General features: G+C 38.8%; 2 protein-coding genes and 1 long non-coding RNA gene across 3 annotated transcripts; 1 reads left to right on the top strand and 2 right to left on the bottom strand.

Annotated features, from left to right (window-relative positions):
* Positions 1-17,528: 17,528 nt before the first annotated feature.
* Positions 17,529-18,314, bottom strand: LOC146001381 (uncharacterized). Its single transcript, XM_083138696.1, has one exon. The coding sequence runs from the start codon at positions 18,312-18,314 to the stop codon at positions 17,529-17,531; it is 786 nt and encodes a 261-aa protein (XP_082994822.1).
* A 13,649-nt stretch (positions 18,315-31,963) lies between these two features.
* On the top strand, positions 31,964-34,449 carry LOC146001271 (uncharacterized). Its single transcript, XM_083138575.1, has 2 exons — positions 31,964-32,124; positions 34,141-34,449. The coding sequence occupies exons 1-2, from the start codon at positions 32,086-32,088 to the stop codon at positions 34,417-34,419; spliced, it is 318 nt and encodes a 105-aa protein (XP_082994701.1). The 5' UTR covers positions 31,964-32,085; the 3' UTR covers positions 34,420-34,449.
* Positions 34,450-35,953: 1,504 nt separating this feature from the next.
* On the bottom strand, positions 35,954-61,610 carry LOC146001270 (uncharacterized). The gene is made up of 3 exons (XR_014443555.1): positions 61,530-61,610; positions 46,385-46,711; positions 35,954-36,056 (listed from the first exon to the last, which is right to left on the bottom strand). It is a non-coding gene; the product is annotated as an uncharacterized LOC146001270 (long non-coding RNA).
* Between the last annotated feature and the right edge of the window lie 1,087 nt (positions 61,611-62,697).

Genomic DNA, 62,697 nt, shown 5'->3' with positions numbered 1-62,697 from the left:
ATATATAAAATATTACATGATCATTTAGTTGTGAGAAAGGTATGTTCTCGTTGGATCCCACACAATTTGACAAAAACTCAAAAAGACGCTCGTGTCAATTGGTGCAAACAAATGCTCAACAATTACAATCGTGGTGCTTCAAAATACGTATATAAGATTGTAACAGGTGATGAATCATGGATATATGCATATGAGCCGGAACGTAAACAGCAGTCGACTGTATGGGTGTTTCAAGATGAACCCAATCCAACAAAAGTTGTTCGCGCTCGAAGCACATCGAAACAAATGGTCGCCTGTTTTTCCGGGAAAACTGGTCATGTGGCAACTGTACCTTTAGAGGAACGTAGAACGGTCAACTCTGAATGGTACACTACAATTTGTTTGCCAGAGGTCTTCGGTCAAATACGGAAAACAAACAAATGCCGTCGGATCATTCTTCATCAAGACAATGCCAGCTGTCACACATCTCGTCTAACAACAGACTTTATGAACAGTCAAAAAATCGAATTGATGGGTCATCCGCCATACAGTCCTGATTTGGCACCCAATGACTTCTTCTTGTTCCCGAATGTCAAGAATAAATTGCGTGGACAACGATTTTCGTCGGCGGAAGATGCCATTGATGCGTTCAAAAACCATATTATGGAGGTGTCTCAAGAAGATTGGAAAAACTGCTTTGACAAATAGTTCGAACGAATGCAAAAGTATATTGACCATAAAGGAGAATACTTCAAAAAACAATAAAGCAGTTTTCAATGCCAAATTCCTGTTTTTTCATTGTTAGGCTCAAAATATAAATAGTGACCCTCGTAATGGGTATCGTGTCAGAGATGTCAGAAAAAATATGCATTTCATCAACTTCCGCTCCCTAATCATAACCATACAATTTCCAAAGTGTATACCAGGCATGTTGCTCACATGCTGATATATAAAAAATCCAACATGCACTTTCTGCAAAGCAAGTTCCCAAGCAGATGGTGACAGGAGTCACCAAAATTAATGGATCAGTTTCTCAGATAATGACAAGATGTTTTCTAATTCATAAATAATAACCAGTGGTGCACCAGGACGAATGTGGGAGATCATCCGACCAGTAATGTATGGTCAGCACGACGAAACCCCAGTTGTCTTCGTAGGTTTCCATAACCGGGTTATGCTACTCATTCGTATCTCCCCAATTTCCTCATGATGGTGGTTGGCCACCGGTTCCACAGACAGGAGAAAAGTTGTTACGCTTTCCCCAGAAAACTCGAACGTGCATGCATCCCGCAGCCGGTGCCCTAAGTATGATGCCTTAGACGGCACGGCCAGTGTGGAACACGTTTCTTAATTGTCTGAGCGTATGTGTACATTTTAAAGCAAACGCTGACGTATTGTGTAGTAGTCAATGTAATACAGAGTGTCCAAAAATAATAATGTCATCTATGAACTTTAGTCCAAGTTGAATCAAATTGCAGTAGCAATATTCTCTGAAAAGATATTGTTAATCTCACAAATACTAGTCACCATGCAACCGAGAAGACAGTCATAGAATGCATGGTTCGTGCTTGTGAAGCACAAGGCCATTTTGAAGTGATATTTTAAATTGTGAGATTGTGCAAACTGCATTGACAATGGACGTATGAACTTGTGGTATATCATAGAAAGCCAGCTACACTGGTAGCACTTCAGAAATCCTTTGGACACTTCAGCCAACATTGTTCGCTGAAATCACAAGTGGCTGGATGTTAATGATGGCCAATATTAGCACCTGTTGTAATTGCAGAACTCAAAAGATAACAGACATCCGTTAGAGATTTATTTCTAAAGCTTTACTAGCTTTTTTTCTTTTGTTGTTGGTGTGTGCAATCATTATTTGGTCACCTCTGTATATTTAACACTATTCTGAACAACTTTAAATTGCAATAAGTATCAATGTGAGGATAAAATAAAAATGTGCTGGAAACTTCAGTTAGCTATCCTGAATTATCCGTAATATTTATAAGTGAGAAATAAGTTTTCAATACTTATCTGCAAGATTGTGCATGGTTTCAGACATTTTCTGAGAATTTTAAGCTTAGCAGCGACAGTTTTAAATATGCCAAAGAGCTAAGAAACTAAAAAAAAAAAATATCCATACCCTAGACCTATCCTCTCGCCCTGATTTTGTACTTTTGCTTTGAATTTATAGTGATCACATTTCCAGATGGTAGCTAGGAAGCAATGAATCAGTAGAGGCACATAATTTTGGTAAATAAAAAAGCAAAATTTCGATACAAAGAGAGTCAAGTAAATAAAATAAAATTTCAGTGTTAAGGCGATGTAAAATGGCTTCTCCAATATTAACAGCGGAAGTAATCAATTTTCCATGAATTGCATAACTCACAGGATAATTCAGACCTCAGAAGTTGTCACGTCTGTAAATAAACCCTAAATTTTGTGTTCAAGAGTTTATTTCGTATTTTGCAGTTCATTTCGCACTATTTCGTGACAAGATAGTGCATCTCACTATTCTCCAAAAATTATAACAACATGCATTTAAGATGATGATGATGAATACAAGAATTATGGACATAACAATGATGATTAGGTTAAATATCATGTTACTCGCTTGTTTCCACAGCGATGAAACATAAAAATCTTGCATTAGAAGGGCAAGATCCATTTAAAACAATGCAGTGTTAACTGACGAATACCGTAGTGTTTCTTTCATCGGTCAAGCCAACCGACATTTGTGGTAGAGTCTGCAGAAACGCTCACAACTTGCAGTTCTTGTTGCCGATTGATGATTTTTTTTTTCCCGGTGGTATGTCGGATAAGCGAAGGTCGGGTAAACGAGACTCAACTGTAGTCTAAGGAGGGAAATGCTACTGCAAGAAACTTTGCACAAGTTATTCATGTCAATTATTAAAATACCCAATGTGCATAATGACTATGATTCAACAGTTTAGTTGTTGAGTTCTCTTCATTAATTTTCATGATAAAGCTACAACCGAAATATTCATTTAAAAAAGTTTCAACCCAGTTATTGATTGATTTGGTTTATTTTCTGCCACTTTTGGCTAATTGCGAAGATTATGATGAAATTGATGAAGGAACACTCACAAAGAACACCCATGCTGGGATTCAAATCCAGGACCACTGGCATCATAGTGACTAGTTATGAATGCTGTGGATCATTTTCTGATTAACCCAAGATGGCCCCTTCTACTGGGATTAGGAGAATTTGTTGTTTTATAATCATAATAATTATTGATACGAATTTAGATTGCTAGACATGAAATATGGGTCACCAAATAACAATCATGAAGGAGTTTAATGAAAGTGTGACAGTAATTGTAATGAAACTGGTCTTTCAACTCTTTGTATTCATGCGCAAATTTTTCAGCACAACAACAGCTGGACTAGGTTAGTTACAATTCCATATGCAGAAATACAACAGGATCAGTTCTATTTCAAAACATAAGAAGTGTTTCCCTTACCTTCATCTTGCTGCACCACTGAAACCAATGGAAGAAGTGATGAACAGCAGGTTTCAACAGGTCTCCTCGAATTCTCTGCAAAAATGTGAAGATTCATGGCAGCTCTTTCAGTGGTTATCCTGGAGATGATCCAACCGTAGGATGGCTCACTGAACTCTGCTGTCAGTTCCTTCTCATGACCTTTACTCTGTCACCTTTAGCCAATCCCATAGCTGACCTGTAATCAAAAAATAAAACAAATTGTTCCAGACTACTTTATGGCCAGCATATAGTATGTAGTGGTTGAGTCGGATACATTAAAAAAAAAACTTCTCAGTAAACACAGAATTCTTTCACTAATTTCTTAAAATTACTACAAAGTAGTGGCATATTCTGCATATTACAGCCGGTAAACTAACTCTTTTCATTTTTAAATACATTTAGCTTTCATAAATGGGGAATTGTTCATTATAGAGGGTGAGGCTAAAAGAAATAGACAGATTAAACACTTTATAAATCTACAACTGTTTGTTTTATCAGGTAGCATTTAGTACTGTTTTATAGAGAAAATCTTCAAGTTTACGACCTATACTTTTTGTTTGTTTTCGTGACGTCAGCATCACATGAGTGCCCTTGACGTCAGTCAAGCAATGTGATCGATGACCAGGTAAGAAAAGCTTTCCGTGTGCTTAAATTTGCAAAATTAAATTCTGTTACTGTAGTCTGCTTTTTAGCATTGACAAGGGCCTAGCAGGGAGGGAAGTGGAAGCAGCTTCATATACCAGTTTACTGCTTGTCGCACGCCAAGTGAATTTGAAAGCTCCACACAGCGCAACGGGATGCAGTAAGATAGCGGAAGTATAAGTATTTAATTCTTATGTCAGAGTGGACTTCCTAAAGAAGGCTCAACTGATAACCTCTAACCAGTGGCGGCTGGCTCATGCTACTTATTGTTAGAGGGCTGCATTCTAATAATAATAAGAAGAAAACTATTTGAAGATGAACTCCATGCGGCGGTCTTTCATTGTAGTGAACTTCTCAATCACAACCTTTTCTATGGACAACATAGCCCGTGAAGCGTCAACACACAAAATATTGAGTACATGTTTCTAATTTGTTCTCAAAGTCAAATATACATTAATGTAAACTAGATCACAAGCTTCCCCCTCCAAAGACAGTCCTGCCTGACTACAGGTTGGCTTCGATTTTGTTTGTCCGAGTTTTGACAATTTCGTTCTTTATCATAGGAAACCTGGAAAGTAATAATGTCCTCATTGTTTCCATTACTCAACATTTCCTTCTTAAATCGCCAGGAGGATTGTATAAACAAAATGCATTTTCCATTTGCTCAACGATTTGAAAAATCTTCAGTAAGGTTTATACATGGAGGTGTAAGCTTTTCTTGTGCTAATGCACTTACAATATCACTTCTCGACAACAGTTTCGGTCTGCTTTTGTGAGTAAGAAGACATTCGATTTGGTTGGAGGAAAACACGAGTCGAAGAATTCCTCACTTTCGTAGTCGAGTTGAAAGCAGATTGCTTTGATTTGTGAAGTTTTACTAACTGTTGCCTCAAACTTTTATTGCTAATTGTAAATTCTTCACTTTATGTAATAAACGATTGCATTGTTCCTTTACTTTGTTTACTTTTTTAGCACTTTCATCCTGTAGTGTCTGCAGTTTCTTTAATTTCTTTTTCAGAGTTTCCATCTCACTATTTTGTTGGAGATTGGGTATATTGAGTATATTTCCAGTACTCAAAGTCTCTGAATTATGTGCCATGCAAATTCTTTTGCGAGGAGATAACTCTTCAAGTATTTCCACTGCTCGCTTTCGAATCGGACGTTTATTGACACGTCCACTTAATTCGATCAATTATGTAATTTGGCTGTTGCACACTACAATTCACCACACAACCAGGCAAATTTAAACTTGGCGGTCTACAGGTAATACTCAGCAGTTCTGCTTTTAAGTTTCGTTCGTAATCGGCATCCAGCTGTTTTGGTGTTAACAGGATCTAATCACTTACACTTTGAAACCCACATCTTGCACGTAATCGGATCCTTGATGAGATTTAGTAAATCATTTGATGAAGTGAACTAATTCTGAGTGGACTAATCGCAAAGGACATAATCAGCTCAGATCCTATTACTTCTTCATGGTATGTGACGTAAAGTTCCCGCCCAACGTCTCAGTGGAACTATATTCTTGCGCGCACGTTTGGATCTACATATGCTAAAACCTGCTGCAAGGTTGACCTGACGCTTGAATTACCCGGCCGCCGTGAACCGGAAATTGCTGTGCTACAGTTCCACAATCGATTGTGCCGTTCGATATGTTTTTGTTTACTCGTGGATCGCGATTAAAATTACCACCTGAGCGCTAGTGTCGCTTCCAATATGGCCGCTCTAAGTAGGATAGATCTTTGTTTACATTCAGCAGTAGTACAAAAGAGCAGCGTGTTGGCATGACTGGTATGGTAGAAAACGTTTAAATTACGTATTATTTTTAAATATTGCGAATGCGATGTGAATTCCAGGTACTCTAACAAACGTGAAGCTGTACTGAGAACGAAGCATTTAATTATGATAGGCAAAAATAACACGGAAAATGCAGACCAAACTATGTATACGCACTGGTTGTCCAAAGCAGTGCCGTATCATCTGCACGTCATGTAACTGGGGTTCTCGGAAATTATTTGAAAATAAAGGAATTGAAATTGACCTGTACTTGAAAAGCTGGGACAGGAGAAAATTGCGAACATATAGTTGCAGTTCTTTCTCGAAAGAGAAAGGCTGGTTTAATAATAATATTCACGATTTCATGACCAGGCTATACTCACTGAAAAAGGACATCGTACTGAATGAAACAGTAACATTAGCATGTCCACTTTTTTTCTGGTTACATTTGACATGAATTCATTCTCAAACTATTTTCATCTTCCCTCTCAATCGACTTGCACCTGCTCCAAATTTCACACATACGTAACACCGGTAATACATGGACGCATTGGTTAAGACGCTTCATGATTTTTCGAAAAAAAAAAAGCTTTATTTATAAAGTACAATTTAAAACTTTACTTTCATGGAAATATATATTTATCTTTCGATAAATAAAGTAAGCAGACTCGTGCATTCTTCGTAATTTCCTTGCCGAATTACAGTGTTATATCCCCCATACCAATCTTCTGTCAATTACGTTTTCCCTGATTTATTAACAAATTTCATTTTGTTGATTCCACGGGGTGGAAACACATGAAAACTTTTAATTTGTTCTGACCCAAAAAACTATTTAGATAAAAAAAAAAACTAAAAAAAAACTGAACAGTAGACCTTACTTTCTCGCATATTCACCATGCTTTAAACGACTTCAACACAACGTATCCTACTTAGAGTACTTCCTGAAAATCCCGGCAGATGGCATATCGGTTAATTTTAATCGCGAATTATTCATTAAGGCAAGAATTTACAATACCGGACCATTCTGTAATTTCTATGCTACGTCTTATTCTCACGAAATAATTAGTCGTGATGATTTATCTTAAGTTAACATGTTGGGGTGAGGTGAAAAAATTGTTCATTAACGTGTAGAAGTTATAAAATAAGCTTTCCAATTCTCGCATTGATTCTCAGTATACAACTATGGTAGCCATATTTCAGGACGGGAATTTTTGTAAATCCCGACATTCGGGACGAAAAAAATTGCTTTTCACATTTCTAGAATAAAAACTTACAATTTCCGATAAGTTCCAGAAACTTACAATGCACAAAACGTCGAGAATTAACGACTTTTTAAAGTGACCATTCGGTATTTCCCGACTGCTTGGGATCCCGAAAAGTCGGGAAGTCATTTCCCGAAGTCTGGATCGGGACAGGAAATTTTTTTCCCGATCCTGGTCCTGACTTTTCGGGATCCCACACCTCTAATGAATAACGTTGAGTCGTTTACTGTTGATTATGTTATTTGAAGTCATACATGCCGCTGCTGTGAAGAGATAGATGTTGGTTGGTGATGCTGTATTTCCTGCAGTCTTGAACAATTCTGGTCCCATTTTATTTCTCCTTTTTGTTGTTGTATCACTTAAGATTGAAAATATTCTATCCGTTTCCGCGTTAGAATGTGGCAATGTTAGCACTATTTTCGCGAGAGTGGAAATGTTTTCAAAAAATAAGTTGCCTTGAAAGTTCTTGGTAACCGATAACATGTTTAAAAATTCTGATGGAAATTTGTTCTCCTCCTCGCTAAAGTATCCAGATAAGCTAATCCATTCATTCCAAACCGAGCACGAAGAAAGTGCAACTGACTGGCGAGTAAGCTTTGCACCTTTGCACAATAAAATGTTGTTTTCCAAGATTGAAAAAAGTCCCTACGTTTTCCCTTATTTGGTAAAATCTGTCCCTACGCGGGGCGAAATATAGTGAAAAGTCCCTACGGTTGGCATCACTGCCGACACTGTCGCATTCGTGCAGTATGAAGCGCCGTCTCGCGGCTGACAACTCCTCCGATAAGCCGCCGGTGCACTCGCGACAACTGAGGATAAAGTAGCGATGTCTAATGCAGCATCCTTGCGACAAGGTACGTGCTTATTTCAATTGTAATTGTAACTGTAATTGTGAAAAGTGGAAACATTACAAAACAAGCGGTTTCTGTTACGGACTTCCTCTAACGCAATTTGCCGGGACCTGTTGCATGAAGGCGGCGCCGACCGGCCGACACGCTGGCGGTAAACGACTGAAATAACCTCCCTGTATATAACGCCTGAACTTTCCCCCTTCAAATCTTGCTGCTTAATGGATTGATTGATTGATTTGTTTTATTTTACTTCGCGTTTTGTGCCTCTTGGCTAATTTGCGAAGATGGGGATGAGTGATGAAATTGATGAATGGACATTCACAAACAACCAAGCCCGACCGGGATTCGAACCCGGGACCTTTGGCGTCGCAGCGCGATGTGCTAACTACTCGGTGCTGCTTAATGGAATTAAACACACACACGCACAGGCCCGTGCTCAGGAGAGGGGTCATGCCCCCCATCCCCACCTTGAACTATGAAATATTTAAATATTAACCTATGAAAAGCTGCGAAAATAACCGGCGATTTTTCAAATTTGTAAAAATTTCGATTTTCTCCTTGCATAAATGAACCGACTTTTTTCGAAGCAGTCGTGTCTCGATTTTTTTTTTTGTTAACTCACACTTAGACATGTTCTTTATTATTATAATAATTGCTAATATGTATCATTTAATTTATAAATATATTATTTTTCAAGCATAGAATTATCGTGGCTGTTCGATGATACTGGTTTACGAAAATTAAACAAAATTTGAAAACATTGCCAATTTGTGGAACGCTCGAATTAGTAGCGGCGTTTTGCAGCCCACCGCTCAGGAGAAGATCCCTGACGGAAGTCAAGTGACGTAGCGGCAGGCGACTGCACTATTAGGGTTGGGGGAGTGCACCCTGGGTCAGAAACAAGCGCTGTGGTCTCTCTGTAAGCTGTAAGGCTTGATTCACATCTACGCTCAAATCAATGTTGGCGCACGGTCAGGGGGTATCCACATTAGCGGTAAAGGTATGATCATCGTCAATCTGGTGTTGATTTCTTGACAGAGTACACAGATTTTTTTATTTTATAAAATCAAGAGCCTGCCGATTGTACTAACTACAATGTTTAAGATATTTTCAACGACGGAATTGGCTGTTACAGTACTGACGTTCGAAGCAAATGGCAAAGAAAAAGAGATAAAAAGAATTGCGAAAGCGGAGAACGTTTATTTGCACTTACAATGTGCAAAGCTACAAATGTCAACAATGGTAAACATTACTTTGTCGGTCTAGGTTTGGCATGAAAATTCTCGGGATGATTGTTTCATATCGACATTGTTGATCATTTCTTTTATTCGAACGTTTCCGACACAACACAGCTAAATAATGTATAACTACCATAACTCTTACAACACCAAAAAACCCACGAAAAATCCCAAAGAAATCACAATTAAACACTCGCGCAGAAGCACTTCCACAACGACAATGATGGCAGCGGAAGACTTCCTTCTACCCCTAAAATCTGCAAATAGATCGGTCTTCCCCTGTCCCTCTGCACACTCTCGCCCCTCATTTGGGGATCTTCTCGTGAGCGGTGAGCTGTACTTTTTTCTTGGTAGCCAAGGCTCAGAATTAAGAGGCCATAGTGCAGATGGGAAATGTTGCAAAAAAAAAAAAGGGGGAGGCAGTTGCCTCCCCCACACCCTCTAATATCGCCACCACTGATTCGAGTACATCTGACGCGTAACAGCCTTTGTCTGCAAGCCACTACATTGTTTATTGGTGGGTCAGGATGGGGAAGGGAGGGGGGATTTGAGTTGAATTGTTTCTATTCAGGGGGTGCTCGTTCGGCGGCGCAGATCGTATGCGCAGTTGTCCGTGGATGCATGACGTCATCATCGAAACACTCGGCACGGAAAAGGCTGGTTCTTTATGCAAATATTGAGAAATTTGACAACGAATATCTTCTAAAATATAGTAGCAGGGGAAAAGTTACAACTTTTACTGTTAAGATTCATCCTTTCTAATCAATTTATCACAAAGTTGATTCAAATGTGTAAAATAGTTTTCAAGAAATCGTGTTACGAAGGAACCCCTGTTTTGTTCTCTCCAGGCTTCGAATGTAAGGGAGTTGGATTTTGCTCTATGTTTTGAATTAAGATTATTTTGTTCTTGTCAACTGAAATCATGCCTAAATGCTATGGAAAGCTGTGAAAACTATTATCAGAAAACTAACGGAATAAATCTAAAATATCACAGCTTGACTGATATAAAAAATGCGATGTTGCTCATTTTTGTGAAAAAGGCATTGTGCGAGATCTAAGAGCAGAACTTTTTAATATTGTATATAAATGTAAGGGTTTAATAAACGTGACTGCTTCCCAGGCAAGTATCCAAGGGGGGGGCTTAGGGGGCTCGAGCCCCCCAAAAGTTTTCGGTTTACACTAGATAAAATGAGATTTTTTGTTTCTTGTGATGTCAAATAAAATAATGTGACGTTAATTTAAGGAGAGAAATAATTATCGAGGCAAGACGGAGAATATTCCATAACCCTGTTATTGGTAACAGCCCGTATCCAAGGTGGGAATCAGGGGGCTCAAACCCCCCTTTAGAAAATTTTCAGTTTACGCTAGATAAAATTAGTTTTTGGCTTCTTGAATAATATGGTGATAATTTGAGAGATAATTATCTAGGCAAGACGGAGAATGTTCTATAAGCCTGTTATTAATAATAGCGCGTATCCAAGGTAGGGATCAGGTGGCTCTAGCCCCCCCCCCGCCCCCCAAGGAAATTTTTCAGTTTACACTGATAAAATTAGGTTTTTGACTTCTTGAATAATGTGACGATAATTTAAGGAGAGGAATAATTATTGAGACAAGACGGAGAATGTTCTATAACCCTATTACTGTTAATGGCACGTATCTAAGGTGGGGATCAGGGGTTCGAGCCCTCCCCGTCCTATAGGAAATTGTTTTGTTTACACTAGATAAAATTACGTAGGTTTTTGGCTTCTTGAATAATGTGATAATAATTTGAGATATATAATTATCGACGCGAGACGGAGAATGTTCTATAACCCTGTTATTGTTAATAGTGCGTATCCAAGGAGGTCATCAGGTGTCTCGAGCCCCCTCCCTCAAATTTTTCAGTTTACACGAGATAAAATTAGGTTTTTGTCTTCTTCAATAATGTGACGATAATTTTAGGAGAGATATACTTATTAAGGCTAGATTGAGAATGTTCTATAACCCTGCTGTTGATAACATTGCACGTAAACTTTTCTTACGCTTTCGGTGTTGTCGTAGCGAACTTGAACTCTATGTACAGACTTGTCAGCATTTGCAAGCTGCACAACAAATGTAACGCCACACGTAGGGAGATTCGGATTCATTGTAATTTTTTAATCTCTATAAAGCGCGAGAGGGAACGTTCTTGAAAAAGAGAAGGAGTCGAACTACTGGCAATATTTACGAATCGTTTTATCTGCGGAACGTTCTAGAATATAATGAGGATATTAATACGCGGCTTCAATTTCCCGGTTGATCTGTACAACAGAATAGGTGGAGACTTCTGAGGTAAGTATGACAATTCATACAGTCAATTAGTGATCAGTCAGTGTCCATTGGTTGCTTTATAAGTTCTAGTGATTCGAAAATGAAACGGACTAAATACCGTAAAGTAACGAAGTCTACTACTAGTTCCAGTCCGGTCCCAAAGCTAAAGACATTGACGACAGCGGAACGTCGAGTAGTGCTACGAGTAGTTCGGGTCGAAAGACGAAGAGATCGAAGATCTCTCTCTCTCTCTCTAAAGTGAATATTTCGGCAGTATCGGGCTGGGCATTGGAGCGATTTATTAAAAAAGAAATAAGCTGCACAGATCAACTAAAAATTAAAGTTTTGAGTGATGATTTGGTTGTTCCAAGACCAAATTTTGTGTATGCAGTCCGAGAATTTCATGGTATAAAAAAATACTTTTGTTTAAGGCTACTGGGTTCGACACACACTCAACAGACAACTTTGAACACTTGCGAGTGCTTAGGCCTGAATATGAACAATTTGGTGGGTTTCAGCTTTTATAAGAGCTGCAAACATGGGAGGACAAGACACATCTCGAGTTGTCGAGTGGATTGTGCATTCCGTGCATGTGTAACACCTTCGTGAAAATACTTCTGGTACATAGATGTTTTGATGCCTGAGGAGAAGAAATGGACAAATACAAACACTGAGATGGTTCCGGCACACAATGTTAATGCATGGAAACAGTGGAGTTGAGTGGTAGAAAATGTCCCGATTTCACGTTCTGATTAAAATGACAGCCTTAAACAGTGGCGACGATTTAGGAGATAGTTGCTCCCCATTCTTTTGCCTCCACACTATCACACTATGGCCTCTTAATGCTTGTCCCCTTGTCCACCCCCCCCCCCCCACATTTTGTAACCCAATTGCCACCACTGACCTTAAACATACAATTGTGATACACTACAGGGGGGGAGGCAGGAACGCCCCCCTATTCTCGTTCGACAATTTCTCTCTCTCTCTCTCTCTCTCTCTCTCTCTCTCTCTCTCTCTCTCTCTCTCTTATCTGCCCCCAGCAAAACGACAAAAATAAATAAATGAATGAATGCTCTTTTAGCCAAAATATGCATTTTTGTGTCGTATGTAACGGAATAATAAACATGATTGCCCCGGGAAAATATGATTTACTCCTCCATCTTTACTATTGCGCCGTCACTAGCTACAACATATTTTGATTTCTATTGTTCCCACATAGTATTTATTTTAATTTTAGTATTGTGAATCATATTCCACTGTGTTACATCACGTAGCCACCCCCCGCACACACACACACACGTACGATATCAGTTGTAAGTTTTAGACTAAGCTTGCAAAATGTCCACTTATATCTTTGTATTCTTGAGCCATTTTTTAAAAAAAAAACATTTTGCCCTTTCTTCTGAACTATTTCATAGCAATGTTTTCCCACTGGAAGCCCCTTTGCAGATCGAGATCCGGGGCTATAGCCTTCCCAAGCCACCGTCTCCTCCAAATACTCTCTCGGCTTCGTGAAAGAAAAGCCCGACCCTGTGGCCGAGTGGTTAGCACATCGCGCTGCGACGCCAAGGGTCCCGGGTTCGAATCCCGGTCGGGCTTGGTTGTTTGTGAATGTCCATTCATCATTTCATCACTCATCCCCATCTTCGCAAATTAGCCAAGAGGCACAAAACGCGAAGTAAAATAAACTAAATCAATCAATCAATCGTGAAAGAAAAATATATGTATTTCTACGAAATATTAATTTGACTTGACAGTTTCTTTTTTCGAATAGGAATGTTTTAAATTTTAATAGCTTATACATTTACACTAGCAATTTTGAGTAAAGGTTTTGCGTAACCCCAAAAGTACATTTAGAGACTGCAAGGTCAACTCTCAACATTTCAGATATATTAATAATTTTCATCACAACGTCTTGTATAATTATTTGTTACTTCAATAACCTCCTCGCAAATGTTTCTCGCACATTAAAACATATATGCCATTTTCTGTTCATTTCCTTGTAATGCTGACCTCCGTGGCGAAGTGGTTAGCACAACGCTTTACGATGCCAAAGGCCCGAGGTTCGAATCCCCGCCCGGGCATGGGTCTTTCCTTTCTTCAATTTCATAATATCATCACGCATCCTCATCTTTGCGATTAGCCATATGTGACAGATAAGCGAAGTAAAATAAACTAAGTCTATTAATCAATTATTTTTTTAAACTCTTTAATTCTTCTTTAGCATGCAACGTTTTTGTTAAAATTATATTACAATTTGTAAAATGACGAAATTCTAAAGGAGAACACGCAACTTTCTTTGTAGCGCATCGGTCAGAAAGTTTCAGGAATATGGATTTTCAGAATATATTTTTTTCACATGTACTTCGCTCTCTTTTAAAAGTAGCGCGTTTTCAATTATGTTACTAATCATTAAAAGGATGCCTCAATACCATCTTGGAGGATGACAATTAATATTTTCCCCCTCCTAAAAGTAATAATATACTTTCGCTCTCTGAATCTCCCATATAAATGCTAGGGGCCGTCTGCTTCAGCCGAGCTCACTGCTTCTCCGGTGACGTCACGCGTTCGTGCAAGATCGGCAATCTTCGGATGGCTTTACCTAATCTCTATATTCCTTGGTTTCTATTACTTTGGGCCATAATACTCCACAATTGTACGTTTAGCTCTAACTGTAATATTATTATATTTGGTGATTACATCTAATACTCCAACAGCATTTCGCCGACCACCATGCAGAGTAGTTGTTACAGCGGGTCCCGGTTCGAATCCCGACCTGGGCATGGGTGTTCTTTGTGAGTGTGTTTCTTTATGTAAAAGCTTATTACACTATGTTGTAATGAAAAATTTTCTTGACTTTACATTCACTCGAATAATTAGAATTCCATTCCGTTCAGTAGATCTCATGCAAAGAAAGTGAAAGCTAATTCGATTATGTTCTTTAAGTAACAGGAAAACGTCATTACTAGGACTAGGATTTTCATGACTAAACAACTGAAGAAGATTACTACAAGCTTACATCGGTGTCATCACCAACAATATCAAAATCAAATCCCAAACGTTTTTGGTCACTAATCAACTCAAGGAGGCAAAATTCCCGAATACCTTTGAAAGTAAAACATGACTCAGTATGCGCAGAGGGCCCTGACAAAGCTAATCTTTTTAACTCTTCTTTCTCCATAAATACAACCTCGAATACACCGGCTTCATTCCTTCCCAACCTTCGTCCAGTTTGCTGTCACTCTCTAACGTCTCTCTCCACGTCTCTGGTAGAAGTGCAATACATCCTATCTTCAAAGCCTCAAAATCGCGCCAATGGTCCTGATGAAATCCCTTCTATTTTCCTAAAAAACGCTGCTTCTTCTCTAGCTATTCCCTTCTCTATTTTATTAAACAGATGCTTCAATGAGGGTACATTTCCAGATTCGTGGAAAAATGCTAACGTGGTACCATTATATAAATCCGGAGACAAGTGTGCTGTTTCTTCTTATAGGCCTATTTCCCTTCTTTCACCACTTTCTATCACCTGTGAAAAGATAATAAAGGACCCACTCTACAAATTTACCTCTCCATATATAAATACAGCTATATCAATATCATCATGATATTGATATGAAAGCCATTTGGCAAGAAAAATTTAGATCTCTTATTACTTGTATAAAAGGAAATTACATAATTTTTTCTTTATGGCAATTAGAAATTAAACTTTGTTATCTTCCTACATGTGGTTTATCTTCTCAATTTCAAATAAAATTCTAAATTCTGTAAAAAAGATCAAGATATTAACTCATTTCCACCACAGTAAAACATTCAGAAACAATAAAGAAAAATGTTAGAAAAATACTCATAAGTCCAGAGCCATCTATTGTTCACCATAGCAAACCATATACCAACACAGTAGCGATTTTTTTTAAAACCTATTTTATTTCAAATTATTCAATAATAAGTTATTATCAGACAATATTGTAAAAACTATTCAAATTTGTTAATATAAAACTTTGTAGAAATTATGTCAACTTGTATTCGATTCTGGAAAGAAAAAATATCAATAAAGAATGAGGTAAAAAAATTATCAAAAGCACTACTGAAAAAAAGATGGTTGAAGCTGAAATCAAAAAATTGTAAGTATCTTATTTCTTTATCCCAGGTTGTGTTTTACCGAAGCAAAGTGACGTGTATTATTTGTGTATTACGCCTAGAGTGCTTAAAAAACGTCATACAGCACAGCACGTCTTCATACCAGGCAGCTCCTGCTTAACCAACTTAAGCATTTTATTATCTGACGCTATCAACTCTATATCTGAAAACTCTCAACTGGATGTAATATATATCTGGATTTTTCGAAAGCTTTTGACTCTATAAACCACAATTTCCTTCCATAAATTATCCCACAGTTTCAATATCCATGGAAACTTTCTCTCTCTGCTCAAGCACTACCTCCAAAACAGACAACAATGTTCTTTCGGAATGTCTTCTTCTTATCAAGCTGTATCTTCTGGTGTACCTCAAGGCAGTGTCTTGGACCTCTTCTCTTCATCCTGTACCTTGATGATCTTCCAGAATATCTTTCCGATTCATGCAAAAAAACTTCTCTTGTTCGCTGACGATTGCAAAATATATAGTAAAATCTCCAATTTCAGTGACATGACACTTCTGCAAAATAATTTAGATTCTCTAATAAAGTGGCGTGAATTATGAAACTTAAAACTCAACCCTCAAAAATGTACCATGATCTGCAAAATAATTTAGATTCTCTAATAAAGTGGCGTGAATTATGAAACTTAAAACTCAACCCTCAAAAATGTACCATGATGACCTTCTCCTTAAAGAAAAACACATTTAATACTAAATATTTCATAAAAAATAATTGTGTTCAAAGAGTTGCCGCACAAAAGGACCTGGGCGTCATATTTGACGAGAAACTTTCCTTTTCTGAGCACATCTCTACAGTCACAAGGGGTTCAATGCGTATGCTGGGTCTTCTCTATCGTTTCACGGAAATAAACAATTTGACTTCCCTCAGCACATTTTACAAATCTTTTTTGTCACGTAAAATTGAATACTGTTCTCCAATCTGGTCTATGGCATGCCTCTCTAATTCACATAGACTAAATTCCGTCCTAAATTTCTTCCTGGCCATTGTTCGACACCGAATTCCGTCCACAAAACACTTGCAAAAGTCCATCCTCCTGCAAATGTTAAATGTCCAAACTCCTCAAGAGAGACATAGACTGGCTGACCATATATTTATACATAAAATAGTGAATGGCAACATCAGAAGTGACCGCCTTCTTCAGGAAATTCACTTTCGTGTGCCTGCCCGCTCAACAAGAAGCACTCAACTTGTTGCTTCTCAGAAGCCGAGATTGTGCCTCATCCAGCGCTCTCTGTTCCATAGACTGCCCAGTGAATATAATAATCTAGGAAGCCAAATAGACATTTTTGAAAATCTGGACAGTTTTAGAAGAAAGTTAACTAAAAGTGTGTAAAGTATGTAACCACATGTAATTTTTCTATGTTATTATTTTTGTCCTTATGTTCTATAAATTCGTTCCAATGTAAAATGGCTAACGCTGTATTTGGAATCTTCTATTAAATAAATAAATAAATAAATAAATAAATATTTATTTTGGTAAGGGTGATGTGTTCCCTAAATATACAGGGTGAGGCAAAAAGATGTTAACAATAAATGGGTGTTTAATCACTTTCAATTACAAGCAGGGATTTGGTTACAGGGTTTCAATTTGGCACCCATCCCTATCAATGCACTCATTGAGTCTGTTCATTGTTGTTTGTAAGGCCCTCTGGGCCATTTGGGCAGGAATTCCAGCGATGACGTGAGTGATGCGGTGTTTCAGGTCGTCTAGGTTGCGAGGTTTGCTGGCGTAGACCCGATCCTTGACCATGCCCCACAGCCAAAAATCGCATGGCGTCAGGTCGGGTGAACGTGCTGGCCATGGGAGAGGACCACCTCTACCAATCCAGCGTTTACCGAACGTGTCGTTCAGGTAATCCCGAACCAGCAGACTGTAATGGGTCTTGCTGAAAGTTCCCTCGCTGGAGAATAGCAAGTGGTACGTTCTCCTCCATGAACGTGCTGAGCAGGCCAAGGTAATTCTCTCCCCTGACGGTCTGTTCTTCAAGAAAGAACGGTCCAATCACTCCAAATTTGCTCACGGCACACCAAACGTTCACCTTAGGGGAATCCCGCATGTGCTCTCGAACTTCCTTCGGGTGCTCAGTCGCCCATATAATACAGTTGTGCTTGTTCACACGACCGCTGATGTGGAATGTTGCTTCGTCAGAAAACATGAACACAATGTCAGGCTCAATGTTCACCATTTCGAAGAGAATTTCTGCAACCTTCACACGTGCTTGCTTGTCCGCGTTTGTAAGCTGCTGCACAATCTGCAAGTGGTATGGCTTCATTCCTAAGTCACGATGCAAAATTCTAATCAGTGACCTTTGCAAAAAGTTAGTTTCTAGAGAAAGTCTGCGCGTGGACTTGGTTGGACTGGCTAACATCGCTTCCTGGACGCAGATGATATTCTCTTCCGTTCGGACAGATCTCTTTCTACCGCTGTTCCCCTTGCAATCGTCTTGAACGGACCCCGTCCGGACAAACTTCTCGTAGATCCTACCAATTGTCAGGCGCGATGGTGCATCCCGTCCGGTCCAGGCCTTGAATTTTTCTTGTACGATGCTTGGGGACTGGAAGACCTCCATCCAGGCAGCTATCTTCCTTCGTTCCTCAATGGAATATCGGGCCGCCATGGTTTAATCTGCAAAAAACAAAAAAAAATATTTAGTCTCCCATACAGTGTTAACATCTTTTTGCCTCACCCTGTATAGATATTCATATTCTGAAGAAACTAATGAAATTAGGGTGCTTCTTAAGGGTATATTTTGGCATATTTAGCCATTTCTGCGTGATAGAGCATATTTTGATGAATTTTCGGTCATATTCAGCATATTTTCGCTTTTTCAAGAAATATAAAGTCATTTACGAAGTGGATTCATTCTTACTCCCAGGTTCACTCGAGGTTTTTTTCTTTTTTTTACTGCAGCAAAATCATTTTCATTTGAAAATTTACAGAAAGTATTCATTGTCGATTGCAACTCAAGGCCCATAAAGTGAACTAAATATAGTACGATTGTGAAAATATCTCAGCATTTAGATATTGATGTTTGAAACAGTCAGTTATAAGGGCATATTTTTTCAATTATAGTGCATATTTTGTACAATTTTAGGTCATAAGAGCATATTTTATTTTGCATATGTTGGTGATTTTTAGGTCATAAAAATCCTAGCTCTAGTCATCACATATTTCAATTTTACCAATCACTAGGAGTAAGCTATGCTGTAGCTATCTCGAAATTTTGGTACTTGCATCGAAAGGTCCGTGAAATCGTCGTCTTCTCTGGGGAAGAACCTACTACCAACTTCCCTCACTAATTATAAAATTGTCTGCTCCTATTAACGCTTCCCTGCTGCAACTAAACTGGATTCTTCGAGCAAGCTTCCTTTCGCAGCAATATCAGTGTTCAAAGGCGCAGCATTGGAACTGCAACGTTCTCTCTTCTGGCCATTTTCAATTTCGCAGTTACCCCACAACCCGCAGATAAGTTGATTTTTCATCTCTTTGCGGAGTAATTACTCAAAAGCTGTGTTTAATGAGGTACACCGAAGCAGAGACTGCTTTTTGAAGAGTCTATATTTTAGGTCCGACGTGTTCCGAGTAACACATGAAGGCTATAACATCGATATCAATGGCTTGTTACGCCTTGTACAAAGTCTGAAAATTGTTCTTTACCAGATGGGTAGGCTTCCACCTCACGTTCGTTTCTCACCCTCCACCCTGCCCCCGTCTGCCCTTGTGGCCGTCTTGATTGCAGGCATCTGGGGCTAAAATGGCACGCACGTACACTCTGTGTTGTGGTGGCATTGTACTGGGATATGCGAGAGACGAAACCAAAACAACAGCTTGGAATCTCGCAAGAGTTATTATTCCTGATGAACAGAAACAGGTTTTCGCATGGAAGGGGGGGAAAGAAACACCCAGAATCATTCTAAAGTGGGAAACAACGGTGTATGAAAAAAGTATTCATCACACAGATGGCTAAAATAGGCATAACATTTTGTTCGAATATTGAATAATTCATATCATAGTAAAAGAAAGCAGGCTGATATTTTATCATCACTTATTTGACTTATCCTGATACAGTACGTAACATTCTTATTCGTACACACGGATTTTCAAAGAAAATGCTTTAATATCTAAAGAAAATACACTCCTTTGAAATTGTTTCTTTGCAATTCAATAACTAATATCATTAGGAACATAAAATCTTACCCAAATTCTGTATAACCAATGACAATAATAAATTAAATGAACTGAAAGAGAAACATACCATTTTTTGTACAACTTTTCTATTCGTACACTTAATAATATAGAAGAAAAAAGTATATTCAGAGCAAATTGACTGACAGTTCTAATACTTTGATGCGTATCCTTTGGCTTTAATTACTGCTTGACACCTGTTCTTCATAGAATTAACCAGTTTCCGACATGTTTCAGAGCTTATTTTATTCCACTCGGCTTGCACAACAGTTTTCAACTCCTGTTTGGACTTGACGTCTGCTTTATGGACTCGCCTCTTCAAAATTGCCCATAAATGCTCAATGGGATTTAAGTCTGGGCTTTGAGCTGGTGTTTGCAGTAGTTTGGGCACATTCCATATTAGCCAATTCATGTTAACTCGCGCCTTATGCTTACTGTCATTGTCTTGTTGGAATCTGTAGATAGGTGGCATGTCTATTTTAGGGCACTCTGCTTTACATTGTTCTTCAATATGTCCAAATAGACATATGCATCCATGATACCATCAATTAACTGGATGGTACCAACACCTTTGGACGACATACAGCCCCAAATCATTAATGACCCACCACCGTGTTAACTGTTGGAACTGTGTTAATGTGATCATTGTCTTTATTTGATTTTCTCCAGACCCTATTTATCCCATCTGACCCCTATATATAAATCTTGGACTCGTCTGACCATATGACACTATCCCAAAATTCCTGGTCCTTGTGGATGTGCTCATTCGCGAATGAAAGTCTATTCTTGCGATTCACCTTATTTACATACGCCTCTTTCGTGGTATTCTGCCATGATATCCATGCTTCCACAAGGCACGTCGGACAGTTTGATCGGAAATCATCTTGCCAGCAACATTTTCTACTAACGGTCGTAACTGAGGAACACTTAGTCGGGGGATTTCTGGCACTCTTTTTAAAATAAAACGTTCATCACGTTTATCCAACCGTCTCACTTTTGGTTTTCTCGCACATTCTGTGTTGAACCATCCTCTCTAAATTTATTTACTATGTATTGACTGTTTGTCCAATTTTTCTTAACGAATAACCAACCTCTAAGGGCCAAATGTATAATAACATCCTTGAGATCGGAACTAAGTTCCTTCACCTTGCCCATTTCGAACACTGATAGATATACGATAGGCCTACAACAATACCTACGCCAGCATTCCGCTTGACGGGGAGCGCGCCTGCATGTTCAAACTTGTTACGAAGTTGCAAACTGCACGAAATCGCCAGAATAGCGGTGGCTCTGTATGCGAGGAAATTGAAACTCTTATCTGTACGAATAACAATGTTGCATGAAACAGCGTGTTTTTATCTTTTCACACAAATTATATGCTCTGTTTATACACTTTGAACATACATTTTTATTGACATTTGTTGGTGAAACCTTGCGATTTAAAGGGTGTGAGGGAGATTCTCCCCCTCTATCTTGAGCCATCCCAACCAGGAACAATCATCTCCCACCTATTGGATATAGAAACCATATTATTGAATATATCATACTTATAGAGTTCCACTTCAGTTCAGATCATTTTAATGTCCCATGTCTACATATAAAAATACCTTTAAAAAATTCATGGCAAAGCATTTATTTGCAATATAATTAGCTACACCTAGTGACGCTGTTCAAACACTGAAAGTACTATTATTACACATAAAAAACCAAAATCCTTCAGATCTCAGAGCAAGCAAGGAAAACCATACGCTCGAAAGTTTCTTTCATTTCAATCTTTGGTGGACAATATGAAGAGCCAGCCAAGGTTTATTTTCATATGCAGTGGTATTAAATGTAGAATGTAGATACATGAGTGTGTTTTAGGGTGGCATGCCAATTCATAGTTCTCCTTAGCGGAGCGGTTAGCATAGTGTGCTCTACGATGACATGGTTGTTATTTGTGAGTGTCCCTTTATCAATTTCATCATAATCATCACTCGTCCTCATCTTCGTAATTAGCCAAAAGTGGCAGAAATGCGAAGTAAAATAAACCAAATCAATCAATCAAACATTCCCATCTCACTCAAAGACCTTGTGAATCCAATCCAAAATCAACTGAATGTGAAAGCGGGTTCAATTAATAAACCTAATTTAACTGATTAGAGAAATCATTTATAAGTTTTAAACCAACTTTTCCTTTCAGTAAATAGACCCCCAGTGCATTGTTTTCATGCAGAAAAATTTGCAAGAAGTTGGATCAAGTCTAATCATCACAGTGCCCTTGACAAGCCAACTGGCAAACCATAGAACCTGCATGATTCTCATTTCTCTCGTACATTCATCTGATTTTCTTACAGTTTGACTTTAGGATTTAACTTAAAATGGCGTTGTGTTTGTGTTTTGTGTTTCATTGGATATCAAATTAGATTTTAAGCAATTAGTGTCTAATTCTAAGTATACCTAATACATACGTAAAAATAAGTCCTCCTCCCTCTGATAAAATCACAAATCGCACTGTTTTAATAAAAGGAAGCATTTCATTTCACATAGGGATGATATCGCGATGAGACGAGTCGAATTGTCACAGCCTCTCGTCTCCTGTGTGGTGAGGTCTTTCTCGTTCTTGTTTGTGCTTATTCTTGTGTCGGTTTTAGATCAGAAGTTATTAAACCTTTTTCTAGATCCACTTCATGCTCAGACAGACTAATCGGGACTGAATCTAGAGTTTAAAGTAGAATCCAAAGCACTGTGCATGTGGGACCCCTTAATTACAAGGCAAGATATCTCCTCCTGACCCACGAAATGTTTAGTATAAGCAACATGTACATTGTGTCACCACTCTCACATTGTACAATATCTCCTTAAAGCAAGAACTTTAGTTAATAACGTTTTCTGCTTTACATCTTGTTTCCACACTGCGAACCATCGAAATACGGAATTTTATCCGTAATAGATTAAAACGGGCAGCACAGACTTGCAATTGTCACTACTGGATTTACTTTCCAATTACAATACACGGCTAATTTGAAAAATAAATTAGATATACACTTGGTATGTCTGAAAAATACATAGCATTTTAAGTTTATTTTAATCAATTTCTTCAAACATGATAAACAGAGTTTCCAACGAGATCGTCTCTTACATCAAGTATCGTCTCGCTTTGATTTTGCAGAGATTTATTTCATTCTCGTCTTGAAATTTGAGAGAAAACAGATTTTTCTTGTCTTAGTAACATCTGTATTTTCAACAAATCTCTTAATACGAGGTATATAGGTTTAAGTATAGTTTTCCGAATACCCTTTTACAAAGTTATGAAAATTATGGGTGAGGTACAGAAGTAGATTGTACCCACCAAGTTGGTCAGTCGTGTCTAGTTTTACCTGATTCCACTGTTCCACACACATTTTAAACAATTTTCATCTCCTTAAAGAAATATCCAAGAACACAGCTCAATGAACTAAATCATAGCAAGCACAATGTAGTAGAATAAGTTTACAATGGTTTGAATTTCTGTGATAAGGAATATAATGCTTATAAGTTATAAACAATTTAAACTTTTTTTATTGAGCTAATTGAAAAAAAAAGAAGTCATTTTAACAGTAGCACCTTGCGTCTGTCAAATTATCTAAGGGGGGTACAGGGGGTACAATTAGATTTTCGGAATTAGGGGGTACAGTACCCCCTTCAAAAATTTAGCCCTGTACCCCCCCCCCCCGTTCCTGCGCCACTGGTTATAGTGCAGCTGCACTGCGAGGTTATCGTGAGGACTTCGAAAGGGGCCCATGACGGGGCATGGGTTAAGAAAGATGATGAAGAAATTTGAAGAGACTGGAGACCTGGGTCTTGCAGCAGGAAGGGGTCGCCGGCCGATTGCAGAAGTTGTCACCGAAGTGGCTGTTGCAGTGACGGATAGAGCCTCTTGTTCCCGATATTGGAGCAGTTTACGTCATTATTACAACCCATAATGGAAGTACAGCGCCACATTTCAACCTGGTGGCGGAAAATTGAACTAATTTATTTTATCACCATCCTTTTCCCCATGGTCTGCATAGTGGATTCACCAAATTTCTGAGTTCTACGATGCCTCAAACAGGCTACAGAGGGCTCTGAGTTGGGTAACTTTAATTTTGGCCACCCGGTATTATATATGCTTATAATTGGATGTTAACGGCTTAAAATCAAATTTTTATATGAAATGGAATACAAATCAACAGCATTCTAAGTTAATTTTATGTTATCGTTATTCAGATGACGTCAGCTGTTCGCTGGTTGAAGCCAATAAAGGAACTTTCATGACAGATATGCATTTCACAAATGATATTTAGTATTAAGCCAGTAATAAAGACGATTTTACTAATTAAAGGGTTTTTACTTCATGAAATATATTTCATTGTAGGCTGTATACTTTACACATTGTTAAAAGTTCAACAAAATAACTTCCACTTGTTATACATCTTTTCCCATTAGCCAATCCCAAACCATGAAAGATATATCCAGACATTTTGCGAAATAATACGTAATATGACACGATCTTTCAAAATCTACAATCAAATTTTAACTACTTTTAGCATCTTTCGAATTTTGGTCCATTATTTCGTCATTAAATCGAGCCACTTGCATCATGCTATATAACGTCACAGTTGTAACAGTACAGGAGGATGCACAAGCATTGTTCGCCAAATTGCCCATAACTATTTTCATTAATTTTACTCTTGTATCCTGCGTGTTTTTAAGTAATGATTTTTTACGTGTGCTGGTGCAAGGGTTATTGGCAGCTTGTTTGGCGTTTAGCTATAATTCTTGAAGCTCTCATTGCGTAAAACAGAGAGAGAGAGAGAGAGAGAGAGAGAGAGAGAGAGAGTAAGCAAGGCGATGGACAATTTGCTTGGTAATACTTGTGCTTCCCACTGCACACAATTTCGCAGCATTCTTTTCTTAAAGTATATTTATTCAATATTCACCGTTCTTTACTTGATTTACGTTGGTTAGGTTATTAAAAGTTGTACTGAAAGTTTAAAATTGTTAAAAATCATCACAGAAAAGCAATTGTTGATTGCTTTTAACTGTTTCTACGGTGTAGTTTGTACTACTGTATATCAGAAAACATAGCGCTTGATTAGTGCATGTGCGTCAGTGATGTGCGTTTACGCGTAAACAACGATAGTCTACATTCTACACGTAGACTATTTTATACACGTAGATGACGTAATCTACAGGGTGTTTCCGGGCTGATGATACAAATTTTCAGGGATGATGGAGAAGGGCAGATGTATGAATTTGAGATAAGGCACCCTGGTCCGGAAACGACTTAGTCGAAAGTTATAAGCGAAAATCAGTATATGAAGATGTAATACTTTTATTACCTGCATAAGTTTCACAAGCTGTTCCGTGGCCAGCTCGGTCACCTGATCTGACCCACTTACTTGATTTCTTCTTGTGGAGTCATGTGAAAAGTCTTGTGTACGAGACACCTGTCGAGACTGAAGAGGATCTCCTGGCAAGAATTATAGCTGCCTGTGACATTGTTCCAACGGGTACGCCAGAACTTTGTACGACGATGTCATGCCTGCAGCGAAGCTGGGGGACGCCACTTTGAACAACTGTTGTGAATGTGACAGCTTGTGAAACTTGTGTAGGTAATAAAAGTATTACATCTTCATACACCGATTTTCGCTTATAACTTTCGACTAAGTCGTTTCCGGACCCGGGTTCCTTATCTCAAATTGATACATGCACCCTTCTCCATCATCCCTGAAAGTTTGTATCATCAGCTCGGAAACACCCTGTATGTAAACAACATGGCGAAAGGTGATAACTTAGCAAAGGGTGCCGTGGAAGTAAAACAAAATTATACTGCATATCAGTTGCTGATGTGTGAGGAGAACGTACGTTCCTTTCCAAATTCGAACAATTTCTCACCTACAGTGGTTCCGGCCAAAGAATGGACTTGGAAAGTCTATTTTTGTCATTTCCGTCGAAAGCCAGGGAGGGTCACATGAATCCATGAACCAATCGGCTTTGTCCAGTTGCCGTGGTTAGGGGGAATTCTCGTGGTATTCTGCGTTGCCAAATTTTTCGTTTCGAGTCCTTTCCGAAACATGTGGCTACCCCAACAAGGTCAAACGGGGCGAAGTTTAATTGTTTGCCGCAGAGCAGCAAGTCCATTCTTTGGCCGGGCGTACTTTAGGAAAAAACCTAACATAGGAAATATTCTAGTGTTTTATTGGAAAAATTGGAAAAATGCTAATTTTGCCTCACGACTGCAATCTGTTCTTTTTTTTTGCATACTATTTTATCTTCTTCCATAGTTGATGATAGAAGAGAAGATGAATTTTGCTGTAAATATAATTCTTTTCAGTTCGGAAGGAACCAATATAGTTGAAAATGTCACTTTCCTTTCATGAGCGCTTTGAAAATTAATTTTAATGCACTTTAGATTGTCTACATAGTCTATGTAAACTACAACCCAATGTAATCTACGCGTAGATTACGTGTAGACAACGCATGTAGACGTAAACTTATAGTTAGGGGCATTGAATTTTCGCGATGCGCGAAATCGCGAAATGTGAAAAAAAAATATGCAATTTTGAACATTCTGCACGTAACTACACCCCCAATGATGAAATATGCATGAGTTTTATTCGCGAAGTAATGCGAAATATGTGCTTTTCCACTAAATGAACGCTTTTTTCTTCCCCCGAACGTCTACTCAAATTCCAGTTTCATTGAACTTGCTAGCTGTAGCAGCGATCCCGCACATCAAGGGAACCAATGGTATCATTTGTGTTCAGTCATGAATGAATTTTGTTTATCATGTGATTTTCAACATGTGTTTGTGTATGTGCAATAGTGATTATTTTATTTGTTGGACAGCAAAAATATCCTTTAAATACATACAATGAATAAATCACTTGAGATATGCAATTTAGAAATGAAGTAATTTTGTGTTGATGCTTTCTTTTTGGTTGGACAGCTAAGTACTTGGGTATATGTACAGTATATAAAAATGAAGTAGTTTATCAATTTATAGCTCTTTTGTATGTTGTTTCCTCTCATAATGAAAAAGTGTGTGGCAATTTTGTTTCCACCGCTGGTATATACTGATGTGCGTATTTGTGGATCTTAATAAAAAGACAGAATGTAAAATATTGCTCATGAATTAGCATAGGAATTATAGCTTTCCTGGCGACGTGATTCGAACAGGTGTTCTCGGGTTACCAACCAGGTTAAATTGGAGTTAGCTTCCAACGTTTCGAGCGCATACATTGCTTTCATGATCATGCTGGTTGGCAAGCCGAGAACACCTGTTCGAATGAATTAGCATGTTATAACGCAGTGATATTTCTTCAAACAATGCACCAGTCATTATTCATTGATGCTAGCCAGAGCTACTTAAACAACAAGAACAAAAATATTTGTTTACGCAGCAAATTACGGATAATTAAATCGAAATTTGAATTAGTTTCAGAAAAATGAAGCAAGAGCTAATGAAATAATGCATGTTTCGTGCGGGAACATGGAGGGGTTAGGGAGAGAAATGAATTATCGCTGTCCAGAAGGTTCCGTGCAAATTGTCGATGGCCGGTAGGAAGCAGGTCCGAAGTGAATAACAAACGAGCAAATTTCGAGTAATTTGCAGGATGTAATCCCGTCGTTCGGAAACGGACGCCAGCTGTCACGAATTGCGTTGTTCGATGTTATTCAATAAGCGTGACGTTGCTACATTATGCATTTGCTGGTACTGCGAATTTTCTGTAATGATCGTGTTGTTGGTTTTTCGCATTGCGTATTCTGTTCATAGCCTCGGTTTCGGATCGGACCACGCATGCATACTTCTTGTTTCGGAATCATAATGCAACTTTGTACGCGTTACTGCAATAACAAATTGCAAAATTTCCGAAACGAGATTAACGGAGTTTTGATTTTTTATTAAGGAAAAGTTTCAGTACATCTCTGCGTGTGTGTCTTTGGTGGCTGAAAAATTTCAACTGTTTTGAATTTCTGATTAACAAGCGTCGATTGTCGAGGGTCACGTAAATTATTTTTTGACATGGATTGGATGCGCTCACAAATTTGAAAGACAGAGACACACTAATTGAAGAGCAAACAAAAAGCAGAATTCAACTTTCTGTCGCAATGTGAAAGCTGACATTTTAGTTCATATGTTTTGTCACGTGCCGCACGCTCACCATACGTGGCAATTATTTTCTTTCATGGAGAGTTCTGTCAGAAAGAGACAACAATCATTATCCTAGTATTATTGGTTTAGGACAGGTGTTCCAAAACCATTTCGTTTCACGGGAGTGTTTCAAAATTTTTCCGCGGCGTCCAAGTCAGAATGTAGACCTATCTAAAACTTGCAATGCTCAGTTAGTGTGGTTAGGTTATCACACATTTCAAATTCAGAAACCTTTTTTTACATAGTACTAAATAAGCACATATTTGGAACAATCATATATATCATAACAAGTAACTGTCATTTCAGTGAAAATATTGGAACAGTTCGCGGCATCCCTGCAAGCAAGGGTGTCGTGCGATGAGCGCACGTACAGTCAACGGCAAAGATAATGGTAGGCAAATTGTCCACCGCTATTTTCACTGCTTTTTTTATTCTACATCCTGGGTTATTTTAAGGAATGACACTATGTTGGTTCGAAGCAGGCATTGTTCTCTGCTTATTGAAGTCTTTATTTCAATTCATTGTCATCACATTGTGTAATTCAGACCGAATGAAAATGCTGGTGGACAATTCGCCTACTGTTTCTTTCGCCGTTGCGTGTACATCGAGTGCACAAAGGAAATTTCGTACATCGAGCTCACACATCCTGAATGACATTTAAACGACCGTATATCAAGCATACACATATTTTTCTACCTTTATGATTAAATGCCAACCTCCCCTCACACTTTTTTCCAGACTTGGGACTGGACAATGTGTAATCTAATACACAATGCTGGTTAAAAAGCTTGTTGTCTATTAGCAACGGCTCAGATTTTTTAGGATTAATACTTTTTAATTCAGCGGTCAGCTTCGTCAAAACTTTTCACAATAATATATTTTCACTTGGCAATAGCCTCGTCACACAAGGTTAATGGCTCTCAATCAAACTTGGCCACATACGATAGAGCTCTCAGGCAGCGAAGCAGGTCGTCAGTTTAGCACACATACTGCATGTTATCCTAATCTCCTCGTTTCTTTGTACTTCTTTGCTAAGCCTATATTTGCTGTATCTGCCTCCACAGACACTGGTTAAAATGATAATAATTACAACCGGACACGAAAGCCTGTGGGAACACATCTCTGATCGCCTGTTTCACCGCTATCTCAAAGTCCAATTTAACTGTTTTCGGAGACCAACCCTAACGTTTTGACGCTGCAAAAAGTTGCACAAACGTCGATATCTACATAAAACTACACAAAAACAAAGCGCTCTGAACCATGACTTTTACAACCGTTAGATGTCAGTGTTTTTGGTCCATTTAAGAAAGTGTGTGGCCGAGCAATTGATTCTTGGCATAAGAATAATCCAGGAAAAACTCTTACAATCTACGACATACCACAGATAGTTAAAACAGCATTTTTGAATACAGTTACCTCTACCAACATAACATCAGGTTTTGTTCAAACAGGAATATTTCCCTTCAATTCTGAGGTATTCCAAGAAAGCGACTTTGCGTCGTGTTTCGTTTCAGATCGACCAAATCCAGCAGGACAGGTAAATAGTAGGCCTCCCGTATCTGATAGTGATGACATAGTCCAAACTGCCAGGTGCGATGCACTGCCAACTAAATCATCTTCAGGTGATGTTCAAAATGAACATTTGCTTTCGCAAATTGAAATGCCGGGTCCAAGTGGCACACAAATGTCTTCAGTAGTGAGTAGACCTAAAGTTGCCTTCTCTCCTGAAAATGTTCGTCCATACCCAAAGGCTGAACCCAGGAAAACGACGAATCGGAAACGTAAACGAAGTGCCATTCTAACAGACACACCTGAAAAAAAGACTTTGGAAGATGCAAAAAAGAGTAGTGCAAAGGAAAAGGGCAAGAAGAAAATTATGTGCAAGAAAACATTATTCCAAAGTTCTTGCAAAGAATATAACTGTTTAGTGTGTGGAGAATCCTACAAAGAAGAAGAAGACTGGGTGCAGTGCAAGCAATGCAAAATGTGGTCCCATTGGCTGTGCGCGGAGAGAAATCCTTATTATGTGTGCATTGATTGCAAATAGTGTCATTCAGACAACGCATAATCCCTGTTGCAACGTACCCCAAACACTGTTGCAACTTACCCCATGCATGGGGCACATAGCAACACTCGGACCTGCTTTAAATTAACAGACTTTTCTCACTTGAGGTTCAAAATTAAAATTTCATATTTGTTTCTTAAGTAGCCAAAAGATGTACCATTTCATAGCATATTTGTAACTTGTTCCAACTGTTAACAGTTTTTGAATAAAAAAAATTAAACTGAAAAGTGTTGCAAAGTCCACCTTCCCCTATATATATTCAGTTAACAAGTTTTTAATATACTGCTAAACAACAAGTATCACAATTTACTTTGTCAATTAGTACAGGTACTTAACAAACAATAGTTCTTGACTAATTAGCATAAATTAATTACAAAAGTGGATAAAATGCTTCACACTGCTATAAGAGAGAGGTGTTCAAACAGTAGGCTACAGGGTCTCCCCAGTGGCGTAGTGGTAACGTAGTCGCCTTGTAATCAAGGGGCCCTGGGTTCGATACTTCGGTGGAGGCACATAGTAGTTAGGATCCCACTTTAAGGAGAGGAGTTACAGTTACGCACCATGTGTGTATTTATTTCAATATCTTCGGAATGGGCAATGCTACTAAAAAAAAAAACTTGGCGTATGCAAGAGTATGAATTTCTCTACATGTTGCAAGTGGAAGCTTTTTCCAATGTCGATTATTAAGCTAGACACGATACTTGAAAAATATGATGAGTGAGTATTTTCAGAATCCCGTGTATTTCTTATGGAGGAATAAAACTCAACAATTTCAACTGCAAGTTGCAGCTAATCAAATGGAAGTCTCGACTTTTCCGCTGCTCAAAATCATCATCAATCTGCCGTGTTCACGTTGATACCTTTTTCTATGCCATCGGAAGCTTGATATTCCCAAGAGAACATATCAAATAATACTCCCATAAGCGCAATGCATTTCTCCTTGCCTCGTACGGCCAACCTGGCAATGTTGCCAAAACTGATGCGCTTAAAAGAACTAAATTTCAGCTTAAATGGCTTAAACTGGCTTTCGAGGAGCTAGATTTACGAAGGCTCCATAAAGTGCCTCCTAGGGTAATTTTAAGTGTCAAAGGGGTGGTGGCGCTGCTATTACCGTTAACTTTAAAGTAATGACAATTTATTCTTAGTTTTCCCGTCTCAATATTCCACCGATAGTCGTATGAAATCGAAAATAAAGGATACCCGGATAATTTTTATTATGTCTGATTGATTTGTTGCTTTTAAGTCCACTTTATGCACAGTAAGGCTAATCGGGACTGGACCTACAGTTTAAAGTGGGATCCGAACCACTATGTGCCTCCACCGGGTATTGAACCCGGGACCCCTTGATTAGAAGGTGGCACGTTATCACTGCGCCATCGGGAACAATATTGTCATATCCACGACGCTATAAGAAGTAGCTGTGGAGGTAAAATTGGGTGGGGTTACGCAACCAATATAACAATATCACGTCACGTGCAAAATTTCATATACTCATGCCAAAAGTTGGTCTATGAGAGCCGGAGCACGTGATGGCATCATATTGGGGCATGAGGGCGGGCGCCTCACTTTACAGGCAAACGAGTGCACGAAAGAGCCAGATCTGTCTTTAAAAGAGCTAAGTTGGCAACACTGACTCGGAGAGAAGAGCCTGGCGGAAACTGTTCAGCAAACCCTTAAACTGTAGGTCCAGTCCCGAGTAGCCTATCTTTACACAAAGCGGACTTAAAACGAAAAATCTTAAGCAGGACAATCTTCAATCTGTTCCTTCAGGGTCAAGCTATTTTCGTTTCCATAGAAATGGGGACAATCAGTTTTCTACAATACAGATAGAAACCACGGAAACGAGTATAATGTATAGAAAACACTCCCAGATAAATTCTATTACGGGAAAATGTAGTAATCCAGTGCAAACTAAATTCCATCACTATGTCGTTTTACAAATTTCATGGTTTTACAGACCAGACATACTAATTATGTGAAATGCTAAATGATGATGATGATGATGATGACAACTTTGAAGTAAGTATAGCTACACGCTATGAATTCAGAAAACTGAAAAAGAAATCAGGAGTCATAATTTTCCCAATTACCGGTTGTATTGTGTGACTGGAAGAAGCTTCATTAATACAATTGGGTAACAATTGCATCTCCGAACAACGGATATCTTCATTTTTACACAAGAAAGTACTTACTGAAATGAGTTTTTCGGGTCGGGTACCCTATTCTGCACCCTAGAATTTTCAATTTTTTTTTTTCAATATGAAGATTATGTGATCCTAATTGTGAATTAAAAAAATTGGACCGCGGAAAGAAGTATTTACGACTGTACAGCCGTTTAAAGTTGAGATTTTGTCTTTGAAATTGTTGAGTCCAAATTTGGACATTAAAGGTGTCTAATCTCGACATTTTCTGCACAACATTCGGAAATATGTTTGAAAGATGGGGAATATTTATTCCAGAAATGCGAGAACAATCACGTCAGGGAGAAATAGTGTGTGTAATTTGAGCTTTCATAGTGTCAGAAAATCCTACATATTTTCTGTACAGAATGCCGGTATTTTTTTTAATGGATAATTAAATACATTTCGGAAATAGCGACCTGAAAAAGAGAGTTCGTTATGCATTATAAAAACTAAAATATGTAGAATATTCCCAGGAGAAAATGATTTTATATTGTTTCCTATACGTCGCCTTTCTCTCACTTTGGGATTTATCATCATCATCGTCAGTATTCTCTTGAATATATATATATATATATATAATATATATGGGCAAGGAGTGTATAGACACATAAGGAGTGGTTCCTCAATATATTCAGTTAATTGATATCATCTGTATATTTACTGGAAGCATATTCCAAAGTTAATGGAAACAAGGTCTCAACGTAATATTTCACGAAACTCAGAGTATACCCTTTTTGGGACTACAGCACTGACTCTAATAATTAGGCCTAGGAAGTTGACGAGAAATCATCCTTCTTTTCTGAGCCCTTAAAACAATGTTAAAACCTGATATCGGTCAGTTTTCCTGTTTCTATTTTATTTGTATTTCTTCGCATTTTTTTACCGACCTTTTTTGCTTTTGGGTCATTTTTCAGCATTCTTTTTACGTTTTTGTTGCATTTTTCTTCATTTTTGAGGTTTATTATTCTCTTCCATCATTTAAAGGCATTTGCTGGCATAACTTACATATTTAAATTTCCTGACAGTATTTTTAGCAAGTTCGCCACTAATCGAAAAAAATGGTGAATGCAAAAGCAAAATATTGTTTTTAACAGAAATGTTTGACAATGGAGTAAATAACTAATTGTGGTAAATTTATTAGGTGAGGTCTACCTCGCTGGCCACTATTATCGCTTTCATCTGAGGTTTTAATGTAAAATTAGTCACAATATTAGAAAAAAATATAATCTGATGTAAGCGAAACACAACTGTATTTTCAGACCAACTACTGTATCGTGCAAGGTCTTTCTGAAAGGAGGTAAATGGTTTATACCAGTTGTTCCAAAATTGCGCGTCGTGACTGGCTTACAGGAGCGCCGGGAAATGTTCCAAAAATGACACTTACTTGTTAGTCTGCACATGGTTTTAAATATGATTGTTCCAAATATGTGCTTATTTTTTAGTACGAATTTGAAATATATGTTCATTTTTTAACTTAAGGCAAGCAACCTGACCACATAAACACAGCATTGCAAGTGTTAGATAGGCCTAAATTCTAACTTGGGCGCTGCGGACAAATCTTAAATCTCTAAGTTCACCGTGAAACTAAAAAAATTGGGAACCCTTGGCTTATACAGAAAAACCTTGCGGTGTACTTTGAAGTAGAAATAGAAAAACACCCAACAATGGATTTGATCGAATTATTCAACTACTCTTGTAATTTATGAAGAAAAAATCAAGGTTTGATTTTAAGTGCGAAATTTTTTCAATTTTGAGGTCATTTTCAATAATTTTAAGATCATTCTATAGGTCATTATTGGGCCTTTTTAGGTCATCAAATTCAGTCCTACTAATAATCAATATATTCTTGCAGGACAGTGAAGATGACGAGGCCAGGACTCCCGGTGATCGTCTTCTGTCGCCAGAAGAAGAAGAAATGCTCGCGGCTCTCACTCTTCTGTTTCTTCTAATAATCCTTGTCACCGTTTTGTCTTTATTCTCGCCGCTGATCATCATTTGCCTTCCAGTTCTACTTCTAGTTGCCATGATAGGCATTATGAATCCCTCCTTAGCCATAATCATGCTGCAAGAGATCCTCGTCGCTAGTTTTCTGGCCCTTAGAAGGGTGGTCAGAATATCTATTACAACTTAGGACTTACCTGACTAATTATATATCTTAATACAAGCCCTACAATGAAAAAGGACGATGACTTATTTTTAAATTAATCACTACAATACCAAAGAAAATCTATTAGAAAATTTGCATAAAATTGATCATTTCAATAAGATGGTGCTTGAGGAGTTGGCAACCTGATCTATCAGGAGTTGGCAACCTGTCCAGGCGTTATCAAGAAGTTGCTCTACCGCAAGTTTACCTCCTTCTGGCAGCTCAACCTGAGTGCTAGGTGCTAGCCTTCGCATATCTTTTTAAGCAGTGTTGATCCGAGCACTGAATTTTCCTAGGACGGGAAATCCTAGAGAGGGGGAGAGCATAGAAGGGAAAAGAGGGGAAATATCTAAGAAATGTCCATTTCTCAGCCAATAATGAGTCCAATTACCATATTTTGTTGGCAAATTTGACAGGAGGAGGTCGGTTTTTGCAACATTTGAGCAAAAGCATGGAAAGCACAGAATTTTAAGGTCGAAAGAAAGAACTGTTTGGCATTGTTTCAAAATCCTCAAAGCAAGATAACGCCATCTTCTCCCCCCCTCCCCCCGAAGTACATTTTTTCCATTCGAACACTACGGTATTCTGGCATAGCCCAGGTTTTGAATCCAGTACGCAACTGGATGTGGCATAGACTATACGTATAATCAACGCTCGCTAATAGTTTACACATTATTATAAACTACATGAAAAATTAATTTACAACCTGCTTTGAAAGGAGCAATTTTTCAATCTGATTCATATCCAGATAAAAACTATCCAAATTACAACAATTATTCTCGAAATTCTAAAAGTAGTACGTTTTTCAACAAATCCGAGAATATTGCACATATTCTGTTTATCACTTAACTGATAATTGTAACTGTAAATAATACAATATATTTCTCACATTTCTTCAACAATTGAAACAAAAGCAAAACAAAATATAAACATTGACTATTTTTCGAAAACACGCAGACATTATTACGTTTATATTCAACTTAGTTTATAACCCAACAAGTATACAGTAAGTAAAAAAGAATAATTTATAATTTTTAGTTTTCTTTAATATTAAAGTAAAATTTTCCTCTAAGAACTGAAAAAGTTTGGGGTTGAAATTTCTCCTCCCGCCTTAACTATATCCCTGTAGACATGTGACGAGTCAATGTTAAAAACAATAGTTCTCTACATACATTGGATTACGCAGGATTTTTTGTCTGGAGGGGCCGGGATTGTAAATATGGATAGTGCATAGCTTCGTTCTAGGGGAACGGATACACAATAAACTATTGTGTATATTTGGAGCTTTTCACTCTATTAAAATTGTACTCGAAGACAAAAATGGCCATCGGGGATCATTTAAAGGGAGATTCATCTGCATCTTTCGTTTCTTGCCAGTTCTTAATAGATTTTCGTTTGAAAATTTTTATTTTCTCAAAATTTCGGGAGGGGCTGTATCCCCATCAGTTCCCCCTTGCGTACGCCAGTGTCTACAACTAGATATTTCATCTTAAATAACACTGAACAAAAGACATATCTTCTCCTTTTTTACTTTAATATTTTCTATGAAACCAAGTATCACATACAAAATATATTCCACCTTGCCTAGAACAGACATGCACGCATTTCAGGTCACTGGGCATCTGTAAGAAAGATAACGAGAGAAAATTATTAAGAGGATGAAATACAGACCTAGTCTTCGCTGTAATTGGTTAAAACTGCCCCAAGGTGGATATTAGCAAGTTTGGAGTGTAAGTTGATAAGAGTTACTGCAGAATTCATGAAGATACATTTATAGCACTATTGCATTTTCTTTACTAATTCCAAAGGATATATACACAAATTTATTAAATTTGATTTGTATGATGATAGTAGAAGTTATAACCCAGAAATAACTAGTATCGGAAAACTAGAAGTGTATAAGATGCAAGAAAGAGCTTATGTAAAGTACAGACGAATGGATAATATTCAACTTGACGTCATCACGCAGAGAGAGCACTTTGGAAAGAAACATTATGAATTAGGCGTATGAGAAGTCCTTTTACATCGATAAACTTGTGATATTTTATGCGTACACATTCCTCATATGTAGGGTTACAAAATCGCAGTAAGGAAATGTAAGTAGTGTAATTGATGCTACTATAAACTCAAGAAAGTATGAACCCCCCTCAAGCAGATTTGCCTACACTTAAAACTAGCTCAACATGCCCATATGAGTTTTTTGCTCAAGTGTGGAACCCTGTCTAATCCAAGATTTTTGTAAAAATGCCCTCGGGAATTTTTCGGAAAGTATGACCCCCCTCAGATTGATTTGCCTACACTTACAAAAGGCACTTCTGTGAGATTGTTGTCCATAATTCTGTCAAAAATATGTTTTTTTTGATATTGTATGATATCTTAAGTATAGTAACTGCTATAGTGCCCTAGCATGTATAGATTTCAAAATATTAACAATTTTGTTAATATTGCACTTTTCAGAAAATTAGGCATTTACAGCTTAAATATTGCATATAACAGGAAAATTATAGAGACAAAAAATGTAGAGAATCATGCCTAGAATATGCCTACAAAATTTCAAGTCTCCAGTACTGATAGTTTTTGTAAAATCTCAAATTCAAAAAATTATTGATTTTACAGTAGATGGAAAATAGCGGAGCTGGATCGCCCGGGCGAGTTGTAGCCTTTTATGCTGTATATTTTAAGGCACCTTCACGATAAAGAGATTTTGCATTACATATCAGCTAGTATTGTGAGAGTGGCTGAAAAGTGTGGGTATGTTGTTGCAGTGCTCCTCATATTTTTTTAAAAAAAACACAAAAATATAGCAGATTTGCATAAATTGATGGATTGTGGGAACTGATTACTAGGAAAAGGCCTGGCAGCTATACAGATCAAGACTATGAGCACTACAAAGAAATATTAATAAAATCAGATGCTCTATACCAGAACAATGATCCCACACAAAAAAGAGTCAAGTCTAGCAGTGGAGCAAAATACAACAATTTAATCAAGCCCATATGGTCACAAATTAAGACAGGTAGTGGAATCAAACAATACAACACCCTGCCTAAAGAATTTGTCTGGGTTGATGATGTCAGGAAACTTGTAGACAGGTTATTGGTGATAGCTGGGGAGGAAAATGCTAGCAACCACAATTTTTACAATGAAAAGGTTGGAATTATGGACATGATAAGCACAAAATTGTCTAATTTTATAGTGAATGACACTAAGGGGATTGGATATCTTATAAAAATTATTAATACTCTACCACCTAAATTTTGGAATATTTCTGAGGGCCGGGGGTTGGTTAATGACATTATAAACAAGCTGCCATTTGAACTACACATTCCAGGCTATCAGTATTGTGGTCCCGGTACAAAATTGGACCATAGATTAAACAGAGGTGATCCTGGTGTTAATCCCCTAGATGCTGCTTGTAGAGACCATGACATAGCATACAACACACATTCTGATCTTGACAAGAGACATGTTGCAGACAAGAAATTAGAAGAGGCTGCATTTGGTAGATTTGTAAGCAAAGATGCTTCTTTAAGTGAAAAAATAGCAGCATTGGGGACCACCATAGCTATGAACACCAAACAAAAACTGGGGTGGGGGCTGTGAATATATATATATAATAAACCTACAATGAAGGCCAAGGGTGTTATGTATCAAATACCTTATGCAGGTCTTAAATCTCTTAAAACTATTGATAGTCTTTTAACCAAAAAGCAGCGCAAGAAAAAAAGCTCTTGTATTGCAAAGGGCCATGGTATGAAATTGTTGCTTAGTACCCCCCAATTAAAAAAATTACAGCAATCTAGAAAAAAATCACATGTGGGGGGTTTCATATATTTTAATCCCGGCCATCTTAGCAGCACTTGGGGCTGTTGGGAGCTTGGCTGGGGGATCAGCTGCCATAGCAAAAACAGTAATAGATGCCAAGAAAAATAAGGCAGAATTAGATGAATTGAAGCGCCATAACCTGGCCATGGAGAAACAAGGCAAAGGTGTTAAGAGAGCCATAAATAAGTTTAAAAAAAACAAGAGCCGCTTACAAACCAAGATATTGAAGCTTTAATCAAGCCACTGGGCATCAAAAATTTTAGAGGTGTGTACATGTCTGATTCTTTACCAGAACAACCACTCAACAAAGAGTGTGGCATTGTTAATTTGGATAAGTACAAAAATCAGGGCACTCACTGGATTTGTTATCTTAAATATTTAAAAGATGAGGCATTTGTGTTTGATTCATTTGGAGGTGTTCCACCTGAAAATTTAGTAAAATATCTAAAATCAGCTAATCTTTATTACAATAATGCCCGTGTTCAAAACTTCAAAGATGTTAATTGTGGACATTTGTGTTTATCTGTTCTTAGATATATGTCTCAAATAAATAAACCATCAATTGAAAATTTTCAAAAAGCCTTGTGGTATTTAAAACATCATGGGGGTATTCCATCTCACCAGCCAAAATTCAATATTGAAACTTAGATTACATGATGATATAGTGTATCCCAAAACAATAGCTCTCAGAGCATTTTATGGCATGTATTTGATCCCTAATATTACACACCACAACAACAAAATTACTGTAGGGGATCAAAAAATTGTCATCACTCCAGGGCAATATAATCTGTCCACTCTAAATGCTCAATTACCCAGAGGTATAGTATTAACTCAAAATTCTGTCACTCACAGAGTAGAGATTGTATCTGCTACAGAAACAGTGGATCTGGGTACTATAGGAGAGCTGTTAGGCTTTGAGAACAACACAAAACTTGAACCAGCCATCAAACACACTGCTATTAATATACCTAAATTCTTAGCCATAGAGACTCTGAATATTCACTGTAATGTGGCCGAGGGTATGATCACCAAATCCAATGGCATAGGCACTCACAAACAAACTGGCATCATTGCAACATTTAAACCTAATTCTGAATTTATGGAGCCCATCATCTACACTCCATCCCCAACATTATATTTTCCTGTGTGCCATAATAGAATAGATAACATTGAATTGATGGTCACTAATGAAAAAGAAGAATTAGTTGATTTTGCTGGAGCCACAACAACTGCAATCATAGAGATTAATATTTAAATAAAAATACATACAAAAAAAAATGGAAAATATTGAGAGTTATGAGCTACAATCATTCCCCCCAAACAGGAGGACATTTGCAAATTTAAATCAACCCAACACAGAAATTGAGGTTGATCTTGATGTAGGGGATGGCTTTATACACCCCCACAGAGCAGATCTATACATCAAATTTGATGTTGTAAAGCTCGATGGAACAGATTATCCGGCAAATTCAAATATAAGATTGGTTGATAATTTTGTGCCGCATCTGTTCTCTGAAATTGAGATCAGAAAGCATGGTGTTGTTATAAACAGAGTGGATTATCCCGGCATTACCTCCACAGCTTTGGCCACACTAAAATTATCCAAAACCGAGGCATCATACTACAAAATAGGTGGATTTGAGGCTGGTGATAAAATATTAACCAAGAGCCACACAGTGCTGTTCCCAATGCGCCTGTTGCCAGGATTCTTCTCAGATTACAAAGATATTATGTGGAAAGGTGGTTTAAGAATCACATTTAGAAGAGCTGCCAATGATAATAATGCTTTGATGAGGTACAGCACATTAAACTCTACAGGGGAAGCTCTCCCCAATACCCTACCTGATGAAGGCAAATGCATTATTCAGACTATGGAGTTAAGAATCCCAGTTGTTGAATATGAAGCCAGTTATGCTCTTAAATACAAAGCAGATATAATAAAAAATCCACAAGTACCTTTACAATTTTATACATATCAATGTGTACAGAAGCCTGCCGCTGGTACTTATTATGAGTTTGATGCTACAAATTCATTCTCCAGTATACAATATGACATGCCGGATTTTGTGGTGGTTCTGTTTCAGACTGGAAGACACAATAATCAGGAAAAAAATTCAAGTAGATTTGATAACTGCAACATCAAGAACATATATCTTAAAAATGGCAGAAATGAGGTATTTCCTAGAGAAAATTATAATTTAGACATTTCCAAGGATGATTTCCTTAAATTATATGAAGCATTTACAGCATACAAAAGGGTCACTACTGGCAATACTGACATGTATTACACACCAGATGAATTCAAAGCACAGAGACCCATGTTTGTCATCAACACTTCAAAAAGAAAACAAGTTGTGGTTAATGACAGGACAAACATTAAAATTATCTGTGAATTCCACAATACACTCCCTGATGACACCATATGTAGTGTTATTCTCATAGGTGAAAAATCATATGTTTATGATGTAAGAAATGAGAGAGTCACAGAGCAATTCTAGAAAAATTACATTGTTTTAGTACTAGATATGCAAGTTGAGCCTGGTATCCAATTGAACTTAAACCGGAAGTAAATATGTGTGTGTGTGTGTGTGTGTGTGTGTGTGTATGTAAATATGAATATTAAAAAATTCTGTATATTAAATCAAACAAACCTATAATTCAATTTATGCAAATCTGCTATATTTTTGTGTTTTTTTTAAAAAAATATGAGGAGCACTGCAACAACATACCCACACTTTTCAGCCACTCTCACAATACTAGCTGATATGTAATGCAAAATCTCTTTATCGTGAAGGTGCCTTAAAATATACAGCATAAAAGGCTACAACTCGCCCGGGCGATCCAGCTCCGCTATTTTCCATCTACTGTAAAATCAATAATTTTTTGAATTTGAGATTTTACAAAAACTATCAGTACTGGAGACTTGAAATTTTGTAGGCATATTCTAGGCATGATTCTCTACATTTTTTGTCTCTATAATTTTCCTGTTATATGCAATATTTAAGCTGTAAATGCCTAATTTTCTGAAAAGTGCAATATTAACAAAATTGTTAATATTTTGAAATCTATACATGCTAGGGCACTATAGCAGTTACTATACTTAAGATATCATACAATATCAAAAAAAACATATTTTTGACAGAATTATGGACAACAATCTCACAGAAGTGCCTTTTGTAAGTGTAGGCAAATCAATCTGAGGGGGGTCATACTTTCCGAAAAATTCCCGAGGGCATTTTTACAAAAATCTTGGATTAGACAGGGTTCCACACTTGAGCAAAAAACTCATATGGGCATGTTGAGCTAGTTTTAAGTGTAGGCAAATCTGCTTGAGGGGGGTTCATACTTTCTTGAGTTTATAGTAGCATCAATTACACTACTAATGTAGGACATAATTTCCCAAAATGTAGGACACAAAACATTCAAAATAAATAACACATTTCCAGAACATGTTACAAAGAAATTTAACATTTTCAGCTTTTAAAAATATATGGTTTCTTAATGAATTCTTAAATGCAAAATTTTGAAACTTTTGATTAATACTAAACAATGAATTTCTTACTACATGTTTTAACTTATACTTCTCAGATTTTATCAAAATTTCACGTTTAGTCAAATATATATTTATGAGAGACTGAACAGTAAAACTCTGAAATTATACTGAACCCCTGTACCAAACGTTTTACAATTTTTTTGAAAAAAAATATTTCTCCCATGACTCCGTTGTGCTGATGGTAATAAAAGTACTCTCTCATTATGACATGGAATGGCAAACAAATATTCAGTAATTACCGTTACTTGAAATGGTTCCACAAGTTTCATTCAGGGTAGTTTCTAGATCAATAACTTTGATCTCTATATTCCCTGCTTTACAATCAAAATATTGAATAAGAATGGGAAACACCTTCTTCCATCAGTATAAACTATAAGGCAAGAAATTCCACTCAGGCACTGAACAGTGACATCATCATTGTGACCTTAATGTTCTAGCAGAAACCTATATTTTCTTTTTGGGCAATGACTGAATCAAAATAAATTTCACTTTTGAGTTTGGGAGAGTAGTCCATAGACTTGTAACTTGCTTGATTTATCTTTGTACAACTGAAACACGTATTGTCCTAATTAATATTATGTGACGCTCAAAATGTACGACATTTATGATACTTTTCAAATTCCTCTCGGACGCAGGACATAAGGCTAAAATGGAGAACATGCCCGGGAAAAACCGGACGTCTGGTAAGCCTACTCACATGAATCTTTTCGGCAAACATCTTGCACCCAATGCTTACCCGGCATGTTTTCAAAGCAGGATCTGATCTGTTTGTCCAAAATATGGCGGCGGAGCGTGATTTTGCGCAATGAATTGTGGGGGAAGTTGGTCGCTGAATATCAAAAATGATACTTAGGAGAGGTGAATTTCTGTTGGGTAATTTGCCGAGTCGAAATATATTCTAATCTTTGTATAAACTAAACAACATATAGTACTCGTACCTTGAACAGGAACTGACCAGGCCTCTATAGAACACTGAAAACATGTGTCTTGGGTTCCAATCCTGTTCTAAGATATGGATGTTAATTATTTTCATCATTACCATAATTGATCTTATTATCGTGGTAAACAAAGGTACAGTCACGGACACTTCTCGGTTATAACAATTCCATTAACTTTCAATGGAATCGTTACAATCCAGAAGTGTCCATGACTGTACAAGAGTCTAGTTAACGCTCAAACATAAAACCATAATCCGAAGCCCAGTGAAATGTGCCTCCAACCGGAATCGAACCCGTGGCTTTTGGGTTACAAATCAATAGCTTAAGTCCCACTTTAGTTGCCAATAACATTAGGCACATTCTCTATGTAACACAATCCTGATTTTGGAAGTTGGGAAGTGCTGGATCTGGGCTTGATTCACAGCTTGACTAACAGGGGGAAAACCCCTCTGAAGGCAAAATGTAGTAATAGCGTGAATATGAAATACATATATGTCGGAAAATTTTGAAAGTATGGAAATTATACGTTAAAATAACTAAAGGTAAAACTATCAGAACCGGGAATTGTCTGTAACTCGTTTATTCTGTAATTGTTGACATTCGTACTTACTTATTCAGCATTGCGAAAGATTGTTTAACAAGGGATTTCGCTTTTTTTAACGAAATTAGTATCGACATATCGAGTAATTATTGTTCGTTCTTTTCTCGCTTTCCTTTCACGCAAAATGGCGGGCAAATCTTGCCTAGCGTTGTGTTTCAAACGGCAAAGCAGTGTTTCAACCTTCTTAACAGAAAAATTCCTGTATAGCCCCGAAAACCATTCCCGCAAAGCCCCAAAAACCATTCAAGCGTAGCCCCAAAAACCATTCACGCATAGCCCCAAAAACCATTCGGGATAGTATGACCATCCACGAATAGCTCCAAAAACCATTCACGATAGCCCCACGCACCATCACTGTAAGGTTAGGTTAGGTTGCTTTAGGTTGGGCAATATAGTGAAAAAACTGTGTGTTTGGAAACACTTACCGGGGATTACGTCATCAGATGCTCGCAACACCCGGTTCAAGTACATGGATGGAAATGCAAGCAACAGCTTTCGTGCATCGGACGGACATTATTATACAGGGTTATTCAAAATGATGGATACAATTTCATTCATGTATATTTCCTTGAATATACATTATATATTAATAATATACATACAAGAGAGAGAGGAAAGTCTAAAGTTTACAATCTTACAATAGAGGTTACAGATGTTCAAAATGGCTGCCGCCTGCTGCTCGACAAACATCTAAGCGGTAGCCGAACTCATTCCACACATGAAGAAGCATCTCTTGTGTAACTGAGTTCACTGCATCTGTGATACGGTTCTGAAGGTTTCCCAGAGTTCGTGGTAGAGGTGGTACGTACACGGCTTGTTTGACATACCCCCACAGGAAAAAGTCACATGGTGTGAGATCAGGAGATCTCGGTAGCCACGACAGAAGAGCCAGGTCTTCATTTCCTATGCGACCTATCCATCGGTGAGGAAGGGCTTCATTGAGAAACGGCGTCTCAAAACTCGCCATACAGTTGCTTCAGGTATTCCAAGTTCTCTGCTAGCCGCATTAGTTGACTTTCTGCGCACAAAACTGCCTTCAATTCGTCTCACACCCTCCTCTGACACACGCGGTCGGCCCGTGCTTTTTCCTTTGCAGACACATCCAGTTTGCTGAAATTGATTAAACCAACGGTATATGCTCCTCCAAATTGGTGGTTCTATGCCGAATCGAAGACGGAATGCTCGCTGCACTGCTGTTGCCGATTCAGTTTTGCCGAACTCAAGAATGCAGAAAACCTTGTGCTGCACAGTGGCCATCTTACTCGGAACTGAACTGAAGGGTTCTTGGTGGCACGGGCATGCGCACTCGAGTGGTTGGTTACGCAACTGCGCTCTAGCGGTAGTATTCAAAACTTTAGACCTTCCCCTCTCTCTTGTATGTATATTATTCATATTCAATGTATATTCAAGGAAATATACATGAATGAAAGTGTATCCATCATTTTGAATAACCCTGTAGAAAAATACATGAATTAGCGGCCAAATACATTGAAAAATGCGAGAAAATACTTCTACGATCTTATGAAATTACACAGAAACTCAATTCCATAAGTACTTTCTCCTGTAAATTTGAAGAAATCTGATTCCCGGCTTTGATAGTTTTACCTAACTAAACTATGTGCTAAACGCTAATACCAGGTAGACACAATTAAAGTTCCCCTGCTCAGAGACTGTCCACTCATGCACTTCATTGCAGAAAGCCTAACATATTTTCATTCCCCCTGCTGTCGCTTTTGTTCCAAGTTTAAACTCACACAGCATACAGGCTCTTATCACGCTGTTTGCACTACCTGTCCTTACTGATGTTCACGTTGAACTGCACTAACCATAACCTGCTGGTGAAACGTTCATGTGCACACCAACAACTGACTATGATCTCGTTGGAACTTGCAGTATGCGGGGTGTGTGAAGTTCGACCTCGTCAGAAACTGACAGAACTTTTTTGGTTACCTAATACATATACACATTCATTTCATTTTAATCACGCAATTTGCCGATTATTAAATTTTAACAGGGTCCTTAATTTTTGCTCCTAAGGCCCGGTTCAGAGGGAAATGCTTCCAAAACTCTTTTAGCAGACAGTAATTTTTACACAGAAGCATTTCATGTAACACATCGGTTAGCTTTTGCGATTACAATATATAATATGTACAGCATGAAAGGCACATCGAGTTACGCCTTACACCATCTATGGTGAGTGCACGGTGATCAGAATTGAAACAACTAAAATATTATTTCATACTTGCACTGTATATGTTCGTGTCCGAAAGATGCAATACTTCGAGAATAGTCTCGCAGTGCGGTTTTGAAGTCGTGGACTGGAAGTGAAAATCTTTCGAACTGCACTTCGACTGCAGCGCCAAATACCATAAGTAGATATAACCGAGGACACGTTGGTTTTCCACGTTTGAAACACTTGCTTTTCACCACAGAAATCACATAGCATTTTCAAATGTTCTTATACATACATTTCCACTCATTAGAAGAACTGCAACCAACAACTTGCTGGCTTTCTACCTCCGCGATTTCAAACAAATGAACAACAAGTCCACTTGCCACTTGACCAAGCCTGCAACGATGCGTGCTCTGCCCTGTGGTCTCGATTCCTTGTGTACTTGGCGCTATCGAACTACACTAGGTGACGTAACTTCCGTCAAGACCATACTTCAAGTCTGCACTTTGTACCTTTCGGAAACAGCGCCATTGTTTTGAACCTAATACCGTTCTATATGCAACGTTATTTGTCTCGGTTGAATAGTTATCGGCTTTTAAAAATGTGAAGTGACACTTTGCTTACATCTCACGCGGCCGCCATTACAGCAGCACTCGTGACCTAGAGGTCGCTTCTGATTGGTTATGCTACGAAAAATGCTACGGAAATATGACGGATCCTATTCTTAAGAAATGCCATGAAATATGCCATGGCATCTGAAACACCATAAAAGTTTGCACTTTACACGGTAGCATTTTAGTCATGCCATGAATGTTAAGAGAAATGGTAACGAAAATGCTAGAGTAAATATATCTTACCCGTTGCAAGTCTCACAGGCATCTGCTTCACGTCTTCAACACACAGAAATACGCTTTCCAGGTGAATTCCATGAGATTATCTACCAGGAATAGGAGCCACGTGATGAGGTAGAGGGACACATTACAAAAGTGAGTCAACACCATTTCAATAATCATTAACGAGTACTGCATAACAATGATCACAAAGCTCAGAGTCCTCTCGATGGTGACAACAGCAGCAGTCAACAACAATAAGGCACTCATTAGAGTAACAATGGTAAGTATCTCCACTAAATGGACAGCCACAACCATTATTCTCTAGCCAAGGGGTGGGGAGAAACTCAATAACTGAAAAGAAACAAAAGTAAAATTTGAAATTTTACATTCCTGAGAAGGAGGAGAGGGGAGGTATCTTACTACATTAAGGTGATCAGATTTTAAAAACAAAAACATTTTTCATATTTTCCTGAAGGGAAAGCTAAACGACAAAATGTACACATTTTAATGTATAACTGTTTCGCTGTAAATCATAATTCATAATGTGATGATATGCACTGCACTCCAACCAAGCAGTCCTTTTTAGAATAAAAAGTCATTCATAATAGTAATGGTAGAGAAGGTGAATTGTTGCAGTAATTCTATGTCGGTAAGTCACTGTCACAAAAAGAGGACATTTTGGTGTTGACGTCCCGTTCTACGTTACAAATATCGGGACAGGGACAAAAAAAAAAAGACTGTCCCGGCCAATACGTCTAGTCACCTTACACCAAATGGAAGTTCGGAAGGGGCTAAGGGGGGGGGGGGCACGGCCTCTCCTGGAAAATGAAGGTCAACCTAAAATTATCCCACACATAATTTCATTTCATTCAAGTAATTTGTGTTATTATAAGGGCATTGCAGGAATGATCACTTAAAATTGAATGAGTATTTTCTTTAAGGGGCAGCGCTATTATGGCAAAAATATGCCTTGTTTGCCCCCCACACACACAGGAAAGATTCTGCGGACCTTCATTATCAGATTTCCACTGAACTGAATGCATCAAAATAAAAAAGATAATAGTTTAATGTTATATCAGACGTCTCTTACTGCCAGTTATTACAACGAATTATCTGTACTTCTCGCCTTGGGTGGGGCGGGGGGGGGGTTCTGATATCAATGCTAACACTATAAAAAATATGTTTTTTGCAGAGTTTGCGTGTCACTCTTAAAATATAAAAAAATCTCACAAATCGATAATCTAGCGAATTAGAGTTATCAACGAAAGCGCATGCTCGTCAATATTTTGTTCGAAATCAAATCCAGTCTTTCAATTCATGCTTTTGTTGAAACAAATAATATTTTTTAAACAGCTTTTAGCCATGACGATCATAGGAGACACATATATAATGTGGCTTTAATTAGGTATGTGCAGTGGCGGATTAACGAGCTTATCTGGGGAGGGGTGGCTAATTTTATCTGCAAAAGTAACGAGGTACAATTGGGAGAAAAAATTCGAATAAAGACTAAGCGAATGCAGGCACGTAATTGGCAGAATCCTTGTATCCCCAGTTGAAAAATAAGTAGGAATATTTGAGAGAGATAGAGGGAGAGAAAGGGGAGGGAGATGGGGAGGGAGAGAGAGAGAGAGAGAGAGAGAAATCCAAGTCACATACCGTATTTCTTCGAATCTAAGCTTTTTTCTTCGGTTTTTTGGATGTTGAAAATGTAGGTGCGCCTGGGATTCAAGTACATATATATATATACCACGGTACACTGGCGTATGCAGAGGGGGCCTGGAGGGGCTACAGACCTCTCCGAAATTCTGAGAAAATTAACATCATTTTAAAACAAAAGCAGTGAAGATGTGGGGGGGGGGACAGAGTGGTAAATGCAACCCCTCTAAAATGAGTCCCGATTGATATGGAAAGTTTTTAATATACGAAATATATTATTGTGTGTGACGCCCCTTAGAAAGCAGTCATGCAGTACCCGCCTTTACAATTCCAACGCCTCTCGAAAATAATCTTGCGTACGCCAGTGGCACGGTATTAGTGTAATATAGTGTAAAGTGGTGTTACTTTTCAAATGGAAAATGTAAATGCTAATGACAATAGTAGTATTGTGAACTGCAAATGTAACAATAATATAAATATAATACTATAGACGGTATTAAAGGCGGAGCTACTGCTGAACATGCGCACTCGTCTGGTCCCCCTCGAACATCCGGTTACGCTTACGGTGCTATGGACGTTAATACGAAAGGGCAAAGTGGAGATTCTTTTACAAGGAAATAGGCAGTGGCGTAGCGTTATAGTACGCCCGTACGCCCGGCGTTCCCACATTTACAATTTCAAAAATGCTTAAATGCTGTGATTATAAAGTAAAACGTGACTTACTTCATATACACTCGTGTCCAAAATTAAGGTGACAAATGAAAAATGCAAGAGAACGACAAAATGATGTATAGAACGGGGTTGTGGGTCATAGAGGAGACAGAAAACAATAAAGAAGAGAGAGGATACACAAAATATGAACAGAAAAGAAAGAGCATTTAAGGAAAAAACCTGTATTACTGGATTGGGTACAAAACTCATACAAAGGAATACAACGATTTAACTCCATCCTAGGCATTCTGGTGACCAAGCACTGCCCATTAATAAGGAATATGGTCACCACGAACAGCAATACATGCTGCACAACGGTTTCCCATGCTGTTCATGAGGGTGTCAAGAAGTTCCTTGGGCAAGGAATCCAATTCTTTCAAGAGACCACATCGGAGCTCGTGGAGGGTTTGTGGAGGGATAGGACGTGCTGCAAGCTGCCTCCCCAATGCATCCCACACATGTTCGATCGGATTTAGGTCGGTGAACGTGCGGGCTATGGAATCCGTCGAATATCCTCACCTTCCAGGAACTCATCCACAAGTTGAGCACGATGTGGACGGGCATTATCGTCCATGAACAAGAATTCTGGGCCAACAGCCCCTCGGAAAAGTCGCACTATTGGTTCCAGAATGGCATCCCTGTACCTCTGGGCATTGAGCGTGCCGCTGTTTAGCACATAGAGGAGCGTACGTTCACCACTCATTATCCCTCCCCAGACTATGATGCCACCACCGTGGTATTGGTCAACCTCGTGGATGTGAGATCGATGAAAACGCGTCCCAAGCTCTCGCCATACACACATTCGCCGCGAGTCACTGTGGAGACTGAAGCGCGATTCATCAGTGAAGAGCACAGATGACCACTGTTGTTGGGTCCATTGTCCATGTTCGCGACACCACATGTAAAGCTCCTGTCGGTGATAGGGGGTGAGGAGGATGCACACCACTGGTAGTCTTGCAAAGAGTCCTGCCGCATTGAGTCGTCTGTACACAGTTTGACGTGACATTGAGGCTCCAGTCGCAGCACACAGGTCCTGGGAGAACTGAGTTGCAGTCCTGTTCCTATAGCGACGGGCCGTAATTGTCAAATACCGGTCATCGGCTGGTGTTGTCCGTCGTGGCCGTCCTTGCGATGGTCGTCTTGTTATGGTTCCTGTTCTCTGGAACTGGTTCCACATTCTGGAGACCACTTGGCGTGACACATTCAACCACCGTGGCACGTCGGCCTGTGACTGCCCTGCTTCCATTCGACCGATTGCTCCCCATCGCATTGCATCGTCCAGCCGTTGGTGATGAGCCATCATGCTCGTTCACCCACCTACAGCTGTCTACTGACGAGCTTTCTGCCGTCTGCACATTGCTCACCTGAGGCGCAGCTGTTCCCTTTCCACAATTGTGCAATGACGTCAGGCACTATCCTTCCGTGGACTGTTTCGGTAGAAGTGTTGCGACGTGTTGCATATTTCCCGAAAGTCTTGTCCATTTTCATGCACGTATTTGCGACTTTTCCCACTTTTTTTCCTTTGTCAACTTAATTTTGGACACCAGTGTGTGTTTGACCTTCATGGCATTATAATAGCTATTTCTCGCAATCCGCTTGCAACGCTCCACTCTCAACACTCGTTCTAGCATCTCTTTTCAATGCCTTTTCCGGCCGGACGCCGAGCAGGTTCGGCGTACAAGACTCTATATTCCTTGCTGCCTTTCTGGAGGGAAAGCTTCGATTTCTACAGCACTCGCGTAAATGCTCTCTCTTACGCCAGCGTACGGAGCAGAGAGGTCTATCGTGACTGGTTCATGTGACCCTTCCTGCCTTCTGAAGCAGACGACAGCGGTAGAATTCCTACCCGGTTCTTCGCTCTTCGCGCTCATGCAACTCGTGCTATGTGATGCTACAATACGTAATATTGACTGACGTAACTTTACCAATCTCAAATATACTCTTCTTAATGGCCACTGCATTGTATGATTTATCGCACGAACAGCGATGTGCATTACAAACTAAAAGATCAACACAGTTTTTGTCAAGTAAGTTGGTGAAGTCCTCGTGGTAGAAATTCAGCCTGTGCCTGCTCTACCACTTAACCCGCAAAACTATTAATTTTTTTATTGTATTTTTTCGTTATTATCTAACTACTTAATATTGTGTCAATGGAAATGTTTAGCATTCATTTGAAAACTCTTAACATCGAATGGTCTCTGGACAAAATTATTTTAAAATGTTTATCAGCATTCTCAAGATGTAATAAACAGTGGTCTGAATTACTAATCGGCACTCTTATGTCAGTAGCGTGTGCGATATTTGGATCATCCACTCTGCTTTGCACAGTGCGCCAAGACGACAGAGGTCCCTGGTTCGAATCCCGGCGTGAGCACGGGTGTTCTTTGTCAGTGTCCCTTCATCAATATCATCACTCATATTCATATTCGCAATTAACCAAAAGTGGTAGAAAAGCGAAATAAAATAAACCAAATCAATCAGTAGTTGGATCATCCACAACAATGACGTCTACTGTTGTGCAGAGGCCCTTGTGATTCAGGTAGATTTCTTAATGACTTGCGTCATGCAGAAAGGTATAAAACACCAGAGTTCAAAACATTTGTGGCATAGTGAGGCATCTAATTTTCTAGCTAAAACATGCATGGATGATGTTTTATTGAAAACCCAGCTGACTTCAGGCAAATAAACAATACCTGTGGCGACTAATACCATACGTAAATTATTAAGCAAGAAAGGGCCGACCCTTCCTTCGGACTTGGCGTTCCCACCCGAAATATCCATGCTACGCCACTGGAAATAGGGTGTGAGCTGTGTAGCATATGGTTGTACAGTTCGATCGGGAACAAATTTATTTAGTCAAGTATCACTTCGTAGGTTTCCGAAGGACGTAGAGAGACGAAACCTGTTGATAAAGCAGGACGAAGAAAGAATTGGTACCCGGAAATGATTTGTACGACTTGCATTTTGTTACAAACATGTTGATCGTTTATCTGCGTATTGTGTTGTGGTGAAATACACGCCTCTTAGTGAGGTTTCAAACCGAAGCGACACGTGACACCAGTGGTTCGTACCGAAGTGACAAGAGAAACAGGCCCATTTAGTCTATAAATAAGCATGAGAAATCAAGTCTCAGGCGGCACAATACACGCCATTGGGAATCTGAGCGACATGTGCAGCTTGTCGTGTCGCTTCGGTTCGAAACATTTCATTGATCACTGAGGATTCACTTGTAAGTGGCACGGAGATTACACACCGAAGCGACAAGCAACAGCCCCTTCACTCTAAGGAAACAATCCACCTTGTATACGAGTACAACAGACCGAGGCGACACGATGCATGATAGAGAAAACAACAGTCCAGTCCAAGCGACACGTGCATTTTCTCGTGGTGAATTGGTTCGAAAGGAAGCTTTCAGACTGAAGCGATACGTGTCTCTTGGAAACCAACATTCAAAAGTAAACAACACCTTCCGAATTAAAGAGACACGACAAATTGCAGGTGTCGCTTGTCGCTCGGAATGGGCTGTTTTATCAATACCGTGTATTGTATTGCCCCGGCCTGTTATTTGCGCAGGCGTGACTGGTGAATGGTTTGTTTTATATCGAATGCTTCTGTGAGAAATCCCGATATCGTTTGTCGCTTCAGTCTGAAAACTCCCTTGTTGTTTGAAGTAAATTCGTGCAAGTGAAAGTGGCATACTATTTATCATAGGTTTTCCCTAAATTTCTCCGGCGGTAAGGCGACGTTGAAAGCACATATATATATTTACTAGCATTTGTTATGTGTCATTTCATTACTTCTGCAGATTTGTTGGCAAAGATTCACGTAAGTATAGTTTCTAACATAATAATATCACTAGTTTTATAGAATTATCTTTCCCTCACTTTTCCATTTACAAAATAATTGAATGTATCTAAACTTTCGTACGTTTTGAGTTCGTCGTGCGTGTACATGAGATACTTGTATGTAGTATGCTATACAACTGGCGGCCACAAAGGCACAACATATTTTAATAATCTGCTCTGCAGTTGAATCCGACGGATTCTAGACGTCCAGTCCTTCATAGTAGAACTTTAACAAATACCTTTCTTGACTATCGTCGCACAACTGATGAAAACAAGCGCTCATTTCTTACTTCGTATGCAGGTGAATCTGCACTGGCAACAACGGGGACTGGCCTAAACCGGAAGTTCCGGGGGGACCGGGCAAGACCTCACCAATGTTTATGTTTACATTTTTAACACGGTCTTTACGGTATTCTTCTAATAAAGTATTGTGTAAATCTGTCCATCTTAAATTGGAAGTAATTCTATTTTTTTTTTATCAAAACCTGAAGCAATAATTAAGGTGAACTTTACATTCGATGTCGTCTTGGATTCGAAAAAATACGGCATTTCCGTTAAATGTCTGGAAATTCCATCTAAAACTCTCTTCACATTCCGACAAAACACACAGTTCACTGTTCCCAAAAGGAGTCACATTTCTACTTCCCATCATGCAGTGCTCACGAAAGCGCCTTACCCTTGCAAATGCACAGTTACGCCATCTGTTGTGCAGTTTTTCATTCTTTCCTGAAGACGTAATAATTCTGGTACTCTAGGCTCGTTAATTTACGTTGTTCGAGCGCTAAGAAATATGTTCTTCCAAGCCGTATTTCAAGGCAAGAAATGTCTAGGGGTGCGATTGCAAAGAATAAATCATACCAGGAACGTACTCTGCAAGAGGGGTTTGTTCAAGAACGTGATATATCACTACCATTCTGCAGACATAAAGACAAACGATCGACTTTTTTTTTTCTCTTTGGACGTGTGTGAGGAATTCAATCAGAGATGGTCAGTGGCGTATCCAAGAGGAGGGGGTGGGGTTCATAACGCCCCTTCGGCCCAGTTTTCCTTAAAAGAAGAACGTCAACAGCAGAAAAAGATGGCAAATTAAGAACTGACTACTAAAAAAAAGTATCCGTAACTCCTCCCTTTCAAAAATCCTTTGCGCGCCAGGTACAGTCAAGTTCAAAGATATGTGGACAAAAGTTATCCATCACCATTCACAAACACTTAAATTTTAACATGCTGTATCTTACACATATGTTAAATTTAGCATCCAAAAGTCATCATCAATTCCCCGTAGGGCACCCCGGTAACTGCTTCTTGCAAGCCAACGAGGCTCTGGCGCCTAGACACGGTCAAGATAATCCTCTGTGGAATCGTGTGTTGTTCTGTGTTTGTCCTTGTGTGAGCTGAGTGCCTCTTTACAGTCTCAGCTTTTAATAGGTAAGGAGATTTTATCCTCACAGACAATAATGTTAGTCAGAGTGCGAAATCACTGCAGATTGGAGGGAGGGGAAGGAGCAGACAGACACACACTAATATATATATATACCATTAATTATGTGTCAATTATTCAATAATCAAATTATATTATATACATTTAAAATTCGATTGCAAATTGAATATTTTAATGTAATACTAATGCTATGAACATGAACAATGAATTGCGTGCCTAAGGGGAAGGGGCAAAAATTAAAATTCACATCTAATTGCCATTACGTGTTTTATTAATATATGTATATACTTTTCGGAAGCTGACGAAAGGCAATGAGAAATGGAGAAGAAATAACAAGTCGGTATAATTTCTGTGTTCTAGGAATTGTTGGGTTCAGTGTCCTTAGAGATGAGGCTCTTGGTTGTCCGTTCTATGCGTGTGTTTTCGAAATTATTCCAGTGAAATATATTCGATTCTGAAAGTAATTGTTTATGTTTGTTGTTAGAACAAAACCCTACCCCCCGGAAAAGTTTGGTTGGGGGGGAATTTCAGGACAAGATCGTTGGTGGGGGAAAATCCCCCCTTCCCCCCCGCGATTTCGCACCCTGGTGTTAGTTCTTATTACACCGCCTTGAATAACGTAGTGTGGAAAACGACCCAAGAAATTGGTTCCCCGACACGATGACAAGTAGATGGCAGTGCGATCGACCCAGGTGCTAATTTTGTTATGAAAGTAATGCGGCTTAGTTAGTTTTTGGAATATATTGTGTAGATTTGTTTCTCTAGAAAGGCGGTAAGTGAATTGATGGAAACAGTTATATTTGTGGAGTGATTTGCAGTCACGAAATGGCATTAATTTGGAAAGAAAAGTAAAATAAAATTAATAAATAAATAGCATGCGTAACACAAGAAGAAACATGGCAATGTGATTCCGGACGTCAGGTCTTGAACTGTGTATTAGAGTTTATTTTTCTATATTATTAGAATATAAATAGTATCCTGAGAGATATTTCATACCGAGGCGACAAACCACAAATGTCGCTTGAAAGCGAATAGTCGGAAATCAATGCAGCCTTTCGAACCGTAGGGGGACAAGCTCTGACTGCACCGTTTCTTCAAGGAGATTTTACACCAAAGCGACACGCGACAAACGATACGAGGATTTCACACCAAAGCGACACGGGTCCTTCGGTCCAAGGCAACTTTCACACCGAAGCGACACATGTTGCTTGGAAACGAGCCAATCAAGAGCAACATTTCACATCGTAGCGGCATGACGGGAAGCACAGGCCAGCGTTCGGTTGGTGAAATCCTCAAGCGATAAGTCGCGTGCCGCTTGTCGCTTTGGTGCGCAATCTCACTAAAGCAAGACACTCATTGCATCGCGAATGTGCGAACAACAAACCTCGGCAACATGTTGCAAGCTATTGAGGAAATGGCCCAGTTTGAGCGACGCAGAAGCGACAAAGCGACACGTGTTGCTTATCGTGTCGCCTATCTGTTGTTCGCAAGCAACACTTGCTAATAGACTGAAGACACCATGTCGCTTGTCACTTAGTTGGGAACTCCCCCTGTAGCGCGTAGCTTCGGTCTCAGCACCCTTCCTTTAAGAAGCTTTCCGACCAAAGTAACAAGTAGCACGCGAATACGCCATATGAACGTGTCGTTTGCTGTTTGGACCCTCATGTGCAATGAATGCTATTTTACAATCTGGAAGTGTGTGTCACTAGTGTGACAGTGTGAACATCCCGTGTCGCTTGTCCCATTGGTTTGAAAGTTGCCTTACAATCACGTCGATGGCACTAAGAAAGTTTTGTGGGGTTCCCCTTGTCGTTTCATGCAATCATCATTATCATCATCGCCGCGATTAGTTTAAAGCGGAAAAAAAGAGACAGTAAATATCCAAAATACAAATGCTTCAGTGTGTATATCTTTAAAAGAAATGATGATGATGATGATAATAATAACGAACCTAATTCATACACAAACATTTAGTTGTCAAGAGCATTCCACGCGTATTTTTTCTCCCGTATTATTAACGAAAGTATGACGATAACAGGACGTGGTCGACTGTCTAGAGTGTTCGTTAATATCTTCGCGACCACTGTACCAAATATCATAGCAATTAACACATTCATAGAAATGCTTCATGTAAAAGAATCAGACGTTGCAGCGAAAACTCCATTTACTTCCATTATAAGCAGTCGAACACCAAGCACCGGGGTCAACACCAGCGCCTCTAGCGGATCATTTTCGAGTGGAACCATCCAGAGAGCGCAGAAGCATGCCGTTTTCCACACTACGTTATTCTAGGCGCTGTAGTTCTTATTAAGAAATGAATGAAATAGTCTTAAAACGTGAGCGAGGAAATTTTTAACAGATAAATCTTATTTTCTTGTTAGGAACCTGTACTCGTTTAGTTAAGTGGCTTATCGCCGAATTGAGTGACGTTCAAAGATAGCCTATGTGCGGATGTACCCATACTATGAAAATCAAACATATTTTGCAGGGTTGAATGTTTTGTTTCAATTCTGGAACCTCCCTTCGTACAATATATGTATCTTTGAACTTGACTGTACCAAGCACAGCTCCTCTCGTCTCGTGAATGAGGAATCTCGGCTCATTCTCGGTCTCGGTAAATGCGGGCTCGTTCTTCTTATTACATTGTATTTATTATCTCAATAGGGTTACAATTAAGCCATACAACATTTCATTTTCAACAATATTAATACAAAGAGACTCGCAATAACAACACCAGAAAAGTCAAAGGGGCGGATGAAGTGGGGGAGTGGAAGATGGTTACCGGGCCATATCCGGAAACCCTATCCTAAGCTTCCCAACTCCCGAGAGTACTATAAAAGGGGTTAACAACCTGCCTCAGGAGGAGAAGACAACGGGAACGCCAAGGATCGAGATCGGGTCGCGACAGTGCCGGACGCGGAGAATCGACTACAGGGCCGCTCAGAAGCCGTGAGGCCCAAGCCGGGGCCTGTCCAGAGGCGAGACGCCTCAGGCCAGCCAGCGGCACCAGCGCCCAACCGACCGTTCCAGCGTCCAGGCGATCCCGAGATAAGTACCCTTCATGGTGCTAATCGTTTCGCCCCTAACTTCTCCCTTTTATTAATCTATTGGAGTGCTTACTAAAGCCTGAATCACACGTAACTGAGATCCAGTAGGAATGCCCTAGTTGGAGCTGGACTGGCTACCCATTTGCTAGTTTTCGACTCTCACGATACCTGTTACACAGTACTTGTCGATAGTCTTTTGTTCCCATAAGACATTGCGCAGAGCAAACAATCTGTAAAAATGGACGAGCAATTTGAAAAATGTTGTAGGAGAATTACTGCTTTGTGCTTTTATTAAAAATTATAAAGGAAAAGTGCGGACTAGAGATTGGCTCGAAAAAGATATGGTAATCAATGCGTACCGAACAAGCTTTCTAATTAACTCGGGTATGCATATTCATACATGAGATCCGCAGGATTCATTCATAACTTTAAAAAAAAATCAAATTTAATTTAATACACTTGTAATAATAAGGATTTTTGTTTTCGGCATATTTGTCACGTACACATCTCATCGCTTTGCATAAATACCTAAATATTAATGAACTGGACACGAATGCACTGCACATCATCTCTTTCGTTTTTCTTTTCTTATTGAGAAACTAACAAAATCAGCCAACACTCGGAAACCACAGACAAAAAACTCCCTTTGCAAACTCACAAATTATCTTCACATGGCGAAACTTTGCTCTGATTGGCTGTTCCACAGAATCCAGTCGAGGAAAGCCAGTAGCAATTAGAACATGTCCTATTCCTCCAAACCAGTCAAGCAGTCAGCCAGCCAGCCATCACATGCGGGCAGGTAGCCAGTTCAGCGCCAACTAACTTGATATCCATTTCCATGTGTTTCGGCCTTAAATAAAACTCAGTCAATTAACTATTCAATTTGTGTTGCGTTAACTACCTGTTCTACCTCTGACTTGTCGCCCATTGGTCAACGGGACCTACTCTCAAACACAGAGGGTGAAATCCGGTACGGCTAAGGTTTTAACGCCCCCAATTGTGTCTCCAGGGACCAGCCCTGGGACAGAACCTTAGCTCGTAACGAGATGGCACTCAGAAATTATTAGAAAGTTCAAAAGTTAATATAGAACACTACTGTACATGGTAATAATGACATCAAAGTTACAATATTTATTCTAAAAACTTGTGGAACCCACGGAAGCAACCGTCTTGCTGGAGTAGGCTGTGGCCCACCCTGTCCCTCCTTTAGCGACGTCATTGTTTTCTCGACTTTTATCGAGTCTTCAAATTATGAACATAACATAAGATTTTGTATTTTATGCAACACGTACATCATAACTCTTTCCTGTATAAATAATCAGCCACCCCTGAATGACTCAATAAGTCGCATAGGAAATCAATTTTTATCTCGTCTCAACAGGTTTGGTCTCGTAAAAAAAAAAAAGGTAAAGTGTTCCCCTGTGCATAGCACCACGCCATGAAGGCGTATAGGGGGTGTGGGGGTAACGCCCCACACTTTCTTGATCCGGTCGTGAGGGGGGGGTGATGTGATCAGCATACGCCCCTGACCGCCTTTACCCCCCAGGGTTTCCCCCAGGTACCCATGCTATTCGACGCTGGGTAGGCGCCGGGGCCGCTTCCACCGTTAGAAAAGTTCCCGGATTTGAACCGCGGGGATCGAACCCGGGACCTTGAGCATGGTAGTCAGACGCGTTACCGACTGAGCCTCGTTCTCATCTCAATTTTTAAACGGTGTTGCCATCTCTGAATTATGCCCCTTTATTGGCCCTGCTGATGTGTGCAAAAAAAAGTACTTCAAATGTATGACTGTAAGAATTGTGCACCAACCTTCTAAAATTGGAATAATATTCCATTTTTATGATTTTCTAAGCATGTTGAAGACATTTTTCTTTAAAAAAAATCTGAAGTTATTACAGCACGATAAGTTTGAAATTTTGTGGAAATCAATGTTTAAGACCAGCATTGTTTTAGTTTCTGGCTTGGTGCATACTGGCAATAGCATATTGTGTTGTGAATATCAGATTCATAACATCGAAATATTCACTTATGGGGTGCAGGAATAACTGTCAAAATCATAATAAAAAAAACATTTAAGTGTTTATTCTGTCGCTTTCTTGTACAACGAATACAGATAGGCTCATTTACAAACGAGCAAACGCCACAGGTTGTTCACATATGCCCTTTTTTTTGGACCTCGAACACGCCAATGGCCATTAACGCTAAATACGAGAGCCGTAATCAAGGCGTTGCATAATACGGATACACTCCTATTAAAGCCGTGATATTAATGGCCAGGAAAAACGAGGGAAATGGGGCGAAATGTCAAATTGAAATAGCATGTGAAGCAAACAATGCATCACCATGAGCACACAGAATATTTGCCGATCCGAAAGGCAAAGTGCCAATGGAACGCATCCGTGAAAAATTGCAATAGTAAACATTATCTGTTGGTGGAATGTTTGTCACTGTTTGTAAAACTGCGACCTTCGCCACGCAATTGGTCATTATGAAGACAAATGAGTTTCCATCGGGGTCAAAGTGGGCTAAAAACCACAGGGTATGAATTGAACCATGCTTGCGGTGAGATCATTTGTCTGTGACAAATAAGTAATACCAGTCCTCAAATCTCTACTGGCTTAATTTTTTTTCTACATCTAAGCTGAAAAGTAGTCAAGAATGGCAATTTTAACCACATTAAAGTGTCCGATTTTAATTTGCAAATTACTAATAATGCCCACCATTGTATACAATTCAGTTCTGCTTATATTTTGTGAATTTGGATGTAATTACAAGCCATTCAATTTGATTTCCATCTCAGACTTCTCAAAACATGCAAAAATTAAATAAAACAAAATTTATAAGAAATATATTTCATATTTCTCATACATAATAATACAAAATTGGATTCATTCTTGCTTCCATTTATTAAAAAATGCATTCTTTGATTCCCCCCCTCATTTTCGGGATACGAGCCTTTTTAAGGTGAAGAGTGACAGTTCCGCATTTATTTCAATATCGTCCGAATGGGCACTGCTACTAAGAAAACGGCGTATAAGAGGCTATGAATTTCTCCTCATGTAGTTAGCCTTACTGTGCATAAAGTGGACTTAAATCAACAATTCAATCTCCTCATGTTGCAAGTGCAAGCGTTTCTTTATGTTGATTATTAAGCTAGACACGATATTTCAAAAATATAAGTAAGAATTTTCAGAATCCCATGTATTCCTTAAGGAGAATTAACTTGAAGTTACGGCTAATCAAATGGAAGTTACGATTTTTTCGCCTGTCAATTACATCTTCAATCTGTCCTCTTCCCGTTGATATATTTTTCTATGACATCGGAAGTTTGATATTCCCAAGAGAACACATAAAATAATGGCCGAGTCTGCGTGTCATCAGTAAGAATAAGCGTCAAATTTGCTCCTGCCACGTAATTCGTCTGCTAAAAGGATGTTACAAGTCTTAAGAACAGATGAAGACGAGAAAAATGCAAGTTTATGATTAGTGGGAATGAATGTACAGGTAATTTAGAACCTTTTTCTTTATAAAGCATTTAGCGATATTAGTTTAATGCTAACGGAACCTAACCTAACTACGAGAGCATTTAGGTTTATTATTAGAAGAATGCTAAGGGACCTAATCTTAAAACATTTATGTGAAAGTAATCGCTACAACTTCACAGTATGTGTTACAGACGTAATTGCATACATAGCATGATGAAATCACGATAAAACAAAGACCGAGTTTGCTGCCACGTGCATCTCTTTTGAGGTTCCAGCAGAAAAAGAACGTGGCGGCAGACACTACCTAAAATAATACTCCCATAAGCGTAATGCGTTTCTCCTTGCCTCATACGGCCATCCTGGCAGTGTTGTCAAACCTGATGCGCATAAAAGAGCTAAATTTTACCTTAATGGAGTTAAAACTGACTTTCAAGGCTAGATAAAGTGCCTCCTAGGGTAATGTTAGGTGTCAAAGAAAGGGGGGGGGGTTGCGCTGCTTTACCGTCTAGATCTGGTAACATCACCTATCTCATCTCATAATCCACCGATGGTTGTATGAAATCGGTAATAAAGTATTTCTGGATAACAATATTATGACATCTTCACGTCGCTATAAAAAAGGTAGCTGGGAGGTAGAGGGGGTGGGGCGACGCAGCCGATATAACAATATGCAGAATGTATATTTATGTCAAAAGTTATTCACAGCCAAATGAGTGCACGAGCCAGATCTGGCTCCAAAAGAGCTAAGTTGGCAATAGTGCTCGCAACCGCCGAAGAAGGTAGGGCCTTGCGGAAACCCTCCCTCATGCCCTTAAAGTGATGGCTAGCGGCCATGTTGCCCACCATATTGTAAAATAACCTTTCCATATGACGAAAGGGCACCCAAGATTATAAATCATCCCTGAACAAGTAGGAAACGTGACCTGATCACCTCCCACTGCGGTATATGTAAAATGAACAAAAACACAATTAGTACTCAGTACTCACTTTCGCAAACGTGGATCATTCTCAGTCATAGCAATCAGGCCTCACTTCTAGTTTCGATCCGACAAGAACTGTAGGTAATTAGTTTCACAACAATATAATATTAACATTGCTATGGTTACACAAACTTGCAGTTTGTATTGTTGAATACCATCAGTGCACTGTAGCACAGGAATATGTCATATTTGAAGCACTGAAGATTTAAAGAACCTTGTTATCAAGATATTGATCTTTCAAGAAATTCTTTAACAAGCCTTTTTAGTTGTCGGCTAAATTACACCCTAGCCCCCAAAGACACGAAGATTGTGAAATCCCCAATCTGTCAGTGTGGTGCAACTGAAGGAACACCTGATCATATTATATTTGAATGTCCTCTTAATGCGTCATTATTTCTTAAGAGATCTAAAAGATGCAGGATATAATGGGGCATACGTATTGTCAACACTTTTGAAGAATCCGACTTAGAAAATAATAAGCAACTATATTATAAGAGAAAATATTGTATTATAAAATTATGAAATTGTAAAATTAATAAATATAAAATAAATGTAACTGGTGCATAGCTGAAAAGCTAAAACCAAATATATATTTATACAAAAAAATAAAGACAAACACCTCGTTGACTACTATGATCAAAAAGACGTTTATTCGCTCCTCCCTCAACTTTGATCGTTATGAGTGAAAGAATTAATAAAAACAAGAAGTTAAAAATATGGGTTACCTTTATACTTTGAAGGCCATACTGTACCTACCCTGGTAAAAATCAATTTAGAATGTTCAACTCTTTTATGCTAAAGAGTTTGAATTTGGATTTTCGTTTTGAGTCCACTTTATGCACAGACTGGACCAGTGGCGGCTGCTTAATACGTGCTACCGTGCTATAGCACTTTACTCAATTTACTAAAATGAAAAGAAAGAAAGGAACACATTTCATAGATTGAAGAAGTTTAATAAAACACTGCAGTGAAATGAAACTTCTCACGTTAAGAGGCTCAAAAATTTGCAGGGCGCTATGTATTTTCCGCACGCTGTTTAGCTACAACGAATACAGGGCTTTTGGCTTCATAGCACGTTTTCGCCACCTCGTAGCGCGCCGAATCTGGCCGAACCCTTCTACGGGGGAGGTAGGGTCTGAGCCAATCAGCTCGGGAAATCCGTCTGCTAGCGTTCT

The sequence above is a fragment of the Lepisma saccharinum genome, chromosome 17 (assembly GCF_977018435.1).
Source record: "Lepisma saccharinum chromosome 17, izLepSacc3.1, whole genome shotgun sequence".
In the NCBI taxonomy this organism is placed as follows: Eukaryota; Metazoa; Arthropoda; class Insecta; order Zygentoma; family Lepismatidae; genus Lepisma; species Lepisma saccharinum.
Note: the sequence above shows the minus strand (reverse complement) of the source record. Positions and strands in the feature narration are given on the sequence as shown.

Bases quoted from the DNA above. Each gene is read 5' to 3' on its own strand.
- LOC146001271 (XM_083138575.1), top strand. From the start codon at position 32,086: ATGCTAAATGATGATGATGATGATGATGACAACTTTGAA. The intron at 32,125-34,140 runs GTAAGTATAGCT...ATATTCTTGCAG, and splicing joins ATGATGATGACAACTTTGAA to GACAGTGAAGATGACGAGGC.
- LOC146001381 (XM_083138696.1), bottom strand. From the start codon at position 18,314: ATGGCGGCCCGATATTCCATTGAGGAACGAAGGAAGATAGCTGCCTGG.